This window comes from Cyclopterus lumpus, chromosome 18 (genome assembly GCF_009769545.1).
Source record: "Cyclopterus lumpus isolate fCycLum1 chromosome 18, fCycLum1.pri, whole genome shotgun sequence".
NCBI classification, from domain to species: domain Eukaryota; kingdom Metazoa; phylum Chordata; class Actinopteri; order Perciformes; family Cyclopteridae; genus Cyclopterus; species Cyclopterus lumpus.
Window position 1 is genome coordinate 9,073,210 of NC_046983.1, and position 51,509 is coordinate 9,124,718.

General features: G+C 39.8%; 5 protein-coding genes across 10 annotated transcripts; 4 read left to right on the forward strand and 1 right to left on the reverse strand.

Moving 5' to 3' along the window:
• Window positions 1–3,561: 3,561 nt before the first annotated feature.
• Window positions 3,562–11,584, reverse strand: LOC117748152 (mucin-22-like). The gene is made up of 3 exons (XM_034557785.1): window positions 11,413–11,584; window positions 8,975–9,046; window positions 3,562–8,706 (listed from the first exon to the last, which is right to left on the reverse strand). The coding sequence occupies exons 2-3, from the start codon at window positions 9,006–9,008 to the stop codon at window positions 4,571–4,573; spliced, it is 4,170 nt and encodes a 1,389-aa protein (XP_034413676.1). The 5' UTR covers window positions 9,009–9,046; window positions 11,413–11,584; the 3' UTR covers window positions 3,562–4,570.
• Window positions 11,585–12,884: 1,300 nt separating this feature from the next.
• LOC117747940 (E3 ubiquitin-protein ligase ZFP91-like) lies at window positions 12,885–18,246 on the forward strand. Of its 3 annotated transcripts, XM_034557479.1 has the most exons (12): window positions 12,887–12,975; window positions 13,226–13,577; window positions 13,958–13,989; window positions 14,090–14,212; window positions 14,340–14,376; window positions 14,488–14,574; window positions 14,699–14,857; window positions 15,130–15,180; window positions 15,266–15,344; window positions 15,534–15,648; window positions 15,839–15,938; window positions 16,582–18,246. In XM_034557479.1, exons 2-12 carry the CDS (start codon window positions 13,252–13,254, stop codon window positions 17,459–17,461), a joined length of 1,989 nt encoding a protein of 662 aa, XP_034413370.1. In that variant the 5' UTR covers window positions 12,887–12,975; window positions 13,226–13,251; the 3' UTR covers window positions 17,462–18,246. The 3 variants fall into 3 exon arrangements, with proteins under 3 accessions (XP_034413369.1, XP_034413370.1, XP_034413371.1); XM_034557478.1 differs by having other exon boundaries at window positions 12,885–13,577; XM_034557480.1 differs by lacking the exon at window positions 12,887–12,975 and having other exon boundaries at window positions 13,368–13,577; window positions 13,942–13,989.
• A 5,803-nt stretch (window positions 18,247–24,049) lies between these two features.
• Window positions 24,050–30,508, forward strand: LOC117748019. Of its 2 annotated transcripts, none has more exons than XM_034557618.1 (8): window positions 24,050–24,169; window positions 25,622–25,731; window positions 25,973–26,057; window positions 26,147–26,342; window positions 26,833–27,905; window positions 28,018–28,817; window positions 29,013–29,213; window positions 29,304–30,508. In XM_034557618.1, the coding sequence occupies exons 1-8, from the start codon at window positions 24,078–24,080 to the stop codon at window positions 29,546–29,548; spliced, it is 2,802 nt and encodes a 933-aa protein (XP_034413509.1). In that variant the 5' UTR covers window positions 24,050–24,077; the 3' UTR covers window positions 29,549–30,508. The 2 variants fall into 2 exon arrangements, with proteins under 2 accessions (XP_034413509.1, XP_034413508.1); XM_034557617.1 differs by having other exon boundaries at window positions 24,062–24,169; window positions 25,594–25,731.
• A 2,802-nt stretch (window positions 30,509–33,310) lies between these two features.
• On the forward strand, window positions 33,311–38,071 carry mfsd8 (major facilitator superfamily domain containing 8). 2 transcript variants are annotated; one of them, XM_034557734.1, is made up of 12 exons: window positions 33,320–33,650; window positions 33,929–34,011; window positions 34,686–34,729; window positions 35,112–35,352; window positions 35,545–35,658; window positions 35,806–35,950; window positions 36,148–36,206; window positions 36,586–36,694; window positions 36,834–36,968; window positions 37,062–37,165; window positions 37,468–37,706; window positions 37,844–38,071. In XM_034557734.1, the coding sequence occupies exons 1-12, from the start codon at window positions 33,592–33,594 to the stop codon at window positions 38,045–38,047; spliced, it is 1,536 nt and encodes a 511-aa protein (XP_034413625.1). In that variant the 5' UTR covers window positions 33,320–33,591; the 3' UTR covers window positions 38,048–38,071. The 2 variants fall into 2 exon arrangements, with proteins under 2 accessions (XP_034413626.1, XP_034413625.1); XM_034557735.1 differs by lacking the exon at window positions 33,929–34,011 and having other exon boundaries at window positions 33,311–33,650.
• A 3,100-nt stretch (window positions 38,072–41,171) lies between these two features.
• On the forward strand, window positions 41,172–49,519 carry LOC117747744. 2 transcript variants are annotated; one of them, XM_034557181.1, is made up of 18 exons: window positions 41,172–41,362; window positions 41,551–41,573; window positions 42,950–43,016; window positions 43,124–43,365; window positions 43,463–43,543; window positions 43,645–43,704; window positions 43,802–43,987; window positions 44,498–44,665; window positions 44,800–44,863; window positions 44,941–45,031; window positions 45,131–45,272; window positions 45,601–45,705; window positions 45,944–46,043; window positions 46,265–46,496; window positions 47,229–47,303; window positions 47,410–47,512; window positions 47,894–48,009; window positions 48,592–49,519. In XM_034557181.1, exons 1-18 carry the CDS (start codon window positions 41,338–41,340, stop codon window positions 48,695–48,697), a joined length of 1,986 nt encoding a protein of 661 aa, XP_034413072.1. In that variant the 5' UTR covers window positions 41,172–41,337; the 3' UTR covers window positions 48,698–49,519. The 2 variants fall into 2 exon arrangements, with proteins under 2 accessions (XP_034413072.1, XP_034413073.1); XM_034557182.1 differs by lacking the exon at window positions 41,551–41,573.
• Window positions 49,520–51,509: the final 1,990 nt, after the last annotated feature.

The following is a 51,509-nucleotide window of genomic DNA, read 5'->3' on the forward strand; positions in this document are numbered from 1 at the left end:
ACCCATGACATCTATTTCGAATGGTTGCTGGTTGTTTGTACATCCAGTGAGGGGGATCCTTCCTCAGTATTTCTTCCCAAGGTTTTCCATTTTTTCCTTATTAACAGGAGTTTTTCTTAATCAAGGGTATTAGGGCAGAGGGTGTCCAACGCTGAACAGATGGTCAAGGCCCTTGAACACGATAACAAATAAATGGGTCGTTTCGTGAAATTTTCCGCCACTATGTATACACGCTGTGAACCGCTACGTACATGCGTATGGCTTTTTAATTAGTCCCAATCCACGCACATAAAAATCAAGGCCATGCAAATGTTTTACAAGTACACAGAGCGAGCGGGAAATGGAGCATTTCTGCTTCCCCTGCACCAATGCTGTTCCACAATCCTATGGAACGCCAAAGGTCACTCACAGGGTTGTGACGAACACAAGCTCGAGCCTCCCAACACGCTCGTGAACTTAACACACACTCGCTTGTCAAGCTGACTTTTAAGACTTTGGATGCAGAGATGGAATAGACAGTGGCTGATGGATTGCTCCAGAACTAGATTCATACCACGTACACTCACAAAAATGGTATGCAAACATTCTGGTCGCAGTCTGGAACCCTGGTTCACTTCATTAAATCTCCTGAAAACACCTGCTACAGTATTGGAGACCTCTACACACATCAGACTGGTCACTACTACTCAATATCATTGTGGAAGGCCCTGTTTACTGTACTCAGCCTACCTGTTCTCTTTGAGAGATAGCTCAAATAAATACATAGCAGCAGTTTGCTTTACAACATACAGACCAAAATAACACCATTTGTAATACATCCAATTGGTGACCAACCAACATTGCCCCTCCCATTTAAGGCAATCTAGAACTGATTTGGACAGCTTTTAAACCTATTATCTCTACACTCAACCTAAGTGACATGACATGATGTCTCCTCTCCTGCATCAAAATGAAGTCTCACTAATAGGGTATTGTATATTAAAGTGGGCAGCTAAAGAATGCAATGGAAATGTATCATAAGAAAAGGAGAACATTCTTGCATTGTTGAATAGATTGATTTTTTAAAGATTTTGAATAAAATTTAATGTAGTAGTATTGTAATATAGATATGGTACAATTATTTGGTTTTCTATTCCTCTAGAACATGGGTCGGCAACCCACGGCTCCATAGCCGCATGCAGCTCTTCAGCCCCTCTGTTTCGGCTCCCTGAGAGAAAAAAAGAAGTACAAAAATGTTTTACAAATGTTATCTTTTTTGCAGAGTGGACAATCTTTCAAAGCGTACACCTCTTATGTTGGAGTTTGTGGTGATACTGTGTCACCACAAAAATCGGAAACGTAGTAGTGTGGACATGGCCTTTGTATTTTAGAGTTATTTTATTTAAATGATAAGCTATTGCCTTTAAACCATACTTAGCCTAAGCATTCTAGGTGCAGTGGGCTGCTGTGAAGCGCCAGAGGAGCAACTGGGGATTTAGTGTCTCACTAAAAGACACTTCGACATGTTGGGAGGACAGGTATCGAAACTGCAACCTTGTGGTTCTAGGACGACCACCCTACCCCATGAGCCACAAATATGGGGAGGGGTTACGACCTGCATAGTTGGTTCTTTAATTGACCTAAACATGACAGTGTATTTTTTTCTCCTCTTCATAAGTGTTTGATATTTTTAAATAGCAATACCACGTCAATAATTTTATTTATTTATGTTCTATAATTTCATAAATACAACAAACTAAATTTTTTCTATATATAATATGACTAAATATAAAACTTTAGAAGCTATGATGTCAAATAGTTTTTGCGGCTCTTTGGTGGAAAATAGGGCAAAATGGCTCTTTGGATAGGAAAGGTTGCCGACCCCTGCTCTAGAATCTTGAAAGTAATCTCAGTCCGAAAAGTATTTTACATTGTAAGTTAAAGCAGAAATACTTTGGATATCACTCTGGCTGAAACAGCATTGTTCATACATCCACCTGTTTGATCAAGTATTTAAATATAGAAAACCAGCACATTTATCGAAAAGACAAAACTATATAAAATGGGTTTACACGTGTACAAAATGAGAACTGCCCATTAACAACTTAACACTCAATCAGTTCAACTGTTAAAGCCCTTCTAGATACAGGTGAGCAACCAGCAGACCCTGACCTCTGATCTTAATATGGAGAGTGACAAGCAAAACAGAGGTTCCTCCAAAAAACAATATGTTATTCCTCCATGAACCAATATGTTATTTCTATAAGATGATTGGAATCAAGGTAAGCCTTAAAATAATTTAATAGTGCTAGAGTTCACAAACAATACATGAAATGCAATCAAAAATACATTATAGTGAAGCATATTTTACAACTGAATAAAAAATACATGTAATACATGCAATAGAATGTAGACACAAAAATCTACTTATAGCAATCGTTAATTGTTAAATAATGTTTTTTAGATTTGCACTATTTAAAAAATATTCAGAGGCTCCTTATGTACTCTACCCTGGTTCAACTCATGTCACCTGTTTGTTCAAGTCTTATTTGTATTGCTGCAAAGAAAATGAAGGTTCTACTGTTTGTAGTTTTTGTTTCATTTTTACCTGAAACCTGCAGTTTCTGTGCTTGGTACTATTTTTCTGTTCAGTCACAGTATTAGCTACTGTCCATATTTTTGTTTTTTCAAAATAAATGTCTATATGTATTATTGTATTTTGCAGTATAAATATATAGCTGACCAGACTGGGGTACATTGGTGCACATTTACATGTTTATGTTATCACCCTAATTCAATATTCATTCAAGGTATTCTGAAAACCATAATATTTATATATTTAATTAATAACTGTATGCCTCACTGTGGAGAAGGGACTGGGATCATTCTTACATGTGTAAGGCCACATATATTTATAAATCAGTTATAAGCCATTCACCCAACCCTAATAACCTGACACCAGCTATGTGTGGCTTTCTGGCCTTATAGTACTGAATACGAAGTTCCCACAAAAAGAAAAGAATAAGAATAAATAGTGACAAGGCATGACACAGCAACTAGGCATGAATAATTAGTTTATTTCAAGTGCAATTAATTGCAATGTCCTAAAAGTCTTGGTTTAAGGAGATACAAAATATAAATAAACGATAGGATTAACAGAAAAAGAAAAAACACAAATTATCCAGGTGGATAAGATCACATAAGATCACCAAAACAGAATGACAAAATCAATCAACAAAGCTCGACAGGAAAGAAAACTCAACTCACATCTTTTGTATTTGTTAAAGTAACATAGGTATTTATCTTCTGTGGTTAGGTCAAAACTACTGTATGAATATCATGTCAGATAAAGTGAGAACTGAAAGAACATTTTTTTAGAGTCAAATATGAAATCCCTTAGAAAATATCACAACTAATTGTCTAAGTAAAAGTAGTTTGAAAACTCCTAATTGAACTGGAAATTAAATGGCAATGGAACCCAGAAACCAAGACAAAAACAAATAAATACCAAGAAATAGATCTTTAAACAAAAGATATGTAAATACATTATAGATTTGTAATTAACATGTTTTTGGAATATTATTTTGTGTTACCTTAAAAAAGGACACACAGACGGAGACAAATGGGAGTGTAACTGGCCAAAGCAATTTTAAACATGTTGGAAGAAGTTATTTGGACATTTTAACAATGCTTGTTATAACCATCTATTGAATTGGTTGCTGAGTGATAAATATATTTGTGGCTGCACACGGTCTTCTTCACAGCTACCATTTTACTGTTATTTGGGAGTTGGCTGTAGCTCATGGGGATGAGTGGTCATCCCATAACCATAATGTATGGTGTTCAATTCCCGATCCCGCTATAGTTGAATGTCAAAGTGTCCTTGAGCAATACATTGTATCCCCAATTATTGACGTTGTATTTCTATTTAAAAAATGTTTAGACACAACTATGCAGGTCTTAACCCCTCCCCATATTTGTGGCTCTTGGGGTAGGGTGGTCGTCCTGTAACCACAAGGTAGCAGGTTTCGATACCTGTCCTCCCAACATGTCGAAGTGTCCTTGAGCAAGACACTGTATCCCCAGTTGCTCCCCACGGGGATAATAAAAGTGTACATTTCTTCTTTCTTCTTTTAGCTACTTAGCAGTTGGCTGCTCATAATCAATGGTCAGCTGAGCTAAGAAAACTAGCATTCAGTGTAAGAAACCGTATCAGTGATGATATGTACAGTACATTAAATCCGCTTATTTTGGTAGTATATGAATATATGAATATAATAATATCACAGACTGTAAAGGTAACATTTTCAATTTCGGGAAATATGCTGTAGACTTTAATATGTAGCAACAGCCAGCAACCAGTTAGCTGAGCTTAGCAAAAACCTGGAAAGTTGTAAGACAACATTTCAGACAATTAGGTAGGCAGATTTTGTTACCATTGGACATAGCCATTCTTTATGTTAAGCTCATCATCTACAGGCTGCAGCATTACAAATATGAGAGTGATGTTATTGTTCTCATTTAACTATTGAAAAGAAAAAAATGTGTTTCTTAACATGTTAAACTACTCCTTAAAAACGTTTGTAATTACCTAATTTGTGTTGTTCTGATTTGGCTCGTTCATCTCTTCAGAGAAGGCATCCAAAACTTGGAATGTGGTCCATATCACAGTTGGGTATTCAAAGTCAAGGGGCCTCACAGAAGCAATTATGGGGCTATATTTGAAAAATACTGTATTTCCTCCAGATAAGGGAACAGAGTTAGGATCAACTTGCTGCTGTGTTGTGTTGACTTCAGCAGGATTTAGAGTTGATGCTTCCGGGGAAAATGACCAAGGCAGAAGTGAACTTGAGTCTGTGGCAACGTCTGTCATAACTGTCACAGTTTTTTGTGCGTTGAAGGATGTGACATTTGTAGTATTGTCGTTCTGAAATGAATTTAGTGATTCTGCTGTTGTGTAGGATAGTAGGGGTGTTGGTTTTAAAGATGCAACGCTATATGGTGCTTTACTTTGTGTGGCGGAAATCACTGATCCACTATGTGTTGATGTGCTGGGAATTGTCGTTGACTCAGAAGTGTGTTTTGCAGCCGTGGGTAGCTCTGTTGTTATTGATGCTGAAGTTGATGTTTGTGTAGTCTCTGATTTGGCTGTTACAGATGGTTCAGCTTCTGCTGAAGTTTCTGATGATGTGGTTACAACTGTAAATTGTGTTGGTGTTGTTGTTGTTTTTCTTGTGAGTGGAATATATGTTGTTGAAGTAGTTGTGGACACTGTTTCCACAGGTCCTCTAGTTTGTTTTGTAAATGATGTTGCCCTAGCTGGTGTACTTTGTGTGGTTGACATCACTGATGCACTATGTGTCGATGGGCTGGGAATTGTAGTCGACTCCTCAGTTAATTCTGCTGCTGTGAGTTTCTCTGTTGTTAATGTTGCTGATGTTTGTGAAGTCACTGATTTGGATGTTCCAGATACTGCTGTTTCTAAAGTGGCTGATTTTGTTGTTACAACTGTACTTTGTGTTGGTGTTGTTGATGATTCTATTGTGAATGGAATAGATTCTGCTGATGGAGTTGAGGACACTGTTTCCACAGTTGCTTTAGTTTGTGTTGTAAATGCTGTGTTCATTGCTGGTGTACTTTGTGTGGTGGAAATCACTGAAACACGATGTGGTAATGTGCTGTAAATTGATGTTGATTCATTAGTTTGTTTTGCAGCCGTGGGTAGCTCTGTTGTTATTGATGCTGAAGTTGATGTTCGTGTAGTCTCTGATTTTGTTGTTACAGGTGGCGCAGCTTCTGCTGAAGTTTCTGATTTTGTGGTTCCAACCATAAATTGTGTTGGTGTTGTTGGTGTTTTCATTGTGATTGGAATATATGTTGTTGAACTAGTGTTCGACAATCTTTCTACAAGTCCTCCAGTTTGTGTTGTAAATGCTGTGTCCATAGGTGGTGTACTTTGTGTGGTGGAAATCACTGATCCACTATGTGTTGATGTGCTGTGAATTGATGTTGATTCAGAAGTGTGTTTTGCAGCCGTGGGTAGCTCTGTTGTTATTGATGCTGAAGTTGATGTTTGTGTAGTCTCTGATTTGGTTGTTACAGATGGCACAGCTTCTGCTGAAGATGCTGATTGTGTATTTACAACTGTAACGTGTGTTAAACTTTGTGGTGATGAAAAAACAATTGCTGTACTCTCTGTTGCTGTTGTTGAGGATTCTATTGTGGCCGGAATAGATTGTGTTGGTATGGTTGTTGACACAGTTGGTGTTGTTTCTGATGTTTCTGGAGTAGATGGTGTAGTTTGTGTTATTGTAGTCACTGATCCACTATGTGTTGATGTGCTGGGAATTGTCGTTGACTCAGAAGTGTGTTTTGCAGCCGTGGGTAGCTCTGTTGTTATTGATGCTGAAGTTGATGTTTGTGTAGTCTCTGATTTGGCTGTTACAGATGGTTCAGCTTCTGCTGAAGATGCTGATTGTGTATTTACAACTGTAACGTGTGTTAAACTTTGTGGTGATGAAAAAACAATTGCTGTACTCTCTGTTGCTGTTGTTGAGGATTCTATTGTGGCCGGAATAGATTGTGTTGGTATGGTTGTTGACACAGTTGGTGTTGTTTCTGATGTTTCTGGAGTAGATGGTGTAGTTTGTGTTATTGTAGTCACTGATCCACTATGTGTTGATGTGCTGGGAATTGTCGTTGACTCAGAAGTGTGTTTTGCAGCCGTGGGTAGCTCTGTTGTTATTGATGCTGAAGTTGATGTTTGTGTAGTCTCTGATTTGGCTGTTACAGATGGTTCAGCTTCTGCTGAAGTTTCTGATGATGTGGTTACAACTGTAAATTGTGTTGGTGTTGTTGTTGTTTTTCTTGTGAGTGGAATATATGTTGTTGAAGTAGTTGTGGACACTGTTTCCACAGGTCCTCTAGTTTGTTTTGTAAATGATGTTGCCCTAGCTGGTGTACTTTGTGTGGTTGACATCACTGATGCACTATGTGTCGATGGGCTGGGAATTGTAGTCGACTCCTCAGTTAATTCTGCTGCTGTGAGTTTCTCTGTTGTTAATGTTGCTGATGTTTGTGAAGTCACTGATTTGGATGTTCCAGATACTGCTGTTTCTAAAGTGGCTGATTTTGTTGTTACAACTGTACTTTGTGTTGGTGTTGTTGATGATTCTATTGTGAATGGAATAGATTCTGCTGATGGAGTTGAGGACACTGTTTCCACAGTTGCTTTAGTTTGTGTTGTAAATGCTGTGTTCATTGCTGGTGTACTTTGTGTGGTGGAAATCACTGAAACACGATGTGGTAATGTGCTGTAAATTGATGTTGATTCATTAGTTTGTTTTGCAGCCGTGGGTAGCTCTGTTGTTATTGATGCTGAAGTTGATGTTTGTGTAGTCTTTGATTTTGTTGTTAAAGGTGGTGCAGCTTCGGCTGAAGTTTCTGATTTTGTGGTTACAACCGTAAATTGTGTTTGTGTTTTTATTGTGAGTGGAATATATGTTGTTGTTGTTGTAGTTGTGGACACTGTATCCACAGGTCCTCTAGTTTGTTTTGTAAATGCTGTTGCCCTAGCTTTTTTCATAGTTGTTGTAATTGACCCTGTACTATCAGCCATTGGAGGTACTACAATTGATTCCAATGTTGATGTTTGTGATATAGCCAAATCTGTCAACATAGATGCTGTCCTTTGTGCTGGAGCTGTTGATGTTGTCTTTGATTCAGCTCTGATTTGTGTCAATGTGGTTGTTACTAATGTTTTTTGTTCAGGGAAACTTGTTTTTAATGTTGTTCTAAGGTTTAAGGCTAACGTTTTGTTGATTTTGCCTGTACTTGTGGCTTTTTTTGGAGTAGTGGATGCAGATGGGCTGAACGTAGAATTCATGGCTTTCAAATTAATCAAAGCTGATGAATTCAGAGATGACACCGTCCCAGATATGTTGTTAAATATGTCAGAAGTTAAATTTGACTGCACTATATCGGATGTGTCTTGGAATTTCCGTGTAGGTGTTTTGGTAGGACCAGTTTGTGATAACTGTGGAATGGTGATTGGCATGCTGTGATCTGTGACGTCTGTGACCTTAGGTGCGGCTGCCATAGCTGTCACAACAATGTTTATAGGTATGTTGTTGGGAGATACCATTGTATCCATCTGGGTTGAATTTGGTAAAGGTGAGCTAAATTTAGGTATAGTCAGAGCTTTGCTGGACTGAGCTGTAGTTGAGGCTGAAAGAGTGGAGTCAGTATAAATCTGTGCTGCAGTCACTGTTTCTGCTGAGGAGTTCATCAGTCTTGACTTATTATGCAGCAATGTGGAAGTGCCAGATGTTGTACTGGTTAAGGCAGGTTCCTGGAGACCAGTCACAGGTGTAACATTATAAACAGTATTTGTTTCATTGGCAGCGGCTATATTTTGACTTGTACTTCCCTTCGTTGATTCAGCATTTATTTCCTCCATCGGGTCTGATGTACTTCCTTTGACTCCAGTTACATTTGCCATTATTGAAGCTCCTACGGTTTCCGTTTTACTTTTGGAGCTAAATGTTGTTTCCATCGTTGAAGTCAATTTCTTTGAGTCCATGGTTGGAGTTGTTTGTTTGTCCAATTGTTTGGTTTGTTCCATGAATGGCTGAGGTCTTGAAGGTTTACTGACCACCGGTCCTGTACTGGTGTTAATTGCAGGAATCTCAGTAGAGTCTGTGGTCCAGACATGAGGCGGGCACATAGCTGTGTGAGAGGAAAAGGCAGACGGTTTCATATATAAAAAAAAATTTGGTTTGATCCTTTAATGTTCACATTAACTGTGGTATCATGCTCTTACATAAAAAGTGAAAAGATAAGTACAAATAATGAGAGCTGGATTCAAGGCGTGATAGAGTAGTGTGACAATATAAGCCATTGATACAGTTTAAAGTTTCGAGGACGTCGGTTTAGTTATAAATAGACTAGAGTTAGTCATGTCATGGAATAGTGACAGCAATGCAACCTGACTCACCTGCCAGTAGGCTTAGAAAAAATCCAACATTCATGGTGGCAGGTGATGGTTATTCAGGAATAGCAAGCATATCTGATAACAAAGCAAGGACAAAAAGCAACACATTCAAGACATTTGTCTCATATTCTTTGGAGTCAAACACTGTATCTACAACAGCATGTTCTACTTTCCTTGTATTATTACGCCCATGCCTTTGAGTCTGCGTTTACTCTACTTACGGAATGTGGAAACTCTATGAGATGATGCTCTATCGATTGCATTCCTCCACCCACAGGTAAATAAAATAGATATAAATCTTCACTTAATCCTTCTGAGTAATGTTTTTCTGCTTTGTGCCATAATTCCTCATTCTGTAACTAGAATTTCTCTTTTAAATACTGTCACAAATTCCTGATGGCCTGATCTCCCGGTTTTGACCCTGCCTGTACAAAGTAAAGATGACCTTCTTTGTTACCTCTGTCTCAGAGTCGTGCTTTTGGGTTCCAGTTTGTAACACTATTACAAACACATAGCATAAGGCTTGTGTTAAAAAACAAATAAATATAGCATGCATGGCAAAAAGATTAAAATATGTAAGACATATGCTGAAATGAGAAGTATTCTTCTTTCAATTCAAATACGAGGGGTTCTCCATAGGCTTTTTGACATGTCATTAAAAGGGTAGTCTACCAATTTATTGTTGCACTTCATTAACATTGTCTCAAAATGGAGTAAAGGGGGATATGGAAAATTGTATTTTTGATTCAACATATTCTTCTTCCTTGTAAAGATCTCGCCCTTACATTAGCCTCAATGCAACTTGACCACAGACAATTCAGTCACAGATTCATATTATTCTAGTAGCAGCTAATGTAGCCTCGAGTCGACTTCAAGCAGAGATGAGGAGGGTGATACAGAGGTCTGTCAGGCTCACTTCTTTATAACTCTACAAACCCTGATTTCTAAAAAAAAAATATTTTAAAACTTGTAGTCTTTAGCCGAAAGAGGCTCAAGTGACATCCCTTCAGGCAAATTATCAGATTTCTCACAGCTCCATCTGGATACAAAAAAGGACATTATACAACTTTCTTAACATAAGTAGTTGTATACCAACATGTGTAAACAGACTTTGTGTCACTGTTAACACCACTATCAATAGCTGCCTTCCCTTAAGGTGATCCAGCTTCAACATTTGATTTTTTTATATTGGCTCACAGGCATCAATTACTGTAAGATGTTAAGTGCAGCACAGCAACTGTTAATTTCATTGCCGTGAACATGAAAACAGATCTCAACAGGCTAAAATACGGAAGTGCGCAGCCCTTATTATTCTCTTTATTATTGTGCAAACTGTAAGCACAAACACAAAACCTAAATATTTTTTTTATTTTTGTTTTACGGTAACCTTGATACTATTATTCATGGCATGAGGGAAATATTACATTTAATATAAAGTGCGTATTGTTTCCACACATGCTTTAAACTGTGCTACATAAATGTGTCAGAATCAATCTACTGTATTGCTTTGATTCTGCCTGCTTTTAACTCCAACTCCAACATGCTGTATCAATAGAATGCTTCAGGGATGACGTATTTCTGAAGGTTGATGTATTTTTGAAGGCCAACTCCAGACGTTAGCATCACACTGGTTCCCGCAACAAAAAGCCAATGGGACTTTTCTATTGTATTTACATTTCCATTGGAGTTCAACAAGACAATATTCACAAAAGAACTTCACTTGTATGATTGTGTGTAAATGCAATCTAAAAAGTTAAGTTAAGTAAAAAGTAAAAATCTAACACCCCAAACTATTGAATTACTCCATGGTCTCATGAGCACGAGGACACACAATGAAGGCTGTAAAGGCAGACTAGTGGGCAGGATTACGTTTTGTAGTCTCATTTAGCCACTTGGAAGCAAACCTCATTTATCAAAACACATAAAAGCTTTAAAATCCATGGAAGGAGTATTTATTGACTTATTTTATATTGTGGAACAGAATGTTAAAATCTCTTCAGTGTGTTATCCGCAGACTTTCTTTAAAGCATCTAACCAAAAACCCATTAAAAAAATGTTTAAACTTAATAAGCAAAAAAGGGGCGAGGGAACCAGAAGGCAAAATGTGAACTCATTTGGGGGTTTTATCATTCATTCCTGCAGCGTTCTATTGATACCGTTAAATGTGCATAAAACAGGTGAATGGAAACACATTTAAAGTAATTCCTATTCAAAAACTGCCAGACAACATTGTACCTCTGAACCTCAACAGCAACACTCAGTAGTATGTGTCTACTTGTAGAGAAACGCTTCCACAAAACATTAACCACTTGAATTTAAATATAAAACACAACTTGGACACAGCATCCTGAACCGACTTGACCTTGCAGACAAAGGTATTCAAATGAGTTGAAAAGGAATATAAAGTTCACAGTTGTAGAATCAAAAGAAATCTCACTGACCTTTCGACACCATTCGCCTCCTATCTTGCATGAATCTTGAGCACAGTGATAAGTGTAAAACAAACTAGAACGGAGAGTTCAATTTAAAGTAGTCTCACAAAACCAGTTCTACCTGCTATAATCACACCTATAGTCACACCTGTCAGTCTTAATAGCAGTGACGAAAATAGGAGATAGGCTGCTGTCCTCAGATCACGAGAAATTAGGTATAAAGGAAGATTACGGTGTGCACAAACGTGTTCCTTCTGTAATTGCGTTTGATTAGTCTGTTTGGATGAGTATGACTTTTCACTGGCAAAACAACAAGTTCTGAGGAAGCTGTTCCTCACAATTGAAAGTCGTTCAGTATCCTAGCACATATTCTGATGGTTCTAATATTCATGGGCAGAAATAGCAACCTGTTCAGCATTAATCCTACCAGTTTATTTTGGCACATGTAGTCATGAGCATAACAATTCCCTGGAATTCGATTTACCCTGACACACCCATCAAATGTAATTGTCTTCATTCAGTGGATGAAAGCTGAAGACATTTCATGCAGGAGTTTTTTTTGTTGAGCTGGTGAAACATAAACAATCAGGAACATTCTTTCAAAGGGAAGTTTGCTCTCTTTTCCAATACCCTGTATACACTCACATGAGATATCCACATTCACTCCTGTAAGTTGCCTAATGCATCATTGGACCACCGTCTGATCTGTTGGCTGTATTATAATATTAGAATGTAGGCATGAGTCGGTGACTACACCAATACTTATCACCAGATTTGATATCTTTTAAATTTAGCACTGTTATTATATATATTATAATATTCTGTTTGGAAATGTGCACACCCAATCACTGATTTGTTCAATAATGTCCTGGCTCAAAGGTATTGCCTTTTAAACAAAAGTTATCCCTCTACACGAGACCCACTGATTGAGACCCTCCACACATGTTCTGAAAAGTAGCAGGACAATAATTATTATAATCTGCAGTGAAAACCTTTCATATCAGTCTGCAGTACAGCTGTATTGCATGCATTTGAGATATGTCTTGGTAGAACAGGAAACTCTCTACCTCTTCCCACCCTTCAAATCTCAGCATCCCAACTGTACCATACATAACCATACTACATTGTTGTCACTCAGGTGTGGACAGTACTTTATTTTCATTGGCTCAAATGTGTATATTTAATTGTAGATGTGTTATTTGTCCAATGTAAGAGTCAATTAGGTTATAGGTTTAAAAAAGTAATTAACACTATTAAAATAAAGAGGCTGATAAGTAAAAAATATGTTTTTAAATAGTCTAATTATTATATAAATTAGTCATGGGACCAAATTAACTGAGATATATTCATATTGTAACAGGTTTTGCTAAAAAGCATCAACCTAAGACGAATGAATGCCTAAATGCACAGATCCATGAGATCCGAACTACCTTTCCCATAATCACCGTTGTCAATTAGTATGGAAGCCCTGGAGTCCAAACTAAATATGTTCGCATATCCCCGCTACTGCTACTGCTGCTCTTAAAGGAGACGCATCCCAAAAGGGCCGATACTCGGTTTAAGAAATATGAGGTTTGCTATAGCTTTAAGAAGTAGATAATGTTGAATGTTTGTACAATTAAATTATCATACAACGTTAACTTTGTTTTATTAATAAGCGAGTTATTGAAATGCTTGCGTAGTGACTTAACATTACCTTTACTCTTGACCGAGCTAACATAACTTGGTCCCAAAAGGGCCTTCAATGTTACGTTGGTATTAGCTAGCGTTACATATTCTATGTTCATAATTGACGTTACGTCAACTAACGTTAATTATACAGGTCTGTAAGGGTCGTAACAGTTAAAAATGGACTCGGAGGAAGACGAGGTTTCAGGTATTCGTCCTAGGATTGACATAATCGGAGACTCAACTGAGGCCGCCAAACCACCCTCGGTCTCGACTGAACCGCCAAGCGGGAGAAGAGGAAGTAAAAGGCTCGTGAAAACCACAGTGACCTCCCCCGACTCTGGTGACTCTGGGTCGGGTGTTAGAGTTTTGCGAGCCAGGCGAGTTGAAGCTGGCAGGACTAACGTTGATAAATCCAAGAATGCCACTTACAGGCAAACATCTAACGTTAAGAGCATGCACCGTGGACGTGGGAGACCTCTGGGATCACGCTCCAAAAACACACAGTAAGTGCCGATACAAATGCACGTCAAACACGTTGCAGTACACTAGTACTATTGCAACAAACTAGCTAACTTACTAGCGTTACTTATCACGCTCAGAGGCGTGTTAGAGGTACGAGTGAGATTGCACTGTAAGGAGGCTTAGTTAGGGCTGTAATTGTAGGAAGTGGGCTTTGGGAGTTCTTAAAGCTATAGGTTTACCAGATGTTGAAACCAAAACAAATAAGTCAAATGCACGTGTTGTCCTGTCTGTGCTCTTGTTATCCTGTTGTTTTCATGGCAGTTGAGTTATAGCATACTGTGTATATTCCAAGGTACACTACAGATTTGTATTTATTTATTTATTTGCACCTTTTATTTACTGCAGACTCTCTCTCACACAGATCTGCGGCAAAGAAATCCACAGCCAAAAATGGTAAAAAGACACAAGTCCTTTTCATCTATTTGTAGAAATTTTGTTTTTGTTATGTATTGCTACACCTGTCACTAATGCCTGAGCACGCTGACTTCCTCAGCATCCAAACCGACTAGTGGATCAAAGCTGTCCAAAGCTAGAGAAGGCAAAGGACGTCCTCCAACCCAAGCCTCTTGCACCACAACAGCAACAGCATGCAAACCTGAAGCAGAGATGGAGGCTGGTAATACAAAGGCCACATGCATTCATTTTTACTACATGCTCCACATACATATTTTATGACTATTAGACTACAAACAACGGCAATCATCTGAAAATGAAATAAAATATTAATTATCTTTGTTTTTCAGGAGAGGAAACAGGTTATTTGAAAGCAAGCAATGACAAGTGAGTGGTATACATCTTATTGACTGAGCAACAGAGAAAATGTAGGATATCATGCTTGATTTGCCAATGTGAATTTAATTGTGGCCAGTGTGGTGTGGATGTCCGTATTAGCGTTGCAGATCCAGATGCAGCTCTTGACGAGGACCCTCCATTCAGAGATGACCCAAATGACCTCATCTATAAACCCGAGACAAAGACGTATGCTGAGCCCACTGCCTTTCTATAATGAGTAGTAGTCCTGAATGTTACTTTATATAAAAACTTGTGACTGTTAAAATGTTAGTTGCAATAGTAAATTAAGCTTCATCTCTTAATTCCTTAGGGAAAAATCAAGGCGGAATACAACGTTAAAACAAAAGGAAGTCAAGAAAGAAGAGTCAGAAAAGGATGAGGAAGAAGACAACATTAAAAAGGAAGAATCAACAGAGATTGTTGTTCAGAGTGAAGATGGAGTGGATAATAATGCAGAGCCACCCAGGAAGTAAGCAAAAACGGGTTGATGATTTAGTGAAAGGAAGGTGCACAAGGACTGATTGCTGAACCCACAGACAATAAGTTTATTGCACATCTCATTGTTCCCTGAAGCTAGACACCCCCACCAATGTCTGACAGCCTGCTTACTGACACAATGTTTGCTCATTGCATCATTAAGAAACTTAACAATATAGATATGATCCTATTGAAAGTTTGGGAAGAAGGATTACAGTATTGGTCAACATTTCAAGCTCTGTTTTGTAATCTGTTTCCTTCTAGGAGAGGGAGACAACAAAAAGATGACAAAGTCCCTCGGCTGCCAAAACAAAGGTAACAGTCATACTTGTAATAATCATTGTAGTATTTGTATCAAGTATGATTATTGTACAATTGCCCTTTTTTTCTGTCTCCCTAGGAAAAAGCCCCCAGTGCAGTACGTCCGCTGTGAAATTGAGGGCTGTGGTACTGTCTTGGCCCATCCACGTTACCTACAGGTTTGCCATCCTGTCAACCATGACAGCCCCAACTATTTTTAAAAGCACCGTTTTAAAGTTGGCATTGTTCATAAGCAACGATATTATTTTTGCCATAGTCACATTGGTGTCCTGCATTTTTACATTCTGTTTTAGATCTGTGAACTTAGACAAAGTTAAGTGTACTGTTCTCTCATTTCTTTATTTCAGCACCATATCAAATACCAGCACTTGCTTAAAAAGAAGTATGTGTGTGATCACCCCTCGTGTGGGCGATTGTTTCGTCTGCAGAAGCAGCTGTTGCGCCATGCAAAACATCATACAGGTGATGTTAAGGCACACATGTTTATTCACGCAGTATTAAGACTGGCAACATACCTTGTTTATTTGATTATTAAAATAGTGATATCATTGATGAGCCGCTTGAAATGCCATGGCGGTAATTGGAAACATTCCATTTTCTGTGTCTCTCCTGTCATGTAGGTTATTTATTCTGCTTGTCATCTGTATTTCAGATCAAAGGGACTACATCTGTGAGTATTGTGCTCGTGCTTTCAAGAGCTCCCATAACCTGGCTGTGCATAGAATGATTCACACAGGAGAAAAGCCAATCCAGTGAGTAACATACTTTAGAATATAATGTTATGATGTGTGCTGTGGGCCAGGAAGAACTTCAAGTCTGGCTTTGGTCCATTATTACAAATGATGCAGCATATTGTCAGCACACAATCCATTTTTTATAAACAGCTTTCTTATTAATGAGTTTGTGTCTTTTTATTTAAATATTGTGATAACAGCTTTTTAAAATTTGTATCAGTCTGTCATTTCATGATGTGATGCAAAGTTTGTGATTCTTTTTACTAAAATACAGTTTTGAGGTACTTGTGCATTACTTGAGTATTTTAGTTTAGTTAGTTAATACTTCTACTCCAGGACATTTATCAAGAGAAGTTACTTTGCCGATAAATATTGTAAAAATCTATTATGAGCATATAGTATAGTGTATAAAATGGTTAGAAAATCTGTTCCATCTCGGCAATATAATATTATTTATGAATTAATTACAATACTATTTTGAATACTTAATATTAATTTATCAATAATAATAATGATCCCAAAGTATACAGTGTAATACAAATCTAAATACTTTGATGTTTTTACTGATTCTGAGTAAATTGGAGTTCAAGTGACACAGATGAGACTTGAGCGTCAAGTCCGTTCAGACTATAACCTGGTCTTTGTCTCCACCCTGTGGCAGGTGTGAGATCTGCGGCTTCACCTGCCGTCAGAAGGCATCCTTGAACTGGCACATGAAGAAGCACGATGCAGAATCCTCCTACCAGTTCTCTTGCTCCATTTGTGGTAAAAAGTTTGAGAAAAAGGACTCTGTTGTTGCACACAAGGCCAAGAGCCACCCTGAGGTGCTCATAGCTGAAGCCCTGGCAGCTAATGGGGGCTCAGTAATAAGCAGTCCCACACTGATCCCAGAGACTGTCCAAGTGCTCGCCCCAACTCCAGAGACGGTCTCAGAGCTCAACCAGCCCAAGCAACCCTCTGTCAGCCAGGAGAATCAGGAAGTAGTGAATAGTACGCTCACTCCACTACAGCAGGTGGTGCACCCGCTTGCACCACAGACTCGGATAGATGTATCTCAGGGCCAGTTTCTCCAACTGCCCACGCACCATGTGGTGCAGGTGGCACATCAGCAGCAAGCCCCCACCTTGCTGCACCTCACGGCTGCTAGTCCTACTAACTTCTCCAGCATCAGCCACCCCCAGCTCATCCAGTTCTCCACCCTTCCGGCCAGCACCGTCGCGTCCATGACTATTGTAGACCCTCAGAGCACCCTCCTCACCCTGAGCTCCAGCTCCGTCACCACACTGGCCTCCACTGCCTCCCTGGCTTCCCAGCAGGCTATGCAGTGGGGCAGGGAGACTGATGAGGATGAACAGTTACCAGGGGAGGGTGAGCTGTGGGACAGGGTGGTGGTGGGTGGCGGTCATCAGGATGTCGGGGAAATGATGTGGGAGGGTAATGAGGAAAGGAGGAAGGAGGATGAGGGGATTGTATGGGAGAGGGAAGGGGGGAGACATATTCTTTTACATTGTGCTGAAGTTCATGGAGACAGTTTAATCTAAATAAAAGACCACAACATGATCTTAACATGAACCTTATGCACAGGGAAGTTTTGATTTAAGAAAAGAGCAACAGACTGAAGGACCTGTCAAAAGTTAAAGCCGTTATTCTAAATATGTGAAATTATAGACTTTATTTCCATGGAGCGTAATACAGTAGTTCTACAAAGTACATAGCGACAGAGAGCTACTTGTATCAGGGAGTATGATTTATTATATTATAGATTGCATACACTTCGTTTGCCACTTGCTGAATATTTTTATTTTGTGACTTGTATTTGTTTATATGTTTGTATGTTAACATTTTCTTTTAGATTAAAAAGACTGCAAGTTGATAGTACAAATTGTACATGGAAGTAACACTTGACCCATCCTTAGTAATTAAAGAGCAGTGGGCTGCAGTGAAGTGCCCCAGGAGCAACTGGGGGTTCAGTGTCTTGCTCAAGGACACTTCGACATGCAACTGTGGGGAGAGCGGGGATCGAACCGGGTACCTTGTGGTTGCAGGACGACCACAAGGTACCCGTCTAGTCTGGGCCTTTCCACAAATTATTTTGACGGACAGAAATCATAGACAAAATCTATAATGATGAAGCAAGATCTTTTCTTTCACAGCAGACATTTTGACATATTATAGTAGGAAAAGCACAAGTGCTACTAATATTATTGATGGCTCCGTTATATTTAAGTGTGCCGGTCGGTCACGACCGTGAGCCAGCATCCTATGCAACATGTTATTATGTCTTTTGTGAAAAAGGCCCATAACCTCATTTTATAAAAAAAAAAAAGATCTAAAATGCCCTTCTTGTATTCACTTTCCTGGACCCAAGTTGTCACTTCCCTGTCAAATTGAACGGAACAATCTGATTTAATTTGTTACAGATTGTTGCCTTAATATATATTCACAGTTAAGACTGCAGGCAGCAGTATTAGGATGGAAATAGTTTTTGTCATACATTTTCTTTTGAAGCAATCGTAGAAAATAAAATATACCTCTGTGCACTGCCACTACTGAACACTCGTAATCTTGTGATCTTAATTTATTAGAAAATGTGTTCAAATGGATAATAATTAAAAAAATCTGTTCTGAAGTTTTTGTCTTTTATTCTTGACACGTCCTTTAAACCAGATGATACAAATATAGTTCATTTATGTAAAAGGACAAAATGGACTAATTACCATCGATGGGATTTAATCCGATTCAGTCACCATTTTAATGAAAAACAGCATCAAAGCACATATAGAAACAACATTTTGTAATTGATCTACCCACACTGATGCCAATATTGAATCCTAATGAATACACTTAATAAAAAGCATTTATAGTATACCATATCATTCAAACTTTTAGTAAACCGAGAAAAGAGAATTTCTATTTTTTTAATCCAACGTTATTTTCAATAATGGTCGGTATTGTCTTTAAGAAAGATATATATATATATATATATATATATATATATATATATCTTTAAAATAATCCACAGCTTTCTTTATGCTTAGTTTATTTAGTCTTCTGGAAATTGTGTTTTGCAAAAAATACATTTTGTATTGTGTAAACCGAATGATACATGTTCTCTAAGTGTTTTAATGTCAGAACATATGTTATCAGTTATAATTCTTGTAATAAGGAAGACAGGTAATGTTTCAGCTTTCTGACCCCTTGAGAAGGAAATAGTTTGTGTGTACATTTTGGAAATTTAATTGGTCCGAAAATATTTTGTATGATGTTTTTGTTTCCATTAGCTGACCTTGACTGCGAACTCCCAATAAAGAGAGTGTGTTTTATCGTGTATGGGCACGTGGTGACGTTTAGGGGAGAAAAAAAAAAAAAAAGGCAGTACGTCCCTCTAAAAACGCCCCTGTGGCTTGCGGAACCAATTAAATCCCCTCTCGTTTTGCGTGCACCCCAACATGAACGCCGACATAAACACGCTTCATTGACACTCGCTGGGACGACCTGCTAAAGTATCCCCCAAAAACAAACCAAAAAAAGGTTTCCCTCGTGCCCAAGTAGTTTCGGTGTCAACACTTGACGACGTCAGGGGGCCGCTCGTTCCTCTGCTCGGTCTTCATCCAGCTCGCTGCTAAGCCACCTATAACATAAACGGGGCTGGAGTGCAAATGGCAGAGCAGGAGGAGCCGCAGATAACTGCGCCGGACACACCGGTGCCTGGCCCGTCGCAGACGGGGAGAGCGGTGGCTCTTGCCCGGCTACTGCACCACGAATGTGCTCGTCTGCTCCAGCTCTACGTGAGTTACCCGCTTCCACACCCGGTCTGTTTACCTCGTGCTCCCCGGGGCGGTGGGGCACAACTCCGCTAACGGGACTTGTGGCTCGCTCTAATTCGAGCATGTTTTTGTACTGAGGCAGCTGCCAGCTAAGCTACCTGTCGCATTTGAGTGATGTGTTTTACATTTTACTGTGTGTGTGTGTGTGTGTGTGTGTGTGTGTGTGTGTGTGCGTGTGTGCGCGCGCATGAGCGTTCACCAGTGTACACTTGTATATTCTTGAAAGGGATGTAGTGTAATCTTTACTAAAAGCCCCCACCACGTCCCTCCATTTCCCTTGGGGTACCTAATGGATGGAGTGTATTGGATTTTTTTCCTCCATCTGTCATGCTTCTGTGCCTCATTCTACCTTTTTTTTAGAATACCTTTTTAATTGATCGATATGGCTGTCATTAAGTGTTAAATGTGTAATTGAGCTCAAATAAAAATGTGAGGCACAACCTGCAACGGCCAAGAAGCACCGTGCATCTGCTTTGTACTCCTTGTCAAGTAGAAACAAATATCTTGTCCTCGTCCTTTCAGAAAGAGAAGGAGACCTTCTTCTCGGACCACACCCCTGACGCAGGACGCATTGTGTCCCTTTCCCCAGACACTGAGGAGCCTAGCACGGAGCAGCAGGTGCAGTTGCTGCATTCAGCTCTGCGGCAGTGCCTGGGGCTGATCCACTGTGTCATCCTGAAGGAAGAGGAGGAATGGGGTGAGATGGAGGGCGATTATGAGACCATGAGGATGAACGTCCGACTCCGGCTGGAGCACTTGCTCTGCAGCACCAAAGGTCTGGTGGAGACCGAGAGCATGATCCTGGAAGTTACCCCAGACCACCAGTGCAATGAGGTACAGTATTTGTTATAGTTAAGTTTGTATTGCTATATACACACGCACACAAAAATATAATGCAGGTTGATATATTTTCAGCCAACTTCGGTTTGTGCTTCATACATGTTTAAAATATGTATATTTTTAAAGATAAAAACAAAACAAAGTACATAACAAAGTAGTACAACATTTCCACTGTTTTTATACTTGAACAACCGGAGCAAAAATTACATTATTCTGTCATCATACAGGTGTTCAAGGAACCCTGCTCCATGTCTCCCACATGAGTTGCATATATGCATTTATTATGATATAATCACAATAATCAGCTCATATACATCAAATCTGCAACATTCAACGATGAAGGTCCCCCACAGTAGGGTATTTCCAAGCTTCCAGCCCTCAGCCCTGTTAACAAGTTAAATGTAAAAACGCTACAGCAGGGGTGTGTCTAAACCCTGTATTATATTAATGATACTTCTTATGTGATTATGACTAACGTTGGGAACAAAGATTCAAATCCTGGACTTAATCGCTTAGATAACCATGATAATCTTTAGATTGAGTTTAAAGCTGCAACAATCAATATTTTGATATTAATGATGGATTAAATGTGAAAATTTGAAAGGTGTTGCTCAGTGACAAATTCAAAAGGAATCATCAACCCCGCGGATCCCTTAACTCTGCTAATCATTTTCGCATCTTTCAGCTCATTGTTTTGATTTGCATCTTTACTATTTCCAGCGCCAAACAGCAGGCAGACAAAGTTAGCAACTAGCTGGTGAACAAAGTGGAGAATTTAGCAGCTAAGTGTGAATATCAGACTTGGTTTTGTCAGGTAAACATAAACGGAACTACAAATTAATGATAATGTTTAGATGTATTCACTTTTGGAAGTTGAAGCGTGACTTAATATAACATAACTTAACATAAACAGAGTTTTACTTCAGCCTATCGATCCCCGAAATACCTTTTCTTATCCATTTTTACTATATCCTGGTATGATAAAAGGCAGTGGATGTTAAGTTGCTGTCTTCTGTGTAGGAAACCGATGGTGCGGGGGGAGTTTTTGGGCTCAAAATGTGGACCTATCGGGTGCTGCTGGAGCTAGTCCACTGGGCTGACCATGCTGCGCAGACCCTCCATGTCTTATATGCAGAGAGGGAAGGAACAGAAGACGTCTGATTTTTCTTAGTTTCAATCCAACAACATCTATGAATGAATGAACTCAACACTAACAGCCAGCTTCCCCTTTGACGTATTCCAAATGGAATATTTAGCTCTCTGGAATATACGCTGTGAAAACTAGAGGTTAAACATTGTACTGCTTAACTAAAATCACAACTAATCTCCTTTTAACAAAGCCCTGTAAACCGCTGTTCCCAGACGTTGGTATTTCCACAGAGTGCTGAAATGACCACTAGTATGCTACCTTTGGTATTTCCTTTGACAAGGAAGGAAGTGAGTGCAGACTTTTAATGGGGTGTAACTTTTGGTTTGTGAAGTGTCCATTTGGACTGTTTAAACATTTATTTTTTTTGTATAGTTTGTTATTTATTTTATTTAACTGACATGACTAATTGTCTGCTGTTCCTAACACTAAAAGATCTACTAACCGCTAGAATGTAGCCAAACATACATGACTGATAAACTGTGACTGATGTACAGCTGAATCTGTAGCCATTTGCTATTTTAATAGGTCACGTAGCTTTTCATGTCCCACCTTATTAATATATCTAATCCAGAATATGCTTGTATTGATTTTGGTTTGGAACAATCTGTGATCAAGTTTAATGTTTGCTGCTCTGGTCACCAATGGTCTGGTCTCCTGATGTTTTACTTGAATATGCTGCTACACCGTTCATGAGTCTGAACTATAAGACCAGTGGTTCTCCAATCATTTCTGTAATACCCTTCTTTGGAAGGTAAACAAATGTTTAAGACTAATAGTTAACGGTAGGATTGTACTGTCTGTAGCCAAATGTATCAAACACTCTGCAACACAACTTCACTGTAGTGTTCAATGCCTGACGCAGCATAATCTTGCTGATTGAATGAGCTGTGACTTCCAGGCTTGTTGGAATGGTGTTTCCTAATGCCATGCTTTTCTTTTATCTCTGTGATGATTAACTGGATGTGCATTGACGATTAAAACCCACTCTTAACACTTCTTCTTCAACTTGGATTTACTTTGTGTGTGTGTGTGTGTGTGTGTGTGTGTATAATTCAACATATATACTGTAGATGTGTGTGTGTGTGTGTGTGTGTGTGTGTGTGTGTGTGTGTGTGTGTGTGTGTGTGTGTGTGTGTGTGTGTGTGTGTGTGTGTGTGTGTATGTTGTTATACTAGTGGTTGAGCTGATAAACTCCTAATTAGGTAATTAAATTATTCTAGTGGGAAAAAAATAGTTTCCTATAATTGAAATATTTTATTGGGTTTAAATCGTACAGTTATTTTAAAAACATGTCTACGATCCTTTAATTACAACAAAATAAAATGTGTATTTCCAGGAAACTTCTTTGGATATTTTTTTTTAATTACTGACACAAATAAAGCTTTACGAAATCTATATTAATTTTCTTCTCTTATTGAAACCGTGAACATTTAAGTAGTATTGAAGTTGTGCAAAAACTAGGTAACTAAGTACATTTACACAAGGAGTTTACTTGCTTTAGAAGCACTCGTACTGGTGTAGTTGCGTATTTCCATTTTATGCTACTTTATATTTGTACTCCACCAAATGTCAGAGGGAAAGGTTTTTTTTTGTTCATTTGAACTGCCCCATTTGACAGCTTTAATAACTAGTTGCTTTTCAGATGAAGACTTTGCAAAACCTGAAGCTGTATATAGTGTATAAATAGATTGACCCCAACCAGCTCCAACAGTTGAATGCTAGTCACACATTGATGACTTAGTATTAACTATCTAATGTTATATATAAGAATGTATTAGTTGCAGAGGATTTTCTTTTCTGCAGAATATGTACTAAGTAGTAAGTTCAAGTAAATGTTGTTGATCATTCTTATTTTCGTGCTGTTCGAATACAGGACTGACTTTTATTCATGATGAATATTTGCTTTGTGGTGCACTTCTGAAATATGTCATGATAAAGATGTTCTAAAATCACGTTTATAAGCAATTCTCGTGAAATTAAGAGAAGTTCAACAGTGTTCAGTTCGTTGTTCAGCTGTGAAAGAGGGCCTCGTGTCTCCAGGACCCCAGACAGATCATAGCCAATGTAGGCTTCACTTCAATCTGTAACAGGTCTAATTGATTCCAAGGCATTGATTTGACTGCACTTCCACGTGAATGCATGAACGTTAAGCTATTGAAGAGCCGCACTTACTGTATTTTCAATCAACGCATCAAGCTAAATGTGAATCTTTGGGGTTGAAGGTCTTTATCTTCTTTAGAGGTGGGTGCACCCCATTTTACCATTAGAACCCCAAAGGATGTTGTGCACATGCGCGTTGAGCAATCTACCGGAGCGCGAGAGGTAGGGAAGGGAGTCCTAATGGCGGAGAATGTACGGTCGCCTTTTGACTACCGTGAGCCACCGACCCTCGACAGCGACGGGGATGGGAGCAAACCGCCGCCGCCAAGGGGGTGAGTGAGCGGAGCTTGTTCCCGCACCAGCTAGTTTTCACCGGGGGTTTTGTGAGCAAAATGCAGGAGCCTGAGACGCACGCGCTGCGACCGTGCACGTTTGTTTAGTTAACATTAAAAAAAAAATTCGCGTGCATGATTTCAGCGTTATAATGGAGAAAACGCAGCAGGGGGAGTCATTTTTTCTTTGTTTTTTAGTTGCAGCTGTTGTGTCATGGAAGGATGCGTCTTCCGCTGCCCGTCTCGGCTCGCATTTAATCACCAGCCTTTTATTTTTTGATGTTTTGACGGGACATAAGTCTCAACGCTAGCTGCTGGAAGCTAACGGGCTAGCTGTGGTTTAGCATCAATGTTAGCATGCACCCAGCCGGAATCATCCGCGATGCGTCTTGCTGGCCAGTGATATGCTGTCTTGTCGATAACCCCTGTCATGTCAGATTGGGTAGACCGCAGATCCCGGAACATAATATCCACCAAACCACCTCGTCGCGTCAGTGTTATTGTACTCTAAACGCTGCTTGACTGCTCAGCTGCTGCAGATCATGGCTCGTGGCTTAGAGTAAACAAAGTTGCTGACCATGGTTAAAATGCATCTGAAAACAGTTGACTGTCACCAGGCTTTGTTGTGCTGATCATGTCTCTGTTAATGCATGTATACACTCTGACGTGATTGATGAAGGGGTGGGGCCATTTGAATATATATAGATACAAAATATGTGATAAACCAAGATAGCTGAAATCTGTTTAAACACAAGATGCCTGTTTATTGTCGATCTGTGTTTCACAATCATGGTCATCGATCGTCACATCAATCCAGGGACTGCTTAACACCTGTATTTACAGGTAAACTTCATGGAAAGTAGCATTGACGTGGTACTAAAACATTCTGAAATTATGGCGAGCAAACTTAAATATGGTGTACAGGATGCAAATCATTGTGGTGTCAACAAAGAGCATTTTAAATGGGATGTGATGAGCTGACCACTGTGTGCAAAAGACATCTGATTGGTGCTGAAATAAAAACAATTAATATTGAAGTGGGATGACAGGAAAAAATGTCAATTGTCAACTTAAAGTTATCAAGGAAAAAAAGGTTTTTTGCAGCGGTCAAATATTATAAAAAATGTCATTGTAAATAGAATATTTGTTTCTAACTTACAACTTGCAATACAGACACTTTAAAAATGTCTCTTGAGTATTTCACTATTTTCTGACATTCTACAGGATATATGATAAATAGATTAATGACAAAATTGATCAACATACTGATCAGTAATATACTGTATGCAGAGCATGTGATACCTGCTTTTCCACAGGTATCACATGCTCTGCTCATTTCAGCTGCCCTCTGTTCAAATCTTTACCAGAGGATAGTCTTGAGCGCTATCATGTCGGAACGTATCATTATGCTAAATAAAGCACAGATACTATTTTTTACAATCTTTTTTACAGGCGAGTGTGTGGGAGAAAAAGGAAGGGGACACCTGTGAAGGTGTGTGACCGAGTGTACGTAACAGAAGATGAGGAGGAGGAGAGCATGTCAGAACACAGCTACAGCCCAGGTATATATTTATATATATATATATATATATATATATATATATATATATAAGCGTGTGCACACATATTTAACCACCTGCTGTTTTTAGCCACTCTGTTGCTTATGGAAAACAAGTATACCACGTTGTAATTAGCAGTGTATTGTAGTACGGAGAGACACCTTTCATCTTTCAAACATAAGGCTGGTGGTTTATGATAAAGCAGTTAAGATGTGCTAGATTTAAAGAGTCCACTTTGTCCCAGGTGAGGGCCAGTACCCGGAGGGTGCAGAAGACCGTCTCCCTCCACCGGGCAGTCCCTACTACTTGCCCGATCCCACTCAGCTCTGGTAAGTAGGACCCTCGCTATAGTAACCATGCAATGATGTTTTTTCTAGGTTGGGGATCCATATTGCTAATGTCACATTATGTTTTCTAGTGTGCCAGAGTTGGGGGAGGAGGGAGCGAGTGGTGTTCGGGGACCTGTCCTTTTCCATCCACCACCCAACTGCCGGATTAGAGAAGTCCACTGTGGGACCCAGGTGCGGTTGGTTGTCATAGCAATCCGAGACATCGCCAAAGGGGAGGAGATCACAGTGGACTACAGCCTGACGGACTGGGGAGAGAATGCAATGGTGAGCTACTAACTGGGGATTTCAGATTGCTAAAAAATCCCATTAAAAGACCAAATTGCCAAAGTCTGATGTAGCTTATCCCCCTCTGTGCCATAACGCACAATTGTTGTACAAAAAATATTGAAAACACATCAATAAGCCTCACAGTTGCACTGTGCGACATGTTCCTTCATTACCATAAACATGAACACTCATTTGTTTTGAGTCAGTCCCATAAACACCTTCCTGCTGCCATAAATTCTCACACACATCAAGATCACAAGGATATATTGTCCCTAACAAATGGGAACACTGTTTGCTCATGGAACTATATATTGGTGCTTTTAAAAAAGTTATAATTTTGGGACATATTATGACAAAGATGACAGGATGCATTATCTAGAACCAGGAACATTGTGGCCCTAATCCTAATCAGGAATGTAAATCCTGTGGATAATAGCTACATGTGGATCATATTTAGTTTGTTTTAATTTGAAATTTGTCTAACCAGGAAGAAGAGGCTGGCCCCCACCCACTGTCCCTCTCAGTTTCCGATTACCTTACCCCTTCCTGGTCATTATCACCCTCATCCTCCCCACTCACCCACTCTGAGCCCAGTGACTCAGACCGTGAGGAGGATGAAGAGGAGGAAGATGATGACGATGACGACGATGACGAAGAAGAGGAAATTGAGGAAATAAGGGGCCGAATGCTTCGGCGACGCAAGAAACGCAAGCTGCCCGAAACGGCCGATTCAGAGAAGAAAAGCGTGCCCACCTCCTCCAGAGCCCCTGGGCATCCCTGCTCATCCTTTTCCCACCCAGCACCTGTCGCACCCCCTGCCAGATCCCAGTCCCAGCCCCCAGTCAGCGCCCTGACACCTCCGACCACCAACATTAACAACAATATTAACATAAACATTGGAAGCTCCAGCGGTGCCACAGTGAGCCGGCGGCAGCACTGCCCATACTGTGGCCGTCACTATCGCTCTCTGGCTCGCCACCTGGAGAAGCACCACGCTAACCAGCCAGACGTCAGAACAGCCATGGAGCAGGCACACCTGAACACACACAGCTCTTCAAATGGCAGCGCCTCACACCCTCACCCATCATCGTCCTCAACCTCTGCCACTCGCAGTCATTCCTTTGCTGTCCCTCAGCCCTCGGCGTCCAACCCTGCTCCCCCTCCCCTCTTCTCCAGGGAGAGGGAATCGCCAGCTACACGCTCAAGTACAGGCGGCGTTTCCTTCTCTCTGTTGCTTTCGCCGCCTTCCTCTACTCAGCCTGCAGCCACCAAGAAGGGGCCCAGCTTACAACTGCCCACCTCAAAACGCCCCGCGCCCCCGCTGGTGTCCCAAGTTAAGAGTCCATCACCACCTCCCCCATCTGCTCCCAGAAGGGGTCGGAGGATGAAGAAGGAAAAGCACGAAGAGCAGCAAAAGGTGGAGGTGGAGAGCTCAAGAAGTCAAGAGGAGCTGGTTCCACCTCCTACTCCAGAACCAGACATAGATCCAAACGAAGATCTGGAGCTAAGTGGAGAAGGAGAAGAAGATGCACCAGAGGAGAAGAATGGCGAGATTGTAAGGTATTGTTGGATTATTTTTACCAATTAGATATTTATTGTTCAGGGTTTTTGGGTCGTGTTTTGTGGTTACAACTTCTTTTTAAAAGCCTTTTTCCCCCTCTGTCTTTTCCAGCACACAGAGACACCACATGTCTCCACTGCTCTCTTCCCTCTCCTGTTTGGTCGTCTACCTCCGCCGACAGCAGCACACCTCTTTCCTTTCTCTAACCCGTTCTCCTCACTCTGCTGAGTCCTGGCGCCTCCTCTGCCATTCCAGCCTGTCCCTGCTCATCCTTTACAACCGCCACAGGGAATGTGAGGTGGCCAAGCTCACTATCCAGGACTACCGCAACCGTATCACCCCTCCGGCTAGCTCCAGCAACAGCCCCCCCTCTGGCATGGAAGTCCTCCTGTCCCCCTTTGAGCGCCAGGTCCTCCGTAACCTTCCGCGGGCTAGTGTTTTGGGCAAGCGTGGTCGCATCCAGCCACTTATTCTCCCGCCACACTGTGAGTCCTGCCTGGATCTACTCCTTCAAACCAGCCCCAATGTGGGCGTGGACCCAGAGAGCCCATATGTCTTCTCGCGGCCCTATCACTCTCCTGCCACACCGCTCCGGGGCACGGACCTTCTGAGAAACCTGGCACGATCCAGCGGGGCCAAAAACCCTGGAGCAATGACAGCGACGCGTGTACGGCGGCAGGTGGCAATACTTACTCAACTGCTACTATTAGATGAAGGTGAGGGACAGCATGCAGCCACCAAACAGCTGGAGGAGTTCCTTGAACGAGAGTACCATGTGACCCAGAACTGCTCCACTATCATACGGGATCCAGCACTGATGGGTCGTGTGGGTCGTGTTGTCCTTTATGGAGAGAAGGAGGGCGTGCTTTTCCGAGGGATGAGCCTGCAGCACATCTGCCTAGAGTTGGATGGTAAGGAGTTACATCATGTATATCATATATGTAGGTTAGGAGGTATAGAAAGATTTGACTACTATCCACCAATTCATTAACAAATAGTATTAATAAATTACAGCACTGCAGTTGATCCCCTTTCTTAAAATATTAAGCTATATGTTAGTCATTTGATTTGAATAAACTACCCTCCATTTCATCACTGTCCTACAGTAATGTCTGGCAACTCAGCTGACTCCTTAGAAGATTCAGAGGCAGAGGAAGAAAAAGAGGAAGTTAAGGAGAAAGCTGAGCTGATGGTGAAGAAGAAAGGACCAGGGCGACCGCCACGGAAGAAGAGAGCACCCATTGCCTCTCCAGTTAACCCATCAATAGCCAATGTTCATAAGAGAAGATGCATTCCACCCAAATCAGGTAACCATCTGCCAATATCAGTCTATGACCTCCCAAACTTTAGTCACTTCCTTATTAATCTGATCCTATGCATTCTGCTCTATCTCACAGGGAAGCGTGGTGTACTTAAGCGCCCATGGTCAGAAGCTGAGCGTGTAGCAGTGGAGACTCACCTAAAGAGGAACCTCATAGAGCTGCGAGTCCCTGCGAAAGCAGACTGTGAGCGCTGCCTCGAACTCTGCCCTCTGCTGGTGAGCAACCAGCGAGACTGGAGGGCTATCAAGTTCTATGTTCACAACCGCATCCAGCTGCTGAAGAAGCAAGGGAGGAGAGAAAGCGCTGCCTCGGTCTGCTAGGTCAAATCAAAGCCACGGCACAGGACACCTACCATAATGTATAAAGCACCAGCAATCATAACGAAGACAAAAGGTGGAGTGAAGCTTCTCTTTTTGGGTGCCGTACCTGAAGTTAGGTGCATGCAATGTCTCATCACCCCGGTCATCAGTGAGTTGTGTAGTAATGAGTTACTCCCATTAAGGATCAGTCATACTCCGTATGGGGGATGCCCAGTGTCTGTTCAAGATGTACTTTTAAGCTGTTGGACAAGATGTACGCACAAATGTGAATATGAGTTCAAACAGTGACTTTTTTTTACGTCATCCTTACTGGTGGAGAACAGCTGGAGATATAGGAGAGCGAAGGTGACATGCAACAAATGTCCCTGCAGTGATGCCAATCCACAGGGTTGCGGTAGATGCTTTAGACCACCAGGACACTTTACAGTAAACAATTCTTGGTCTAGTATTTGATTCCACTGAAGGCTAATGACCAAACATGAATGTGTAAAGCTTTGGAAGAAGAAACCAATGGTTCTGATATTTTGAAATCACCACAGATGGACTATGTATGTATGTATGTATGTATGTATGTATGTATGTATGTATGTATGTATGTATGTATGAACTTGTATAGTTTGTATTTGATATTGACTGACATTGTGCCCCCAACCCATGGCGCCCAATTGATGAGCGTATTAAAAAAGGATTCTCCATAGTCTCGGACCACTATGCACCTGTGAAGTGCTTCTTGGATACTTCTTATATCATGGTCGTAGTCAGATTACTGCATATCAAGGCACACCTACTTGAATTTATTGTGTATCAGAATTAAAATAATAATTTCCGAATCAATTTATGGTCTTATCCATAATGTAAATACTTCCTAATCTATGAAAAAAAAATATACACTAGTGATGTATTGTGTTATGGTGTATATACTGTAAATACTACCTGTACTTATTAAAGTGTATGACATTTTGCTGTGTTTTCTTAAACTGGATTGTAAAGTGAGTTTTACATTGTAACTGCAGAGTGAAACAAAGCAAATAGAAGAAACCGATAAATACAAGCTCACATATTGATTGAGTTTATTTTTAAAAAATGTGAGAATCACAAAGACACATTCTAAAAATAATTTAACATAAGTCATGACGGAATAAAAGAGTAAAACTGCCTCATTCCAGATGTCAACATGTTTGTTAAACATTGGTTTAGTGGTAGAGCCAGAGTGGGATTATTGTTAGCTTTTTGTATGTCAGTTTGTGACCAGCGGGCCATCTCGCTCGGCTCACCCCTTGTTAATGCTGCCTTCAGAGAACTTTCCCAGCATGCTTTGTCCTGAATTAGTTCAAATCCACCTACAGTTTTTTTTTGCAAGACCAATAAGATTAAAGTTTGCACAAAGCAGTGTTTTTGATTCTGTCTCAGTAATATTTTGTAGTGTGTGTTTACTGAATGGTTGCGAGACCAAAATCACCAAAAGGCAGGAGAATATATAGTTGTGAATCATGTAAATAACTAAGTCATAAAATGTACCTAAATTCCAAAAAGAGTTGTCGCACAGCAGATGCAATAATACCGTCATAAATTATTGTAATTTGTGTATCACTTAAATTAGTATAAAAGTCAGTTTATGTTTACTAATAGGGTATAAATGCACAGTAACATATCTTTTTTTTATCACTGAAAATAATCCAATTAATTTAACAGACAGTGAACATAAACAATATAGAAAAGGAAATGCTGCTCAATCAGTTTTCTTGCAGAGTTATATGACACCATCGTCATATGGAGAGTGGTATCAATCCCTTATTGACAGACCTTTCTGTTAATATTCTATTTCTCGCATGCAGAATTGTTTCGGAGTTTGAGCCAATATGACTATACAATAAGAAACAAGAACGTGACTTGTTTACAAATGTTGGGTGGTCACCAAATTTCAGTCACTCTTGTGTTTTCCCTGAACTACATAAAGTAAAACACTTAAACTTAGTTCCATTCATTTGTGTGTATCCTCTCAACACATGATCCAAATCCAGTGCTAAAGAAGTCCTTACAACAGTTGATATCTGGTATTAAGACACAGACTTTTGTGCCGGTGAATCTACAGAGAGACTGTCTGTCACTAGACTGACCCTGTTCTTCCCTCTGTAATATCTCCATAGCTGCTCTGTCACCTTTACCAGGGTTTTAAAAAATGGAAAAATGACCCCTGTGAAGGTAGCTGTTAAACTGCCAATGAGACACTTATCTTCCACATTATAAAAGGAAAGCTCTCCGCTGTCGTGATTCAGAAACACACCGACCGTCTGGGGTCTGGAGTAGACAGGCAGGACAACGTTTGGTTCTGTGCTAAACTGAAAGCTCTATCTAACCGACAGGAACCAGACACCATTAGATGTAGTTGGAGAAAACTCTGACTTCTGAGGGATGACAGATTCACTTGCAACTCCTAACCACCAGGACTTTTTGAGACCTACATTTGGAGCAGTTTTCCTCAAAGAAACCTCCCAGTAGTGTTGTCCAGAAGAGAAGCCAGGTGCTCCTTTGATAGCTGTGAGACGGGTAACAATATCTCCATTGGGAAAAGGAACTTTGGCGTCTCTCAGTTTACCTTCTCTGATTTTGAGATACCAATTATTCGACTTTTACTGCAAATTGGAATACAAATTGAGAGGATTTTAAAGTCAGTTTAGTCTTTTTAGTATAATTTATTCGTGAATGTAGACTAATGAAAGGGAGAAAAAACTCCAACACGCTGTGAGTCCTTATCCAAATATTGACCTTACTTTCACACCTTACCTTACCTGACTTTACTTTGATCGGGGTAAAAGGCGGGTGTTCGGGAGAGGAAGGTCAGCTACTATTAAATGATCACCCATGAAATCTAGATGAAAAGTTTGTAGGGACTTAAATGCATGCACAGTCTTCCACTTGTTTATCAGAGGCTTAATTGCCCTAAGTTTAACTTTTTTCCGAGGCTCAATAATCAATAATCGCACGAGTATGAAACATAATAATAATTATAATTATATGCATTCTAATTATATAATTATATATATATATATATATATATATATATATATATATATAATTAGAATTAAATTGTGAAGTACATTTTAAAAAAGCTTACAAGTATAATAAAGAGTCTTTGAAACGTCACGTTCCGTTTAGGGTGCATTGTAACTTTGATGATCCTCTGACGCAATGATCAGGACACAATTATAATGTATCCAAATTAGTGTATGTCTATAAAACCATTGACACTCAAGAATATGGCCCTTTAGAACTTGGCACAATAGTATAAAAGGCTCTGTGCTGAATTGTTGTGCTGACATGGAGGGTGGACGTTGTTCATGTGCGAATATCGGACAGGAGCGTTTGTTGTTTGTGAATGCTCACGTGAGCGTGCTGCCTCGTGATCAGCAAAAGGTAAACAGAAGGGACCGGATGTTAAGCGATTTTGGCTTCAAAATAAATGTGTATAGTTGGTCTCTGTAGGTCTTGAGCTATTCATATTAACACGCGTACTCTAATTATTTGGTTGAACAGCCCATTGTGAAAAGACAACACATAGTTTGGTTTAACTGCAATTCAACTTGTTTTTTTAATGTTTAACCGGAAGAGGTATTTGTAATTCTGTTTGACTTGTGTTGTGGCCAATATTGTGATCATCTATATGCAACTCTAAAGCACCTGGTGAACATGTGCTGAGTGTAGGAAGTCTTTAATACCAAAATATATAATAATAACAATATGGTTGTGTTCAGCTAAATGACATATGTCATGATCTTACACACTCCGGTACAGTAGGGGGCGTCGTGAAGAAGAAGAAGCTTCTGTGTAGCGTACTTTTGTGGATACACTAGAAACTACTCCACTTAACACTACTTTGGGGCATTAGTCAGGTTAGCGTAACGTTATCTGTAAGAATGTACACTTTTAGCTTGAGTGCGGAAGAGTTGTATTTGGCGTCAGCGGTGTAGTTCACGGACCCTCGGCTACATGGGGACTTAGCAGGGCTGTTTTAAGTTTTGCATGGTTTCAGATTTTTAGCAAACATGTCTCAACTTTCTGACTCCGACGACACGACCCCATTGCTCAGGGATGCATCGAGCAGGTGAGTGCAGAGTTCAATCGCCATCGACTAGACGCCTTAGCCTGTAGCCACTGTTACCGTTGGCATTTCAGCATGGAGCTTCAGTGCATCGTTTACAAAACAAACTGCGGAAGCACGAGTCTTAGTATTAGCAACCCTACTCTATAAGTCAACCATGCATTATGCAAAACCTTTGGCGCAAAGTACTTTGTTTTTATGTTGTTTTTTTTAATGTCATATTTGCAAGTCTATATCAATAACTTTAATTCACATGTTCTGTCTTTTCATCTTGTGTACAGTGATGACTCTCAGGATGAATATTACAAGAGTCGGTGGAAGTCCATCCGTGTTATGTACTTCACCATGTTTCTCAGCAGTGTAGGTGAGGATGCCCAGGACTTTTAAAAGTAGAAAGCCCATTGCAGAGACACTACACTCGGAGTCCAGTACTCAGGGTCTCCTCCATGCACAGCTGGTGGGATACTATAAAGGAAATTGTCTTGTAACTGCCCTCTTGATGGAGAGACTAAATCGGTATAGAGTCCAAAACAAAATGAAGTTGTAGCCCAGTCCATTTGTGTTATACAAGAAAAACATATAAAAACAAACAAACAGTTGTGCATTATTTTAAAAATGCACATCGTGAGTAATGTAAACAGCAGCAACAAAATCCCCGGTGGCCGCTTGCAGCCATGAGTAGTCTGGGTAGAGGAATAGCCTTAGGTCCTTGCTCTCCTCCTTCAACTTCTGGGTGCCGACTCCGGCAGTGATCATCTCGAGGGCCGCTGCACTTTATCCAATCCCCAGGCTTCCTTTTCCGTTGATGATTAGTGAATCTCTCTCATATTTGGAATACTTTCTCCAGTGCCACATTTTTCATCTTAACCATCCATACAAAATTCTCCAAAAGAACCGTAGCTTATTTGAGTTGTTTTTGTTGTTGCTGTGAATGTGATGCATCTCTATGCTTGGGTGGCTTGTGTTTAGTATGATATAATTCATAACACAATGTTTAGGATCACAGGGGAATCATCTAAGTTTTATGTTCCCTTTCAGGTTTCACTATTGTCATCACATCACTGTGGCCCTATTTACAACAGGTATGTACTTTATGGTTTGCCATTTTCTTTGTAAAAGACTGTTGACTGGTTCAGCTGATGTCAATGATACAAAGGAAGGCACTTTGTGTTTTTCACTCAAAGGCAAATCTTGGCCAGGTCAAGGGGAAGTGAAAGAAGCTACGAAGAACATTTTGGGGACTTAGTTTTAGATTAAGCTCAAGTACTTCACTTGCCATAGTCAAGCTTTGTAGTAAAGATATGTACATACTAGGTCACATTCTAGTTATGTGTCAAATGTAATGCATCAACAATTGGACTCTCAAATTTCATTGTCTCATATATTTGCATTGTAGCACTGTCCTCAAACCTTCATACTGCAGGGTATTCTGTAGAACATGTTTTGGGATTATGTTTCTTACAGGTTGATGATAGTGCCAATGCCACCTTCTTGGGATGGGTCGTGGCGGCCTACAGTCTCGGTCAGATGTTGGCCTCGCCCATTTTTGGCCTTTGGTCCAACTACCGGCCACACAAGGAGCCGCTTTTGTGTTCCATCTCCATCAACCTGTTGGCCAATATCTACTACGTCTACGCATACCTGCCCAGAACCAATAACAAGTTCCACGTACTCATGTCTAGAGCCTTTGTGGGCTTTGGAGCAGGTGATTTGTGAAGGCCTTTTTCACATTATTTTGAAATGTTCACATACCTGCCTGTAAATAACGATCCTTTTCATTTAACGCTATGGATTTGCTTATAAACAAGTGCACGGGGCTCAGCTTTACCATGTTGTATTGTGATCCATGTCACATAAGTAACTTGCTAACATTCGCTTTGGTCTTTTTTTCCGTCAGGTAATGTCGCTGTGGTGAGGTCCTTTGTTGCTGGCGCTACATCACTGAAGGAGAGGACCAGTGCCATGGCCAACATGAGTGCCTGTCAGGCCTTGGGTTTCATCCTGGGACCAGGTAAAGATGGCTATATTTATGTTTATATTATGTAAACCAGGCCAGTGTAGAGAGCATATGATGCTAGCATAGTGTATGATGGGGAAAAACAACAAGCAAGTCGTTGGTTTGTATGTTTTACAACTTTCATATCTTTGTATATGTCAGCTCTGCAGGCCTGCCTATCGTTCATCGGTGAGCATGGTGTCACGGTAAAGGTTATAGACCTGCAGCTCAACATGTACACAGCTCCTGCTTTACTAGCCACAGCCTTTTGCTTCATCAACATCCTGCTGGTTGTCTTTGTGCTGAGGTGAGGATTTACATTTATGTATCTGTGTATATGTATGTATTTCCTTGTTGTTCTGTGGAGTTTGGAAATTGAGCCCATCAAAGATTCACATACTCTTTAATCCATTTAGCTATGCTTTCATCAGTTCATGTATAGTATTAAGTGTCTCAATGCTGTTTTTAAAGTGGCTAAGATGTGTGTTGGATACTTGTCAACAGAGATCACCATGTTGATGAGCATGGAAGACAGATTCAAGCCATCAACTACACATTGGAGGGTATTTATTGTCCTACTCCCTTCTTTTTTTTTAATCCCAGTTTTTGATTATTTTGGTGATTTATAGACTAAAAGAAGAAGTTTGCAGCCGAGTGATAATAAGTTCAGTGGACAATGTTTGACATTACCAGGAAATAAATCTCATCACAAGGCAGCCCTAGTCCAGGCTTGTTCTATTGGTACCACTGAGAATTATATAGTATTATCTATATATGTATGTATATATTATACCATATAATTCTCACTAGAATATATATATATATATATATATATATATATATATATATATATATATATATATTTACTATGTGTAGTTGTGGTTGCAGATTATTGTTTTTTGCGATTTGATTCATGCTTTTGTCATCACCTTTTTCGTGTAGATGGAGATGATGTTAGTGAAGAGACTGAGGAGACCATTGATCAGATAGCAGTCCTGACTTCCAACGTTCTCTTCTTCATCATCATGTTCATCTTTGCGGTCTTTGAGACGTATGTATTTAATTATAGTCTACTGAGACAGACAAGTTAGAATATAACAAAGACACTTATTGCAACTTTTCCATTGCCTCTTTATACTCGGTTGTGTAAAGTTTTAAAAATCTGACAGTAGATCTTTTTCTTTTTTCAGAATTGCCACCCCTTTGTCCATGGACATGTTCGCTTGGACAAGGAGGGAAGCTGTGTTATACAATGGCATCATCATCTGCTGCATTGGATTGGAATCCATATTGGTGTTTCTAGTTGTAAAAGTGGCCTCTCAAAGGTACCTTGCTTCATACATGTTTGGCGTAGATAGAAATATATTTCAGTGTCCAATATTGTTCTCCATTTAACCAAATTAATTATTTACTTTCAGGGTCGGGGATCGTCCTGTGTTGCTAGCTGGCTTGGCAATTATATTCTGTGGTTTCTTTATTCTCCTGCCATGGGGAAATCATTACCCTAAAATCCAGTGGGCAGGTATGCACTGTTCCGAGTAATGAATAGCTGCAGAATGATTGGTTTGCAGATTTAAAAAAATGTTTTTATTGAAATGATACTGTTTGGGCTTTTTGCTTTGAGTGTCGGGACATTAGTATATTGGTGTTTACTGTTGCCAATTCTTGGGGCTGTGACTTGGAAATGGCCACCAGGCTGCCTGGCACTGTTGCGTCACAAGAGTACCCTGTATTTGCCCAATGTCAGTTGAGATCGCCGCTCAACCCTAACCCCCCCCTCAGCAGGCTGAGAATTCATGTTCTGTTTTTATTTTCAAAATACAGATATCAAAAACAACTCTATGAACAGCTCTTTGGTCAGTCAGATGTCTGAAGCCGCTTTAGCCTCCAACAACTCTGTGGAGCTAACAGGCTGCCCGTTGGATCAGACCTGGTGCCAGTATACTCCTGCCATCCATCTGGCCCAGTACATCTCATCTGACATCCTCATCGGGGTGGGGTACCCAGCCTGCAACGTGATGTCATACACACTCTATTCCAAAATCCTCGGACCCAAACCTCAGGTAAAAAGAGAACTGTAGGTTAATGGAAGTATTATTGGGGTACTTTAAACCACTGAATGTGCCCATGCATTTCATTATATTAAAATTATACATCTTTAAGAGAACCCAGAGTGGATGTTTTCTGTTGTTTTTTGCAGGGAGTGTACATGGGCTGGTTGACAGCCTCAGGGAGTGGGGCGCGGACAGTGGCCCCGATCTTTGTCTCCCAGGTCTATACCATCCTGGGACCCCGCTGGGCCTTCAGCCTCATCTGTGGCATGGTGTTAGGGGCCATCATCCTCCTCAGCTCTGTTTACCGTCGACTCCTCACCTTTTCTGTACGCCATGGAAGGACTATGTAATAAAAAGTAAAGATTCACACTGGACAACCTGATATCGCACAGAATTGTCAACTTGTTACACTCCGTCTTCATCTTCAGCCTCCACTCTAATCGATTTCCACGGGGGTTGAAAGGCAGCCCAAACAAGAAAGGGAGGCCATTAAATGAACTATTCACAGATGTTGGGGTATTTGTCACATACAGTGCATCCGGAAAGTATTCACAGCACTTCACTTTTTCCACATTTTGTTATGTTACAGCCTTATTCCAAAATTGATTAAATTCATTATTTTCCTCAACATTCTACACACAACAACCCATAATGACAAAGTGAAAACTGTTTTTTGCAAATTTTTGCAAATCTATTAAAAATAAAGAACGAAAACATAACATGTACATAAGTATTCACAGCCTTTGCCATGACACTCAAAATGTAGCTCAGGTGCATCCTGTTTCCACTGATCATCCTTGAGATGTTTCTCCAACTTGATTGGAGTCCACTTGTGCTAAATTCAGTTGATTGGACATGATTTAGAAAGACACACACCTCTCTATATAAGGTACCACAGTTGACAGTGCATATCAGAACATAAACCAAGCCTTGAAGTCCAAGGAATTAACTGTAGACCTCCGAGACAGAATTGTATTCAGGCACAGATCTGGTGAAGGGTACAGAAGCATTTCTGCAGCATTGAAAGTCCTAATGAGCACAGTGGCCTCCATCATCTGGAAATGGAAGAAGTTTGGAACCACCAGGACTCTTCCTAGAGTTGGACGCCCAGCCAGACTGAGCGATCGGGGGAGAAGGGCCTTAGTCAGGGAGGTGACCAGGAACCCGATGGTCACTCTGACAGAGCTCCAGTGTTGTTCAATGAAGAGAGGAGAACCTTCCAGAAGGACAACCATCACTGCAGCACTCCACAAATCAGGCCTGTTTGGTAGAGTGGCCAGACAGAAGCCACTCCTCAGTAAAAAGCACATGACAGCTCGCCTGGAGTTTGCAAAAAGGCACCTGAAGGACTCTCAGACCATGAGAAACTAAATTCTCTGGTCTGATGAAACAAAGATTGAACTCTTTGGCCTGAATGCCAAGCGTCATGTCTGGAGGAAACCAGGCACTGCTCATCACCTCGCCAATACCATCCCTACAGTGAAGCATGGTGGTGGCAGCATCATGCTGTGGGGATGTTTTTCAGCAGGAGGAACTGGGAGACTAGTCAGGATTGAGGGAAAGAAGAATGCAGCAATGTACAGAGACATCCTGGATGAAAACATGCTCCAGAGCACTCTGGACCTCAGACTGGGGCGACGGGTCATCTTCCAACAGGACAACGACCCGAAGCACACAGCCAAGATAACAAAGGAGTGGCTTCGGGACAACTCTGTGAATGTCCTTGAGTGACCCAGCCAGAGCCCTGACTTGAACCCGATTGAACATCTCTGGAGAGATCTGAAAATGGCTGTGCACCGACGCTGCCCATCCAACCTGATGGAACTTGAGAGGCTCTGCAAAGAAGAATGAGAGAAACTGCCCAGAAATAGGTGTGCAAAGCCTGTGGAATCATACCCAAGAAGACTTGAGGCTGTAATTGCTGCCAAAGGTGCTTCAACAAAGTAGTGAGCAAAGGCTGTGAATACTTATGTTATGTTTTCGTTCTTTATTTTTAATAGATTTGCACAAATTTGCAAAAAACAGTTTTCACTTTGTCATTATGGGTTGTTGTATGTAGAATGTTGAGAAAAATAATTAATTTAATCCATTTTGGAATAAGGCTGTAACATAACAAAATGTGTAAAAAGTGAAGCGCTGTGAATACTTTCTGGATGCACTGTGTATACCAGGCATCTATTCTGGTTGGCTAGTTGTTATTCTCCCCTCTGCGTTTATTGATCGACTACATTTCAAACAAGAAACCGCTGTTCGATGTCGCGATGCCAGATGCATCATTTTGCTACTGTTATTCTCAAAAACTTAACACCACAATTATAATAACGGCTCATTGTTGCTGTTACTTGCATTAATATGTGGCAACTGATAAGCCTTTGAGAGTTTGTGACTCAGGGTTAACCTTTTAAACACTAAATAAAAGCGATACGCAGGTTATTTCTCAGCACTCGACCAAAGATTGCTTTGCAAGTCCCAGTATGCTGGAGCTGAAACTGCCGCTTCCCTTTCACTGGTTGTGAGAGAAGAAGCCATGTGATGCCTTTGGTCTCAAATATATATTGGTTAACTTTTTTAATACTAGGATTACTTTAGCAAAAGGTTCTCGGAATATCTTTTGAATTCAATAATATTAAATATGAAAATCTACAGGCATGTGGGCTGTGCATAGGAGCAGCAACCATGACCTAATCAACGGAACTTTACTCTCAAATAGTTAGATATTTAGTTTTCATAAACGGAAAATGTGCTCACTACTGAATTATATTTTACTAATTGGATGTGGCATTCTTTGTATACTGAATATCTTGAAAATTGTCATTTTACTGTTGAAGTGGAGACAATTAGAGATGTCAGTCTTACTGTGGAATGATTGTTGTCATGCAAGAAATGTCAAGAGAAACCAAGTTTACATAGGGGGAATAAATGTGAAACTGTTTTTTTCTAAACAAAGATAGTGATTAAATGTTATTAATTCTCTTATTTTATTAACACTGTTAATGCTTCACTGGTGGTTGTTTAGAGCTACTGGTTGTGGTTATGCTGAAATTATTCAGAAAGTAATGTGTGGTGATAGCATTGGCGCTAATGATTTTCTGAGTAATATATTAAAGGATTAATGTTCTCAAAATGTCAATGTAACTTTATGTTCAATTTTATCAGAATTAGTGATTCATTTGTGCAATTGACGTTTACACCCCTTAATGTGCAGAATGCAAGATGATATAGCCTACCATATAAGACTTTACTGATCCTCTGGGAACTTTAAATGTTAAGTTAAAGGTAAGAAACCCACTAAAGAGCTATTCACATAAAATAAATGTGAAATTAAATAATATTTAAATATATATATACATGATGTGTAAACGACTAGTGGCTTGTTAGAATCATACCAATACAGAAGTAATGTAATATGGAATATTGCTCTTCGCTGGGATGTAGTGTCGTAGCGCGCATGCGTACAAAAAAGAAAATATTCCGTGTGCCCACGTGATGAAGGCAGAAGCTGGTTGAGGGCGCGCAAACAACATGCGCGCTGCAAAAGTTACAGGCTGCCAACATTAGCGTTACATTTATGCATCTTTGTTTGCAAATAACTCGAATTTACGAGTCTATAAGGCTGTCGGGAAACATGCGTGACTAAAAAATGGAAATATTTAGAGACGAGAGTGGTAAGAACATGCATATTAGCCTCTCTAAGAAGTTTGTGGCTACTTTAGCGAACGAGCTAACCCGATAGTCGTATTTGGAAGTTAGCTTCCGCTATAAGTTACCGATACTTCACCGAATAACTTCCTCGTTTTATTATACGCGGATTCTACAAGCATTTACATTGTTTGCTTTTCTTCCTTTTCTCCAGAGTTTACCGATGTCCGAATGGTCGTAAGTAGCTATACCCTTTAAACTTTCTTTAGCTTTTGGGCGCATCAGAGACAGCATGGAGACCGTAGCTCCTGTATGTTAGCTGCGACAGAGCACATGGGCATGATATTACTTTCAGCCTAGTGAAATGTCCCAAATGTTGCAGCAGCCGTCTTGTATTTTGAAGCTAGTAATGGATTCCTCAGCCAGGAATTAAACTAGTTTTACTGACTACAGTGCGCGTAATCACTTCCGGTTTATATAAAGCTTCAATCAAAAGTGCGCAGTTAACGTTAGTTCCCACACACAACAATAAGCAAAACTGCGTTCAACACATAACAATATGAGTTACTAATGTACCTGGCACTCTTATTCGACTGAATTGGTTTAATATATGTAATACTTGAAGTTATAATGATCATAACATCCAGTTGTTTACGATGCTGACGTTAATATTTCCTCTCGGGTGTGTGTGCGCACGCGCGCCCCTCCGTCCAATCAGCCAGTTCACAAGCTGATTTTAAGCTTAGGAAAATCTAAATAATTGATGGTCCACACGATCTGTTTAAATGCATTAAACCAAAGCCTGTACATGAAAACCACACCGTCTTGTCATGTTGCTAAAATCTTGTACCATTACCTCCATATTCTACATGTGAATGCAAATTCTGCACAACACATTTGAGAACCTCCTTTCCTGTGTTGAATGTTGGCTACGGTAGTGCCATCTCCTCTTTAATTACCCGTTACAGCGTGTACAGTCTGGAGAGCACCAGATACAAACAACATAAGGACTCGCACATCAAAATACAGATAAATGTCAAGAGTAGTCAAACATTTTTTTAATAGATTGCATGTTCCTACACATGAATAGATAAAGACGTTCAAATTGTGCAGCTGGAAAACAGACCACTGTTATTCCTTTCGTGGTCCTGTAATGAGCAAAAAAACATTTGCCTGTCTTTGTTTACATGCTTTTTGTTTTCACTTCCTGAGGCTTATCTCATGTTGTAGCTGTGTGTTTTCCCACCTGTGGCCAAGGCTACTGTTGGTGACATACTCCGTAGGTAATGGCTCTTCTGCAGTATGCAGGATATTTCACCAGATTAGATACAGATAGAGTTGTTGGCTTTACATTTACTGTTTTGCCAGTGTAAGGATATTAGCTTGCTGATGTTCTTCCCGTGAGTCATCTTTCCATGGGTACATGAAAGTGAAACTTGAGGAAGCGGAGCTTTAGTGTTAACTCTGTAACTCAAGTTCACATTTAGTACTGGCATCAGACAGCCTTTTTCAGAGTGCAATGGGGCCGAAATGAATGACAATGTTTCAATGCTGAAAGAACTGAGCTCATTGTATGCAGATCTGACCATCGCATTTCTCTTTCTCCTCTCTAGCAAAGGGTTGTGGATTTGTTTGAGGGTCGTCCTGGTTTTCAAAGGATAGTAAGACTTGGTCTTATTGGTAAGAATGTGTCACATTACACATATGCCACACACACACACACACACACCTGTTTTCATTTTTTTGGATGAAATTACATACAACTTAAAAATCATTCTCTTTCCTAGCGGGTATGGAATACGATGATGAGCGAGATGGCACAGATGAGGATGGAACTGACAAATGGGAATGTGGTCATAGCAATTTCCATGGATATCCGAGGCTTTCTGAAAAGAGTAGTGATAGAGGAGGATTAAGTGGGAACCATACGAGGTCATCCGGCTCTGTTTATCAACTTCCACGGCATTACTACACGTCATCTTGTGAACTTCCTGGCCCGCCCTCTGTAAAGATTCAGCCAAAGGAGAGTGTAAGTTCACTTTTTTGTTTTGCTAATCTTATCAAATGAATGGCTTTCTTATGTGAAGTAGTTTAAATATATACACTGTTATTTGCATTTCTTGTAGGACTCTGAAAGAAGAGCCAGATTATTAGAAGAAGTAAAAAAAGAGAAAGAAAAGGCTGAGAAGAAGCGACTTAAAAAACTGGTACATACTACAATCTCCAATATGAATTTCATAGCAATGAGTTAATGTCAAATTGTGTAGATTACACTTTTTTTTTCATTATGTGTATTCTCGTCCGACAGAAACGAAAGGAGAGAAAGCGGCTTGAGAAGGAAAAACAGAACCCTATAAAGAATGAAGAGGTAACGATCAATGTGTGCAACGTCTTTAGTGCAAATGGGAGCCTCAACATATTTTCATGAAGTTGCAAGCTTTAAAAAAAAAATGTGTGATTCACAGGGGAAAGATGATTCACATCAATCTAAAACAGAAGGGAGCAAACCAGATAATGATGAAGCCAAAAACAATACCATTTCCTGTGATAAACCGTGTGCCTCAGCAAAAGATACAGACAGCAGTGACAGTAGTGAAGACGACTCCAGTGATGAAGATGGCAACACCAGGAATGACTCTGGCGACTCTGAGGTACCATTTGCTAATCTTATTCTCATTATAGTCCTATCATTTAAGGTGTGAGTCATATATCTACATTTGTACAGTATAATAACACCTTTTGTATGAAACCAGTAAAAAACGTTAATTGCATTTATACAGAAATTACCCCTTTATCCACCAATTATGTTACTTTAGCACTGTAAGACTTAAAGAGGACGTATCGTACTCGTTTTCTGGTTCATACTTGTATTTTGGTTTACATGAGTTAATGTACAATGTAATGTTTGAACGTCTCAAGTTGGAAAAAATTACCTCAGAGCAGAAAACCCGCCCAGCGTCAGTTTTGTTTTTTTACTCATTGTGGTGACTTTTCTTCTGGATACAGAGCTACATGACTAGGGCTGGTCGACCAAAATCTTCTTTCACCATATAGATAATTTCAAATCTCTATAGATGTCACAATATGACAGTCGTTTATATGAAATAATCACATGGTAAAGCCTATTTTTGTATACTTTTTGTATATATGTCTTTTTTAAGGAACTGGACATGACGAGCACTTTTGTGAGTAAAGCTGCTCTTATAGCCAGGCGTCAATTGGACCAGAAGCCCGTGTCTGAAAGGAGGGAGAAAAAGAAGACCCTCGTAAAAGAAGAACGTAAAATGGTCCCTGACAAACCTAATGAAGCCCCGGATGTTGAAAAGAAGGTGAGGTTCAAGTCAGATTCTCAACAGAGATGACATGTGTTGAGTACTATTCCTACGACAACAGATTTGACCGTATTTGGATTTTGTCTTGGAATAAGTTTGATCATTTAATTTTTCTCTTACTGTCCGAACAGGATTCTGAAACCTTTAGCAGCCCCACTTTTGAAGATAATGTAAAAATAAGTACTGATCTTGCAGGTACGTTTTCTCCATTTTGATTTACAAACTCAGAGTTGTAGATATTTTGTCTTTTTAACTAAAGTTTTTCCTTTTAGTTATTGGAAATAGGTTTGCAAGTGCTGGAGACTTTAATATGGCTGTGAAGTATTTCACAGATGCAATTAAGTACAACCCTACAGAGTTTAAGTAAGAGCATTTCCCATTACTATATTTAAAGTCAATTTGTTGATGGCGCTTACTCAACCACTGTTTTTTAATTAAACCGTTTAACTGTTTTGGTCGCAGATTGTTTGGCAATCGTTCCTTCTGTTTTGAAAAGATGCAAGAATATGAGAAGGCGCTGACTGATGCCGAGTTGTGTCTCAGCATGTGGCCGGGCTGGGTTAAAGGCCTGTTTAGGAAGGGCAGAGCTTTGGCAGGTCTAAAGGTAAATGTTCTGCCATATGTGCCCCATTATAAATGTCATGTCGTAGCACGGCACATTAGCTTGTTGGGGGGAAGAGAGAAAATAATCCAGATGTATCCAGCATGCAGACTCTTGCACAGAATCACCCATTTTCAATCAGCATCCAGCTCAGTTATAGAAAACATGGGATACAAGCATCAGCTCAGAGGGCTCGGAGAAAAAAAATGTAGCGGCTGACAAATAACTTGGCTGATTTCTCCAGCAGGATGGCATTCAATGAGTTTGAACTTTGATTTCGGCCCGTGGGAGCAGGTGGTGGAAGCTCATCGTTTTTCTATTCTTCCTCCAGAGGTACGATGAGGCTGCCCAGGCCTTCAGGGAGGTCCTCAAACTGGACAGTTCATGTGCAGAAGCAGCCCAGGAACTGATGTGGGTGCAGATAACACAACTAATGGTGTGTATTCCACTGGGTGAGGTAGCTGGGAAAATGGTATCGATGTAATGACAATGATAAACAAAAACACTGTTTTTCAGATACAATGTTTATTAATTTGTATTCAAGACGTCATCACACTAGAGAGCAAGGAGAGAAATGAATCGGTTTTAGTCCTGTTTCATATTGAAGAAACAGATGTCTTAATAGTACTAAAGGAAAATCAATGTATAATAATTCACTCTGTGTTCCGTTTCAGGAGTATGGTTTCACTCGGGAGCAGAGCTCAAATGCTTTAATTATTCATGGGACCGTAAAAAAGGCACTGGAGGTGCTGTCCAAACTAAACCACCGACCTGGTGAGTGTGATTTTACAAATACTGCCATGCATCAGAGGAAAACATAGCTATAACTGTTGAGGATTCATTTCCTAAACTCATATTGTAGCTTGAGTTGAGAGTACACGTGGCCAGGGATCATCAGCTTGTGTGATTAGCCCAATTTAATTGATTACTTGAAAGCATATGTATATCTCTTTGTACACTTTACCATTTTTTTCGCCATGTGTATTTTTTGTTAGGAGCTATTCATTCAAATGGAACTGTCCAACCGGCTCAAGTAGCAAATGTCTCCGGAGTCTCGCCAGTCCTTTCAGCCAACACAATCCATGCTACTCAGTCCCATGATGCACCTAAACCAGCATTTAGGAACCAACCTTTAGGCCCAGTTCAGAATATGTCGAATGTCCAGAGTCAACAAACGGCTATTCCCAGTCAGGCCACAAAGACCAGCAATGTCTTCCTCCCACCACAGTGAGTACTGGTTCAGTCACACTGCAGTTTGTAGTCAGTGGTTTGCAGATATCTGGCAAATGGAACGAGATGAATTGGTATGCTTAGTGTTGCGGAGACGGACACGCAGATTTTGAAATGAATGCTAACTATCTTGCTCAAACAGTTTTAATGAATCTGACATTTCCGTCTTGTTTATTTGCATGTTGTAAAATAAATTGGCACAGAGTCGATTAGTTTTTTGCCCATATTGCTCAGCCCCAATATCTGTAGTGCCTTAATATTTATTATATAATAACTGACGGTACTTTCTGTCAAATGAGCTTTGATTAGCAATGCTTCTCCTATGTGGAGGGTAAATGTTGGCTGTTTGTGTCATTACTAGTGTTGTGGAGTAAGAAGGAGCCGGTCCTCTGGCAGGCTTGCTTTCAACTCGTCTCCACTTCAAACAGCCAGAATTCTCCCTTCAATATTTCCACTTTGCCACACAGATCAATGATATATTAAAGCATAATGGATACCAATATTGGCCAGTATCAATGAAGGTTAATTGTATGATCAGTTCTTGTATTAGACAAGCTTGTTTAGGTCTCTACAGACTGTATACTTATTGCTTTTTCTCTAATTAGACAATAAGAGCAGAAAATCATTGAATGCTTTCATACCATTTTGACTTTAATGAAAATGTTTTTATAGATCTCTGCACACTAGGTTGTTCCACATTTTCTTATATACTTACTTTTCTTTCTCCAGGGAGCTGTTTCCAGTCTGGGTGGGAAACTTGGTTCACCCAGTAACCGAGTCTGTGATAACCAATGTGTTTCGCAAGTAAGCGCATTGGTTTCCTTGTAGTGGTATTTCTACAGCTTAACCTTTTGTAGTCAGATACTTGCGTTGCATATAAGTGTTGACTTACACGTGTCTCCTCTTGCAGGGTCGGGGCTGTCGATAGTGTCAAGGTTCTGACTTACAAACGATGTGCCTTCGTAAACTATACAAAACAAGAGTATTGTGATGAAGCAATCAGACGCTTGCATGTAAGTACACTTGGAACTCTTGAATGCCAACGAGACTACAGGTTGCCTACTTTATTTGCACTTCATGGATATTGTTATTGGGTGGCAGACGTGATGTTTTCACTGTAAATTGCACATTTTCCTTCATGCATACTCTAAAATGAGTTATACGCACACCGGTGCATGTTAGTTATATATATATATATATATATATAGTATATCTATAGTAATGAGCGCGGTCATAATTCCTGCTATCGGTTCACTCTTAATGATTCTCATTTCAATTTGGTTCAAAAGACAAATGATTGCTCCCTCTCCTCCATGTGCACAGAGGAGGTTGCTGCCTCCCAATACACACACTCCTATAAAATCTTTTTTTGCGACCTTTGCTCATATCTTCAGGGGTTTGATCTGAACGGCATGAAGATTGCAGTGAGGTATCCAGATAGGATTCCTCATGGTTTGGGAATTTCCAGATCTGCCCTCAAAGCGGATGACCTGGAAGACGAGAATATGAGGTTAGTCCTTTTTATATCCCACATCTTAGGACATTTGTGTATGTAAAACAAAAATACTTAAAAAAAAATGTTTTGATTCAAGTTTCATATTTTTCATTCAACTCCCGGCAAGGAAATGTAAACTAATTTTTCCCAAATTACCTATTTCTGGAAATTAACCTCTGCTAGTGTCCATTGATTTTTTTTATGTACTGACATGCATTTCTATTGTCCACCCCCTTTAAAATCAATGAGATGAGGCTCAGTAACAGATCGAAATCGGTATAATGCCATACAGCACCACACTACATCCTGCAAAATTACAAAGTAATCATACAGCTTTCATAAAGGCAGGATAGGAATGGTTTAGACTCTAAACCATTCCTATCTCTAAACTTTAGAGCAAGCAATCGTTCCAACATGGCTTCAAAAGGACGGTCTCAGGCCGCTTCTTGCTTGTGAAACCGACCAATCGCTGTATTTGATTTAGTTTATTTTAAATCAACTCTCATATCTGTTTTTGGGTCGTTTTCAAGTGCTCTTTATTCACATTGTAACTTGTCATCTGTGTAAATGAGTCCCATCTCTCATCTCCTCCATTAGTTACAGGCAAAACGAGTACGGTGAAGGGAGGAATGCAGTTGGAAGCAGAAGATCGTTTCGCCCTTACAGACAAGTCCCCGACTACAGAGGAAATCACAAGTACTGAAGGGAAAAGAGACGCCATTAACGGGTCCGACTGTCCTCGTCAATAAAGCATAACCACTGATACTGCCCAGTACAGGTTTATCACTTGTATCTACAGGGTTGTAAGGCTTTGCAAACCATTGAAGTATTTCCATTGGACAACATAAATTACTGTTTATTCGGTAGAATTGAATAAATATCTAAGTATAGTCCCTGAAGATGACATGATTTAAAGAAATGAATGATGGTTTTATATTTTCTGACTAAAAACTGACTGCGCTGATGATTCCAGATTTTACAAGCGCTTCTTGACGTCAATTTTTTTAAAGCGTGACATATAAACTGTTATATTTTAATAAGTGTCTACAGTAAATCACAGCTGGTGGTAAAGTGTCCAAATTTTATGAGACTTTAAAATTATAGTATTGGCATCAGGCCCCGGAATCCATCGTCGTAAGGGTTTTTAAAGTGACTTAAGCCAAGCAAGACATTTGTTTTTTACAGTTGATTTACATAAATCATTATTGCAGTAAACTTAATGAGCCTCATATGGCCTGTATCTAAATGATCTATAATCAGAATCACTTTAATACATTGTTGAAACTAAACTGTTTATTTCCATCTCTAAGATGACTTAAGTTACAGTTCTTCATTCAACAATGAAAGTTTCTTTCATTTGTTTTCCCTGTATTTCCTTAAATATGGTATTTAACCACTGGAGGGCTCAGAAAATGAATTGTGCATGTTGCTGTGGTAATTAAAAGGCAAATTAGAAACATGTTTTGTATTATAATGCTTAGCACATTTGCAAATAAATGATGGCAAACTAATTGCCCCCCTCTGTCCAGGTAGTATTGGAGCTCTGCATTTGAGCTGCCAGTAGATGGCAGCACAAGCTAAGTATTGGAGCAAAGATGCATTTCTGTGAGAAGTTCGACATAAGAGAAACTTTGTGATAGATTATTTAGATGAACCTATCGCAGAGGCCGAGCTGCATGCGGTGCATTTCTACTGCAGCACCTGAAACCACCAGCAGTTTGAACACCAGTCATCACTCTGGTTTAAAGGTGAATCTGTGAAGTTGCCAATGTGCTTATCATTTGACATGCTATGACTTATACTTTTCTTTCACACACAACCTTTTTTTTTTTACACTTTGTACTATTTTCAGACCTTTACATACTAAACTGTTAGTTTTTATATTTATTTCCGACACTTATTTTTACATAATACATGTATATACGATGACGGTATAAGCACAACTCACCCCAGCCAAACAACGTTGGTCTTAGCACCAGCTTCTGTTCCTGAAAATATGCTGAGCATGCAGCATTTTGTTCAGTTTCATTGAAATGACAAAAGTTTAATCTAAAAATGTTAATCTGTTTGGTATAGAACTTTTAAAAAAAAAGTATATACTATCACTTGCTTATTACTTTGACCGTTTGACTTTTCTATGTTTTTATAACATGCTATAGTATACTTTCTTTAACATAATACTATGATCTTTTATTAGATTGTATGATAAACTAAACCATCACTTTGACTTTATGAGGTTTATTATAGAAGAAGCCTCTGTTACCCCATGTCCGGTGCTTGGTCCTTCTATACTACTGCATCTTTATGGATTTTTTTTCTACATACAAAATATGACTTAATATATACAGATTTATTATAATTAAACCTTTTTTTCCCCATTTTATGGTATAGTGACTTGACATTTTAATGATCTACAATACCTTTTATGACATTTCATGGTATAATATATTATATTTTTGAACTTTTAGTGACAATCTACTCTGACTTTTATAAACGTGTGCATCTTTTATGATTTCTGTCACATATTTAGTTTTACACTTGGTTGAATACTCTACAATTACAATTTTCATGATGTTCAAATTACATATTGTGACTTTGGCATACTATATCCAGTCTTTTACAATCGTAGACAGCCTTGCCGTGTGTCTTTTTTAACACAGTGGTTCTAGCACATTGATTTAGTGATTCGATGGCAACTTTAGACTTAGACAGAAAACGTGTGCTCGTCTGTGACGTGCAGCAGCAGCATTGTGACTTTAAAAAGGTGAAATTCTAGGATTATCTAATCTACAGGATTGGACTAAATCATTTAAAAGTTTAAATCAAATGCAATAATACAATGGATTTGGGATTTTATCACTTAATTTGAGAGGAACAGATCAATGTAATATGTGGCATCATGACATTTGGGCAAATGTGGTGAATCTGGCAGCATCTTAATTAACGCTTTTCTGTTGTTGGGGTAATATCACAGGTGTATTTTCACAAACAATCTGTCATCGTGCTTCTTTGAAGTATAAAGAACATCTGGACAAGGCAGTGAAGCTATTGTTAGAAGGCCAGCGCGGCTCCTACCAAACACGGCCGTCTCTGCTGCAGGGCGATGATGGAGGATGAGGAAGTGGAGCGAGGCTCTGCCCCCCAGCAGGCCTGCTGACACATGGCCGCCCGCCCGCCTCCCTCTCAGCTGCAGTGCCAAGGTCAGCCAGCCTCTCGAGCCCTGCCTCGGAGGGAAGCAACAATAAATGAGCACTTTTTCCTTTTAATCTAGCAACTTCAAAACATAAAAAAGATGCAAGATAGAGAATTTATGGAATAAAACACAATATTAATTTAAATGTATGTTACCAAACACTCACCATAAGGTCTATTGAGTAGCTGTTCTAGAACTTTCTGTCAATCAATGATCCTCATCAGCATTTTAAGATATCCCAGATGTTATGAGTTATAGTTCTTTATTTTTCTTCTTATCCATGTTGAAGATCATATAAGATTAAGAGCTTCAGAATGGCTAA

Coding starts and splice junctions, on each gene's coding strand:
- mfsd8 (XM_034557734.1), top strand. CDS start 33,592: ATGTCTCAACTTTCTGACTCCGACGACACGACCCCATTGCTCAGGGAT. Junction 35,353..35,544: donor CTTTGTGGGCTTTGGAGCAG/GTGATTTGTGAA, acceptor TTTTTCCGTCAG/GTAATGTCGCTGTGGTGAGG. Junction 37,166..37,467: donor CCCTAAAATCCAGTGGGCAG/GTATGCACTGTT, acceptor TTCAAAATACAG/ATATCAAAAACAACTCTATG.
- LOC117747744 (XM_034557181.1), top strand. CDS start 41,338: ATGGAAATATTTAGAGACGAGAGTG. Junction 41,574..42,949: donor TTACCGATGTCCGAATGGTC/GTAAGTAGCTAT, acceptor TCTCCTCTCTAG/CAAAGGGTTGTGGATTTGTT. Junction 43,988..44,497: donor ATGACTCTGGCGACTCTGAG/GTACCATTTGCT, acceptor GTCTTTTTTAAG/GAACTGGACATGACGAGCAC.
- LOC117748019 (XM_034557617.1), top strand. CDS start 24,088: ATGTACGGTCGCCTTTTGACTACCGTGAGCCACCGACCCTCGACAGCG. Junction 26,058..26,146: donor CCCGATCCCACTCAGCTCTG/GTAAGTAGGACC, acceptor TATGTTTTCTAG/TGTGCCAGAGTTGGGGGAGG. Junction 28,818..29,012: donor CATCTGCCTAGAGTTGGATG/GTAAGGAGTTAC, acceptor ACTGTCCTACAG/TAATGTCTGGCAACTCAGCT.
- LOC117748152 (XM_034557785.1), bottom strand. CDS start 9,008: ATGAATGTTGGATTTTTTCTAAGCCTACTGGCAG. Junction 8,707..8,974: donor TTTTCTAAGCCTACTGGCAG/GTGAGTCAGGTT, acceptor CCTCTCACACAG/CTATGTGCCCGCCTCATGTC.
- LOC117747940 (XM_034557478.1), top strand. CDS start 13,252: ATGGACTCGGAGGAAGACGAGGTTTCAGGTATTCGTCCTAGGATTGAC. Junction 15,181..15,265: donor CCTCGGCTGCCAAAACAAAG/GTAACAGTCATA, acceptor CTGTCTCCCTAG/GAAAAAGCCCCCAGTGCAGT. Junction 15,649..15,838: donor CCATGCAAAACATCATACAG/GTGATGTTAAGG, acceptor TCTGTATTTCAG/ATCAAAGGGACTACATCTGT.